This window comes from Gopherus flavomarginatus, chromosome 3, assembly GCF_025201925.1.
Source record: "Gopherus flavomarginatus isolate rGopFla2 chromosome 3, rGopFla2.mat.asm, whole genome shotgun sequence".
NCBI lineage: Eukaryota > Metazoa > Chordata > Testudines > Testudinidae > Gopherus > Gopherus flavomarginatus.
This window is the reverse complement of record NC_066619.1, coordinates 191,536,597-191,608,685: the sequence shown is the minus strand read 5'-3', so window position 1 is coordinate 191,608,685 and position 72,089 is coordinate 191,536,597. Positions and strand designations below refer to the sequence as shown.

The window sequence follows — 72,089 nt, the reverse complement described above, 5'->3', positions numbered from 1 at the left end:
TTTTCAATTCTAAGGTCACTCCCTTTTCTCCTCTCTTCCTACCAACATGCCTAGTCCCAAAGAGAACATTTTCCTGAATGCTATTTTAGGAAAAAATTACTAAACAAGATGAATGGGAGGAAGAAAACAGATATGATGATTTACATCTCTCCAGTTATTTTGGGCACCAGATGCCAATGGTTGGTAGTAATCTTTCTCTGCATAGTTGGCTAAATTTTATATAGATTAACTCACACATAACTACATAATCATAAGGGTGTCTTCTGGCCTTAAAATCTATGAAGTCAAGGTTCCTGGTGGGAGTTCTTATTAATATATATTATATAAAATAAATACTTGAGAGTATTAGATTTATTACTTTGACTATTCCTTTATCATTTTCATAGATTCTTTAGCAATCTGAAGGGTTTTTTTTTTCAGTTACAATGAATAATTTTACTAGAGATCTATGGCACTAGTCTCTTCATTTACAAGTGTAATTAGTATGGGACTTAACTGAGGTTACACAAATGAGTCTAGAGAAGAACATATCCAAAGGTACTAAGTTCTACTTTCCCTCAACCCCACTTCCTTGTCTTCAATGCCTATTAGTTACATTTTATATTCTACATATGAAATGTTAATTTTTATATAAATTGTTAATGTAGTACCCATCACAAACTGCAAATAATATTGTAATTAGTGGGAATAGTTTTCCTAAATTATGTTTTGAATAGAAATTTTGAAATATATATGCACATGTACAGTCTCAAATGCCTTTCTGGACAATTCAAAATATGACCATTTAGGGGGATATGAGGCAGTTGGTTTAATAAACTTTGTTTCTCATATATAAAAGCTTTTTATGAAGAACTATTTTAACACCGTTTTTGCTTAACTTCAGAATAGTTCTAACGGAGAGAAATAATACAAAAGTGGCAAATGAGCTACAGAACCAGGCTAAACTAATCTATGAACAGATTGTGATTCTTTAATTGAAAATAGAGCATCAAAACTCATTACAAACTATGCTGCTCTAGGAACTTGAAGGATCTTTCTAAATTGTTATTTTTTACATCTGAATTAATGCTACTGTATTATCCAAATAATATTTTCTTTTTCTGATCTTGGTAGATATTTCCATTTTATTCTGGACAGTTGGCAGTATGATTTGAGTTTTAAATGAACCTTTTATGTGAACTCAGCCTGACAGATAAACTAGCATGACATAGCTGAGTCCTGTATTCATAAAACACATAAATACGCAGCATAAGATCAAAATTCCCAGAAAAAAGGACACCACAAGAATTGATATTCACATTTAAAAAAAAAAGTCCTCTAGATATCTTTTTAGATCTATAGAGAATTTGTGACGCCAAAGTCACATTGAATGGCTTTTAGCAGTTATGTCTGTGTGCAGCAATCTGAAGTTCCTAGTGGATATCTGCTAAGGTATCTATTGAGCCTAGGTGGGTGGCAGAGTGCAGTTGCTTTTGCAGTTCCTATCCCAGATATGTCCCTTCATGGTCTAATAACAGGAAGACTAGGTTTTTGTTGTCTCAAGATCACTATGCTTCCCTCCCACTCCTTCCACTGTCCCAGGGCACAGATCTGTCTCATTGGGCTTCTCTCTGTTCATGTTATTGGAGGGGAGTGTCACAATTCTGATGTCAGAATGGTTCTTACCTTCAATGCTTTTCTATTTATGCCTGTCAGTCGTTCTGCTGTGAGTGCAATGTTTTTTGGAAAAAATGCTGGAAAACTATGATTTTCCAGTCTAGCCTCCCTTCCCCCCTCCAGTGGTGTTTTGCAGCTGTAAGAGTTCTTTTAGTTTAATTCATTAATTTCATTCTCCCACGTCTATAGCCAATTTCATAAACCAGCAATATGTCCATGCAAAGACAAATTGTGTGGGATATACACACTCCCACACATCAAAATAAAATATCACTTTCATAAATGATACAGTGGGCCAATCAGCAGTACACAATAGCTTCTCTAGCTTAAAATGAAATCTATACAGTTGTGCGTTGAACAGTATGTAAATTTCCTAATGTCCCAATAGTTCACATTTAATTGCATTCATTTCAGGCTTATTCATTAAAGAATAATATTCAGAAGCACCAACTAAATTAATAGAAGTGTGGTTAATCCATATTTTTTAATTATGTATTTTGATTTTTGCCTCCAGTAACTGTATATTTGCATCTTTTGAAAAACAGGGAATGTAATATGCATCTCTGACTTATCCCCAAATACATCTCTGCACCTCTGACAGATTCTAATGCACTACCTTAATATCAGACAGCATGCAGTATGAATCTCCACAGTGGAACATATATATTGCAAACATTTAAGGAATATATGCAATACATAATTTACAGAAGTGGCTAAGTAGAGCAATCAAGATTTAGAAGCTATTTCTTGAAATAAAACATCTAGATATATTGTGCATAATTCATACCTTGGTATATTGGTCTCCCTTTATAAATATTTTGTGCTTAAATTTTCTCATGCTGTTTTAAATTAATTTAATCTGTCACAACTGATTTACACGAGTGTTACTGAGGGTGGAATTAGGCCTTTATATTTTAATATAATGAAGACTTCTTCAAATAGACCTCACCTTATTGCCAATAGCATTTAATTGTAACATCAGAAGAAACTAATTCAGATATTCTAAAATGCTGATCTCATATACTGCATTTATTTGATACATTTGTCAGCTGTCTAATTATCTAGGGGAGTGGACAGCTGGAGACATTTCTAATGAGACATAAACAGATTTGTTCACTTGTTGTTTGTTACTCCAAAAGGGGCTAAATTCAATCTCATAGAGCTGTTGCTATCAACTAGCTCTTTGATTGAGAATATCAATCTCCCAATGGGCTGGTTTCCAAATCGCCCCAAAAAACGCCACAGTACATGCCTTGGTGTAACAGTGAAGGGTGTTGCTAACTCAAATGCTTATCTGAAAATAATTACTAATTGACAGCTTTGTTAGCAGTCTTGGCAGAAAGGTCAAGAGTGTATGCGCATGGAGTCTTATCCCTCACTGTGCGATGGCCCCTGCAGATATATGGATGGGAAGTCAGGAAAGTCTTGCAACCTGTCACTGCCTGTGCTGAATCTGTTCTGTGATCAGGGAACTTCATTTGTCAGGGTTATAAATATTGTGCCATATTGCAGATCTAAATTCACACACTAAGTATTTACTGAATCTTCTGATTCATAGTTCAGATTAGAGCTGCTGGGTTGTCACTCACCCTCCCACCTAAAATTTTGGTTAGACTATATCTCCCATGATACATTACTGTCTTTCATCTTGAGGAGGGTCATGAAGTCAAATACCCATACTACAGTGAGATATATTCCAACTTGGGAGCCTGGCCCATGGAAGGAAATGGGGACAGGAGGTTCCTGAACTAAATTTCCGTGAGGGCGAAATTTTAGAATCAAAGTACTTCAGACAAAAACTGAATTATTTTGATTTTCAGTTTGGAAAATTGAACTTTTCTATTTAAATTAGACACTTTTTTGCAGAAATTTAGTTGAAAAAGGTATTTTTTAATTGAAAAATAGATTTGGAAAATATATAAAAATATTAGGGCTAGTCAAAAATTTTCCAACTTGTAACTTCTTCTGTAAACTTGTTTTGTAATCCAAACAATATCTGATCAGCTAATCCTCCACAATATCCTCAGATTGACTGTCACAATAGCATGATAAATCAATTCCCTTCAGGGAAGGAAGAAAAACTTTGCAGGCCCATCTAAAAATGCTAAGTCTGTCTTTGAACTAATTTCTTGTTGTTTGGCAGTTTTACAACAAAACTGATGATAGTCTTTCCTTCTCTCTCTAGTTAGTCTGTCTCAGACTAGACAAAGATGACTGATTTGGGGGTTTCATTATCTCTACAAGGAGAACTAATTAATAGTAGTTGTATATGTAGCAATTACAAAGAGTGAGCAAGTGCTTCGCAAATATTTTAGCTCTTAAATGGTTATTGAAACAGAATGCTAATTAATGTCTTCCCACAATTTGAAGATTTGCTCAGATAATTAAGTCTTCATCTAACTTTCGTACATTTCCATTTTGCCTATTAAGTAATTTCAGCAAATCATTACATGAAAGACAATAATTATCAGATCTGTGCAAATGTTCTGCATGACCAGAAAAACTGGAAAAACTGGCAACAGATGTGAGGCCAAATCCTGAAATCCCTATACTGCTTTTTTACTTAGACAAAAGTCTCTAACCAAATGATAAAAATCTGAAATTGGATGAACCAGGGGAAAATATTTTGTTGATTTTAAATTTAGTGGACTATGTATATTTTTGAGGGGAGGGGTATGAACACTGATTTGCTGAATTACAGATACCTAATATAGAGGAGAAAGAACACCACAGTATTAAATACATACATAACACACAATAGGAGGACAAGCCAAGTCAGTCTTGCTCACAAATAAACTAACTGAGGATCATTGTTTCTGCTTCTCTTAATCCCTGCATTTCAAAAATAATAATTAATAATAGATAGAGCACTTGTGCACTCCCAAAGCTGTTACCATTAAACTTATATTACTATGATCCTCTTTCCTCCTCACAGTTGCTTCCTTAGCTCTTCTTTCATATGTGAGAAAGTGGGGTAGGTGATTAAACAATAGCAAAAATGCACAGGAAAAACTAAACATAATATAGCTTCAAAGCAATTTTGAGCACACACTGCCTTCTATTCAAAATTTATCAGCAGGTATGTGAATTGAAATTTACAGAGAATGTACCATGCTCTAGTTCAAACCAGTGAGTGGTCTCAAGCATCTTTGCCAATCTGACCTGGAGTAAAATTGCCTCCTGACCCTCTTCTTGGCTTCTTCTTTGTTTGATTGTTTGTTTTTGGTCCCCAGATGGCAAATCCAGTGGAAAAATCCCATTTAAATATTGCACATTTTGTGTTAACAAAACATCTGCCAGAGATCAACAGGTTAGCTTGTCATAACATTTCTTCCCAGATCTGAACCTTAGCGTCCAAAATCTGGGTGTTAGCATGAAAACCTCCAAACTTAGTTACCAGCTTGGACCTGGTAATTGCTGCCACCAGCTAGGAATTATACAGTGCCTAGCTCACTGTGGTCTCCCCAAAACCTTCCCTGGGGGACCCCCAGACTCAGATCCCTTGAGTCTTACAACAAAGGGAAATAACCTCCTCCCCTTGTTTCCTTGTTACTTCCTCCCAGGCTCCCCTCCCTGGACGACCCTAGGAGATTCCCTGCTTCCAGTCCTGGAAACACAAGTACCAAGAGATCTAATCTCTCTTCCCCCTCACCCAGAGGGTATGCAAAGTCAGGCTTAGTAAATCTAACACAAAGAGATTTTCCTCCTGACTTCTTCCTCCCACCAATTCCCTGGTGAGCTGCAGACTCAATTCCCTGGAGTCCCCACTAAAGAAAAACTCCAACAGGTCTTAAAAAGAAAGCTTTATATAAAAAGAATGAAAAAGGACATAAAATATAGTCTCTGTATTAAGGTGACAATATACAGGGTCAATTGCTTAAAGGAAAAAAATGAATAAACAGCCTTATCCAAAAAGAATACAATTTAACACATTCCAGCAACTACACACATGTAAATACAAAAAAAAACAATATAAACCTATTGTCTTACTATCCTTGTACTTACAACTTGGAAACAGAAGATTAGAAAACCTGGAGATTAGAAAACCACTCTCAGAGCCGAGAGGGCACAGACCCAAGACAAAGAACAAAGAACTCACACCCAAAACTTCCCTCCACCCAGATTTGAAAATCTTGTTTCCTGATTGGTCCTCTGGTCAGGTGTTTGGTTCCCTGTGTTAACCCTTTACAGGTAAAAGAACATTAACCTTTAGCTATCTGTTTATGACATAGCTGCTTGAAATATTTAGGAAAAATGCATTCCATACAGATCCATTCAGCTGATGCCCAAAGTTTACACTGGCTTAATGTAGGAAGAGATTACTGTAATCCTCTTGCAGGAAGAGTTCTTGGGTTGCTGACCTTTTGTTGTAAAGGACACAGATCTGGACTCAAACAAAATTCTTCAGATCCAGTCACAGCTGTTGGTCCTTAATACTGAGTCCTCACGTATATTATCTCAGCAATACGTGAAGCCCAGTCCTCTCGAACTAACAGCTCCTTTGAATGAGAAGGGTTTTGGGCCTTAGCTTGCCCTTGCCCTACTGAATTATTTGGAACCAACAGGTTCGCAAATGGTTTCCTGGGTTTTGAAGGGCTCATATTCTGTGCTTGAAAATGACATTCTTGTTGATGGGGATCAAAATCTAATCATTGATAGGATATAAACCACCTCATCAGCATAAGACCACAGTAATGACAGAAAAGTATGGTTGAATGTAGGAGGTGCAATTGATTTATTAAGAATGGCTCTAGTGCATAAATCAACAGGGAATAGCACATTTCTCCCCTACACAAACCTGATGCTGTTTCTCCCCTCCACCACATGTGCTTATATATAGATTCTTTGACCCTTCTTTCAATGACCCACTCCAAGCCCAATCCAATTGTTCCTCTTAACGTAGACCAAGGTTAGGTTATTTAAATACCTTTCCTCAAGAGTGCAAGGAGGGTCCTACACAACCTGCATGCAGCTCCAATGCAGTAAAGTACTGTAGAGGTCCTTGAATGGTGCACCATGGATAAATTTTACAAACTCGGAATTGCAATTTACAAAAAACCCAAAAGCTATATAAGGTGCTTAAATTCACACCCTCTACCATGTTTAGATTAGACATGTGTACTTACATATTGAAGTAGTAAGTATTTTTCATTGTTTTTCTAATAACAGTCCTTTATAGAACTAAAATATTTTATAAAGGTCAAATTTATTTCCATCGTTCAGGAACATTCACTCATTTTTGTCTTGTAAATAGTTCCCATTTAAAACAAACTGATACAAATAGAGTTGTTTATATACTTAGTTTACTATTGTATTCAGTTGTATATGAGTTTCTGCAGAACCAGAATATAAACCCCTAATTCTTTCTGAACGCCCGACTTTGATTCCTCTCACTGTGGCATAGTACATTGTAGCACAAATCTAGTTATATATTTGGCACTGGGTGTGAAACTTAATGAATAGGAAATTCATAAATGTGTATATTCTAATGGAGAAGTATGCCCATGCAATCTTTATTCTAAATACCATCCCTTGTGCATATCCTCAAAAATACTCTATTTAGGCGGGTGAATAACACACCAGAGAGAATAGAAGCTTTATAGACTTAGTGAAAAGTCGGTTTGTTTTTGATAACTTTGGAAGGGAAAGCAGACAATGTCATTAACCTAAATCAAGTGCACATTCAAGAAATCTAGAGGGTGAAAATTGCAGCAGAAAGCTGTGTCTCTGTTGATTTTATTTTTATCTTTTATCCCAATGCATTAAACCCTTAAAAGAAGAGTGTGCTAGATTTACAGAGCACTATATATTATTTTATATTTTTAAATTAATGGAGGATATTAAAAATGGGTCTTCAGGTAATGTTTTTAATGTTCATCTCTATCTGCCACATTGGGCTGGAGCCATGGGAAAATTGCAAATTAAATGGAGCCACAAGATATGCATACCCTAGTGTCTGGAAGAGACTAGTCACTTGGGTAGGCCTTTTTGTGTGCTCTGACCCAAATAGCTTATTTTCCCCTTTTGATTCAGAACACGGGAGAAGTTATTTGCTATTTGTAGAGCAGGTTATTTGGGTCAGAGCACTGGAATAGGCCTAAAGTATCTGAATGGTGGGGCTTTTGCTTCAGCTCAGTTCTACTTCACTGCTGCTCCACATTACAATGTCAGTGACCTGTGTCACTTTTCTGATCGTAACACAGCAAAAATCCATTCAGATCCAAATGTGGTAGAATAAATACATATATAGGGGGAAAAATCCTTTTTTATCAAATAGCATTATAACAGTAGTTGCTGAAGGGACTGTGGTGGATGTAATATATATAGATTTTTATAAGCTATTTGATACATGGTTTCTTATTCGCAGAAATAATTCAAATATTAGCTTGGATGTAAGAACTCATATGTGGAATGAAAACTGGCTAAAGACTACAGCACACAAAGGATGGTGATAGCAATACATGGTATCTAGTTAAGGGCTGTAAAGTCCAGTCTTTCTTAATACCTAGGAAAGTTACAGACACCAGAGAAGACAGATGAATAGAAAGGGACCTAGAAAGATTAGAAATATAGGAAGGGAATACCCAAATGAGATTCAGTACATATGGGGAAAATAATTGAAACAAAGCTAATCAATAGAGAAACCTGGAAAAGAGCAGCACTAAGACAAACCAAGGCTATGGCCACACTAGAAATGCTTACTGTACTGGCAAAAAACTCGTTGCTTGGAGGCAACTATATTGTGTGTTGCATGTCTGAAGTTAATGATTTGAGATTGTCATATAACAGACTTAATTGGAATTATTTAATCAAAGATTATCAGAGATTAGTACAGAACTATACAGAAGGAATAGATGCATTACCCCCTTAATGTGATAAAGAGCTGGCTTTGTGTCTCTTCTTCACTGTATCAGGTGGAATGCAGCACTTTCATTCCCTGACTAAGTTCCAACACCTCTATCATTATATAGGGTTTTTAAAAAAGGAAACCTCTTTGCCAAAAGAAACATGTTCTGACGTTGTTTTTATATATTCTGTTTACCTGATCTGTGTGTGAAAACAATTATTTACAGTTGCAAAGACTAACAATTCTTCAAATTAAGATCTTTCAGTGGGTCTTTCTTCCCCCACTGATTCTCTACAGGAAACATCTGCTCTAACAGTCATCTATCCTCAGTTTCCCAGGTCTATATTTGCTTATATATATTATTAAGGGGACGTTTTCCAAGACTATCTGGAGTTTTATAGACCTGAAGACTCCAAAGATTATTAAAAAGTCTAATGCCTAGAATTCCTGACTAGGGTTACTTAGTGGGAAAAAAGCCAGTGTTCTTGGCCTTAGAATTCAACATACTCTTTGTTAATATCATAAAGATTCTAAATAATACGTTATAATAATCAAATATACAGAACAAAAAGGACTATAAGGGTTAATGTTTACTAATAGATACTAACAACTGCAAAGCTGCTCTTTCTATAGGTATAATAAAACCATCTCCCCCAAATAAAACAAATCATGCCAGTAAAAGAGCAGATTTGCAGGTTTAACTGTGTCTAGACTAAGGAACATTGCTGGCACAGATATGTCAGCCAGAGATCACCAGTTCATGCCCTTGCCTGACATAGCTATTCTGGAAAAAATCTGTAGCCGTGGCCACAGGGGTGATAGTACAGAACAATTTAGAAAGGCATTTGCAAAGCACTAAGCAAAACTGACAATACAAACATTGTATGTGCTGAGTTAGCTCATCATGGAATGAGAAAGTGATAGAGGGGAAACAAGACTTCGCAGGCATATTTCCTCTGAATCCATTTGGGAGGGTAACAACCACAATTTTAGCATCAACCTCACTGGACTAGCGAACTGGTATTTTCTCTCATAACTCAAGCAAGAAGATGCAGAAGGGGACCCTGGTAGGGAAAAGATCCCTGCTTGGGAACCAGTCCCCCAGATAGGCAAGCCATTCCACTGCTTTTTCCACTACATGTGACTCACCAAAACTCCGTTCCTCCCTTGAGAGGCCTTTCTTCTCTACCTGGCCCTAGCTATGCTCCCACAACAAGCCTCAACATTAAATTTTGAATAACCTTTCACTGTATAATGTTAGATGCCTTTTGGAATGGGTGATGTTTCTATATATCACAGGGTGTACAGACCCCATGCTGTCCCAGTTGCTATAACAGGGAGACTAGCGGCCTCTTCAGCTGGGGTGATAAAAAGGCTAGGTGAGAAGGGAGGGGTGGATGCCAGAAAGGCAGAGGAATCACTGTTAGTTATTTACCAATAGTATGGTGAGAAGCTGCTCTGGTAGCTAGACCTACAAAAGAAGAGAAACAGCCTACAGAAAACTATGGTAGGAAACAGTCCGAGAAAGTAGTGGGTGAGGGGAGAAACTAGTTCCAACTACTATATATAGGGTGCCTGCATTAGAACCTAGAAGAGTAGGTTGGCCTGAGTTCCCCCTACTAACCCTAGCAGAGAGGTTACTGAAGCCTGTAGGGCAAAGAAGTCTGAAGCCCAAGATGCTGCAGCATGACAATCTTTTGCTAGCCTCTGGCATCACTAGCATTTTTTACCTCAAGAGGGGAGAGAATGCAGCTGGAGTCATAACCAAGAACTGCCAGATGCTAGACTAAAGAGTGATTGGCCAGACAATGGGGCAACTGAGATGGACTCCTGATAAAACAGCTTAACTAATGGGGGAGAAGGAGTTGTCAAAAGCTGAAAACAGCCTTAGGCAATATACATTTTCTTGTCTTATCCACTTCTTAACTATGAAACATGTCATAGTGATATAAATGTAAATATGATAAAGGGATTTGACCCTGTATGGATATATGATTTAGGGTGTCTTCAGGATGAAAGCGCTGCCATTTTTGTGTGGAGAAGATGTAGTCCTTCCTTCTGAGAAAGTTAGAAGATGTGGCTTCTCCCCTCAGAAGGAGGGGAAGTGACAATTGGTGGAAAAGAGGCGGAAGGCTGAGGAACAAAGCCAGGTGTGTGAAGCCAGAGACAGAGAGAAATGGAGAGAAACAGAGTCTGAGTAAATGGAGAGAGGGCAGCCAGAGGGAAACCAGGGACTGAGAGGAACTGAAGTGACAAGACTGAGCTTGAGCAGAACACAAAGAAATGCAAAAAGAGGGTCCCTGTAGTTTAAGGCTGGCTTGACAAGGCAGTCCATGTTGGGCATTTTTCTGAGCATTGGTGCCTGTTTGTTCACTATCATCGGAGCAGTCATCTCCTGTCATTGATTCATGTTGTTCTGGAGATCCGGAACAGGATTATCCAAGGTCCTTCAAATCTTGTGGGCATGCTCTAATGTGCTCCTCTTAGAGCAAACATTACTGGAGAAGTGCTTGAGTCTCAAATCTTATTTGGGCATTATACAGTACCCAGTGAAATATTTGGGGAAAAGGGAATCTTGAACCTGGGGGGAAGGGGAGGCGCTGTTAAAATCCAGTAACCTATAAGATTTTTTTCCTGTGCTTAGCAAGATAGTGATATGTTAAATATAACCCTCTAAATAAACATATTTCTAAGTGAAATAAGTAATGTGTTTGTATATTCAAACTCTTGTAGTATTTTAAAATTATATGCTTCAGCTAATTAATGTTGTTGTAGGCAGGCGGAATCCAGTTTGGTTTGTTCCAGTTTATATAAAATCCCCCCTCTTTTTAAAACACAAACAACTCGTACTATCTTGACAACAATTTTTAATAATCTTTTATCATGGTGTAAGGGGAAGTAGAAGTGGGTGGCAACCTCAGCAGCAGTGACCATGAGATGATTGAGTTCAATATCCTGACAAAAGGAAGAAAGGAGAGTAGCAAAATGTGGACACTAGACTTCAGAAAAGCAGACTTTGACTCCCTTGGGGAACTGATGGGCAGGATCCCCTGGGAAGCTAATATGAGGGGGAAAGGAGTCCAGGAGAGCTGGCTGCATTTTAAAGAAGCCTTATTGAGGGTGCAGGAACAAACCATCCCGATGTGCAGAAAGAATAGCAAATATGGCAGGCGACCAGCTTAGCTTAACAGAGAAAACTTCAGTGAGCTTAAACTCAAAAAGGAAGCTTACAAGAAGTGGAAATTTGGACAGATGTCTAGGGAGGAGTATGTAGGAGTGTAATCAAGAAGGCCAAGGCACAATTGGAGTTGCAGATACAAGGGATTGGAGGATAACAAGAAGGGTTTCTACAGGTATGTTACCAACAAGAAAAAGATCAGGGAAAGTGTGAGATGTTTATTGAATAGGGGAGGAAACATAGTGACAGATGATGTGGAAAAAGCTGAAGTATTCAATGCTTTTTTTGCCTCAGTCTTCACAGACAAGGTCAGATCCCAGACTGCTGCACTGGGCAACACAGTATGGGGAGGAGGTGAGCAGCCCTTAGTAGTGAAAGAACAGTCTAAGGACTATTTAGAAAAGCTGGATGTGCACAAGTCTATGGGTCCAGATCTAATGCATCCAAGGGTGCCCAGGAAGTTGGCTGATGTGATTGCAGAGCCACTGGCCATTATCTTTGAAAACTCGTGGTGTTTAGGGGAGGTCCTGGATGATTGGAAAAAGGCAAATATAGTGTCAATATTTAAAAAAGGGAAGAAAGAGGACCCGGGGAACTACAGACTGGTCAGCCTCACTTCAATCCCAGGCAAAATCATGGAGCATGTACTCAAGGATTCCATTTTGAAGCACTTAGAGGAGAGGAAGGTGATCAGGAACAGTCAACACTGATTCACCAAGGGCAAGTCATGCCTCACCAACCTGACCGGCTCCAGAGGTCGGTCCTGAGGTCAGTTTTTTCAACATCTTTATTAATCTGGATGATGGGATTGCACCCTCAGCAAGTTCACAAATGACACTAAACTGTGGGGAGAGGTAGATATGCTAGAGGGTAGGGATAGGGTCCAGAGTGAGAAAAATTGGAGGACTGGGCCAAAACAAGTCTGATGAGGTTCAACAAGGACAAGTGGAGAGTCCTGCACTTAGGAAGGAAGAATCCCATACACTGCTACAGGCTGGAGATCAACTGGCTAAGCAGCAGCTCTGCAGAAAACGACCTGGGGATTACAATGGACAAGAAGCTGGATGAGAGTCAGCAGTGTGCCCTCATTGTCAAGAAGTTCCAAAGGCATATTGATCTGTATTAGTAGGAGCATTGCCAGTAGATCGAGGGAAGTGATTATTCCCCTCTAATAGACACTAATGAGGCCACACCTAGAGTATTATGTCCAGTTTTGGTCCCTTGCTGCAGAAGGGATGTGGACAAATTGGAGAGAGTCCAGCAGAGGACAATGAAAATGATTGGGGGCTGGGGCACTTGACTTATGAGGGGAGGCTGAGGGAACCGGGCTATAGATAAGAGTGAGGGGGGGATTTGACAGCAGCCTTCAACTACCTGTAGGGAGTTTCTAAAGGGGATGGAAGTAGGCTGTTCTCAGAGGTGGCAGATGACAGAAGAAGCAGCAATGGTCTCAAGTTGCAGTGGAGGAGGTCTATGCTGGATACTAGAAAACATTTTTTTCACTAGGAGGGTGGTGAAGCACTGGAATGGGTTACCTAGGGAGGCGGTGGAATCTCCATCCTTAGAGGTTTTTAAGACCTGTCTTAACAAAGCCTTGGCTGGCATGATTTAGTTGGTGTTGGTCCTGCTTTGAGCAGGGGATTGGACTAGATGACCTCCTGAGGTCTCCTTCAACCCTAATGTTCTATGATTCTAAGAAGTGTACTATATCCAACTATAATGTTTTAACATCGTGCAGTATTTCATTGATGTACATGGGTATATTGTGTAGGTAACAGCAGGACCTAAAAAGTAAGTCAGACACTGAAGAAGAACATATTTTAGTAAAATATATCTACTTCTGGATCAGAGCATGACAGCTAAATGGACTTCTGCCCAATAGCTAGAAAAATGGGAGAAATTGGGGAGAGAGTGAATTCTGGCCAAAAACACACTGGCAAAGTTCTACTGGTACAAAAAGCTGAAAAGGAATTGCTGGCATTTCATTTTTCAGAACAACCCATGGTCAAAAGTGTTCTTACAACTGCCTGCCTAATTCATGTGTCAATTTATCATGATTTCACATGCAATCTTGGCAACTGTGTGTTCTTTGTAGGTGTACTGTTCTGAAAAATCAGGGCATTAAGTCAAAACAAAGCAAAACCTCAGTTTTTAAAATCTAAGATGCCTAAATGAGTTAAAAAATAGTTCATGCCAACAGATAACTCTTCAAAAAAAATGTCTTCATGAAGGTCCTTATCTATAATAAATCTTTCTTACTGTGGGCTTATATGATTTGTGATCGCATGCCTTCAGTGGGATTTGTGCATATATATTAAAAAAAATATGGCCAGCTCTCTCACATGCAGTACAACTAGGAAGAACCAATAGTCAGGATTAACATGACAGTGTTCTTTAGTGGCCTCAATAGCTGGCTCAGTCAACTCTTCAAGTTGTCAATATGCCAGATATTTCTGTGTAATGTACCCATTAAACATTTTAATCAAGAAAAACTACTGTAATAGCACCAAATTGGGCATATAATTAAAACAGCAAAAAATCATATTTTCTCTTTCATGTAACTGTACTAATTCTCTAATAAATTTCATAAAGTTGACTTCTAATTCTGCTTTGGCACCCTGACAAAAGAACAGAAATCTTTGCAAGTGTTTGCTTAATTTCCATTTTTCATAGCTAATTTCAATTTTTATTGCTTCATTTTGAATATACTGATTCAAGTAATATTAAGGTTTGCAAAGCTTTGCCAAAGAAAATGAAAGAATGAAATTATGTATATTTAATTAGATACAGTTCTTATTTAGGCACAACTTATTCTTATTCTTTAAGGTTGAATTCTTATCAAGTAAGCTCTAAATCACTCACAGTTCATTAGTCAGCCCTTTGGGGAAAAAAATATTTTACTATTTTAAACTTGTTCCATTAAAGTAAGTTGATACTTCTTTTAAAAACAATCCAGGACATTTATTTAAAAAAAAATGAAAAACCTTGCACTGGAGGACTACACAATCTAAAAATGCATTTTGACACTTCAGATTGACAAGAAGAATCAAATCAATTTAGATTATTGATTTGTGGAAAAAGAGGAAAGTATATAAATATATGTGGAGGTGAAGAAGTTATCTTACAAATGCGTTAGTAGATATTAACTCTTGCAATTCCTGAAGATTAATCTCAATTAATAACAGCTTTTTTCTATTATGTTTTCTGTGGTAGTGGCGGCTGCTGTTCCTTTTTATTTTTTCTGCATTTGTTTAAATGATTCTGCAAAGTACTTAAGCATGTGTGGAACTTGAAGCATGTGTGCAATGGGACTAATATGTTTAATATCGTGCACATATTGTGTTGGATAAGACTGACAACATTCAGCCACTTGCTGATTAAACCTTAAATGATCAAATCATTTATTATTGAGTGTCATGTGTTCCTAATCACATCCACAAGAAGTGCTACATTGCAGTTTTTTTACAGTGAGCAGTAGGATGACATAACCAAACACAACTATAAAAAGACTAATTATTTTAAACTGAAAAAATGAAATATGGATCTGTTAAACTGTAGAAGTCAGGATATTTTGAGCTTATCCTTCAACAACATTCATAAAATCATACATTCCATTCACTGTCATATCCATGTATAACAGGGTTTCTCAAATAGGGGTCGCTGCTTGTGTAGGGAAAGCCCCTGGTGGGCTGGGCCAGTGTGTTTACCTGCCCTGCCCTCAGGTCCAGCCGATCGCGGCTCCCACTGGCTGCGGATCGCTGCTCTGGGCCAACGGAAGCTGCTGGAAGTGGCGGCCAGTAAGTCCCTCAGCATGCACCGATTCCAGCAGCTCCCATTCGCCCAGAGCAGCAATTCATGGCTAGTTGGAGCCACGGTCGGCCGGACCTGCAGACGGGGCAGGTAAATACACCGGCCCGGCCTGCCAGGGGCTTTCCCTACACACGCGGCGACCCCTGTTTGAGAATCCCTGATGTATAAAATATTAGTTAAGACTCAAGATATTTATCTGTGAATATAGAGACTAAGAACCTTTTGATTTGCCTACCTGCGTGAAGATGGTAGGTTTCAGAAGACATCTAAGTGTTGCATTTTTCTGATTTAAAGAACAAAAAACTAACCTTGGGTTAACTAACATGCATGAATAGATAGTGGTACCAATGACACATAAGTGTAACATGGAAGTCCTGGAATCTAAATTTACATTAGGAAAAACACTTAAGGCAAGGGACTTTACCATAGATTGCCCTGAACTGGCTAGAGAAGACAATAAGGAATTTCAGGGAAACTTTAGAAATTAGGCAGTGAGCAGCACAGCGCAATGGCAGCTCAATTCATTAATAGACTCTAGGAAGAGTAAGCTGAACTACTTCTACATTATGGGGTTCTAAATTAACTAATTACTTGGCAAAGAACTGGGCATCATTGTAGACTGCTCATCCAGAACATCTGTTCAATGTGTTTCAGGGGTCAAGCAAACATGTTGCAATGTTTAAAAAACAGGATAAAAACAACACTGAAAATATGTTTTTATAAAAGTCAATGGCATGCTTCACCTGAAATACTGAGTTTGGTTCTGGTCACCCTATCTCACACAAGGAATAGCAAAAGTAAAGGGCTCCAGAGAGAGATGACAAAATTATTAGAAACCCAGAAAGATTTCCATAGGAGGAGATACTGAAAAGATTAGGATTGTTTAGTTTGAAGAGAAAGCATATTCTGAACCAGGATTTTTAATTTGGTCACTGAACTTAAAGAGGAAACAACTTTATCAACATTGTTCAGAGACTCATAACGATGGTCCTTGCCCACCTTTGTAAAGCTGCTAGAGAACTGTGGCTGAAAAGGAACTATAATAAATTTTATCTAGGATTTCTATAGTTGATCACAACTTAAGCTATCGAGTCATTAATTTTGCTGAAGGGAGCGAAAATCTTGTTGCATCTCTTCATAATAGCATTTAGTAGCCATCTTGATATAGAAAAATTGGTCTTTCACTTTCAGAAACATTCCCTTATGCAGCTTTTATTTCAGGCACTGATTACTAAAATGGAATCCTAAACTCGTAGGCTTTAGTGCAAATGTTACAGGGGCATCAAAAAAGCAGAGAGTCAAAGGGCAGAAAAAACCAGCAGAGGAAGAAATGCCATCAATTTACATCTGAAAGCACAAAGGTAAAAGAACATGAAAGGAGAGAAGCCTGCTTAGCAGTATATTTACCAAACCTAAGTTTACCAATTTGGGTCTAGATCACAAATGTGACTTTGGGTGGTAGGACATCTGTGGACTCCTCAGCCCTTAGTTAGAAACTCAGGCTCCCTATAAAATGGATGGGGAGAGTTGGGTGCCTAAGAATTGGATTAGTAAAGGCCAGCAAGCTGAGCAGGGTGACCCCTAAACTAGACAGCAATAAATGTCAAGTAGAGGGGGAGGCCTGAAGCCTGGTCCTCAAAGGGAGCACCACAACCACATCATCTTATGGTGTTTTTTTCTGAGGCCAGATCTGGTAGGCATGCTTTTATGTGGCCTCTAAGGTGCCTATTTGATCATATAGATAGGTTGGGGAAACACCTAGATTGAGACTCCCAGCAAGATGCAAACGCTGAGCTGCTCAGCACAGTTAGGATTCACACAGCTGTGAATATCCCCACCAGAAGAAGTCTAGACACCTGGGGACTTTTGTCATACAGGCTGAGATAGTAGCTGAGCAGGAGTTTCAAGGAACACAGTTTTCTACTTAGGTTCCTGAAGTGGCACTTAAATCCCTTTGTGGATCTAGTCCTTCATCTCTAAATTGTACACTGCAGATGACAACTGATTTCTCAAGTCAGGTGTGATTTGCTGATCCACTTGAAAAAAACATGGATAGTAAAGGACATGGAGTAGTATTCAAATACACCTTATGGCTGTCAGTAACTAACAGAATGCTCTGAAACTTTGTGTCCCACGGATCATTACATATTGCCATCTGCCACTAATTACACAGGAAAATAATCTGGCTGCCTTGTTTTCCAATAGTTATCTTGTTATAGAGCAAATAAAAATGCTAATAATATATACTGTATAAAATATTCTCCTGCAGAACAGTGATTTTTTTAAAATGTAATGCATATTTTATAAGAATGTCCGTCTGTCTCCATTAATGAGAATGAGTAATCTAAAGGTGAGTTATAAGCAAGCAAGAGGTACAGACACACCTGTGCGTAGGAGGTATGGGTTGCTTTATGTATTATTATTCATTACTACAGTTAACAAATCACTTCACTCCTTTATGGTTATAAAGAGATGCACATCTCTAGGTTAATTATTACTATATCATTAACGCTACAAAATAAAAATCACATGTTTTGCAAAAGTAAAATGCCCCTTAAGGTTTTGAACCTTCAGCCGCATACATTAACATTTTCAGTGGTGGTGTAATTCTGTATCTACCAGGACATAGCACCATTAACAAAACCAAGAATCTAGGACTCAGCTGTCATCTGACTATGGACCCAATTCATCAGGTTATTCAAGTATATGCATAACTTCAAAGATGTGAGTTGTCCTTTGACTTAAGCACTTTGCTGAATTAAGACCTAATGGAAGTTAGGTAGAGTCCTTGATTTTTGGCTTTCTTAATGATGCTATATTCTGACAGATACAGAATTATAACACTGCCAGAGGAAGACTAGGGAAATTATGTGCGACTTAGGCATTGTGAGTGAGAATTGAAACATCAGACCTCTGCAATAGTATCAGGTTTTGTTTTAATATATTTGTCACTAGCCTTTATGAAATATCTTCTTTTTTACTCCAAACGGCCTTGCCTCTTGGCTGAAAAACTATATGAGGAGGCCTCTTTGTGTAATACTTAATAGGCCAGGATTGAAAGTAAATAGCTATCACAAACCATCTCTTGGTGAGTTCCCATTTTCCTCCAAAACCCACCAATAGATCTTATCTTTTACTTCCAAAACATGAAGTCTTGAGAGATGGCTGCAGTATCCCATAATATCTGCTTGCTAAGTATTTGCTCAGGAGTCCATTTCACTTCACTTTTTTCTTTAAAAATGCAATCTGAATTAAATTGAATTATGTAAAAATGATGTCAAATTTGCAGCACATCTCCCCAGTTATATTATTTCCACTCAGCATGTTTTGAATTTAGCCAGCAAATAGATTGAGACCTCACTATTCGTTATAACGAGAACCCAAAATGGAATAGAATCACCTGAGAAATCACCTTGGCAGCTCCAAATTGCTGCATATGTAAGTGAAGCAACATACAAATATTTTTAAAAATTATTTCAAAACCGCCTCAATAGGCCTTTTTTTTTCCTTATGGAAATCTTATAATTCTCATGCTGTCATTGAAGCTGTCCTGTCTTATAAGGACCTGCTTTTTTAAACTCAAGTTGAACTCTGACCTCTACTGGGATCTCCTGTCGCTGTCACTGAACTCTGTGCAGGGGGTAGGGGGGAAGAGAAGGAGGGGAGAGAGAATTCTGGTTCATGAGGGGGTTCCTAAGTGCTAAGATAATGTTACTAAATAAGTGACCTCTTCAAGAAATTTTAGAAGAGTGTGAGCAGGTCGCCTGGACTTCCTAAATCACTTTGGTACTTCCTTTGAGAATAAAATCTGCAGCAGGAATAACGTCCCTATATCTGCCCTTAAATCCCCTATCCTTTTGGAAGGAGGACACAAATGCCTCTGTGGCATTGTCATTGGCCCCTTCTGATTCTGTGGAAGTCATTTTGTTAGTCTGGAGATATGTAGAGGAATGGGATAGGTAGTAGAGGAGCAGGCAGATAAAGGTCAAGGGCAAGGACAAGGACAATTCCAGTGGTGGAAACACATCCTCTCCAAGGACTGAGCACACTGGAGGGAGTGGATTTAGTTGAATGGGGAAGAGGCTGGGAACACAAATTATTCAACAATTGATTTAATTGTTAAAATAAATGCTGTGTTAACGAACCATCTATAGAGCTGGCTATCTAATGCAAATGTATTTGGATATCAATAGACAAATTTTGTTAATAAATTACTACCAATAATTTGTCCACCCCTAAATTCTTAGCCTGTAATCAGATTGTGGCTGGATGCCTGCACTCAGGCACAATCAGAATCCAATTGCTGAATTAGGGCTCTATTTGGGTTCTAACAGGCCCTTGCTTCTCTCCCCACTGTTGCCTCTCATTGTACTTAATATAATACTTTGGACTTACATAGAGTTTCCTAAATATTATTTAATTAGGCCTAAGAAAACCTTTAAGTTGTGGTTACATAAATACTATTCTCCTCCTACAGAGAGAAAATGAGGCTCAAAGATGTAAAGTTATGTGACTAAGATCAACCAAGTCAGGGACAGAACCAGGAATTAAATATTTGTTTCAGAATTGTTTTCAAGATAGGTCAAGAGGGCAAATATTTTAATACTTGTCCATTCCCTTCCACTTCTTTGCTCTTTTCTTATCCATACTAAAACAAAAAATAAAATAGCCAGTAGTCTAGCAATGATTACGCTGTTATTAATGACTCACCAAAGAGAGGACCTGTCTCGTGGTGGACAACTCTTTATCAATATATTACACCAAGCAATATATCTGTTTGTAGTTACAAGTTCCTTACATTTCTGTTCTACAAAATAGAAAATTATCTGCATAGCCAGAACCTAAACAGATATACATCTTAAAATAACCCAGTTTGAATGGGTATATAAATTTTCAAAATCTGTCTGGATTAGGCTCTTAATATTTATATTAATTGTAAACTGAAGCTATTAATTACTTGACACTTTTCACATGATTCTCCCTCCCCCATACTTTTGATCATGTGTTATACATAGCCAAATTTGCTCTTATAGCAACATAAATTGGAGTTAATGGAGTTATTCCAATTTATGTGTGGGTAAAAGAGCAGTTTGGGCCATAGTGGTAAAATTACATAAATACATATTATTAATCTCTGAGATTTCATTATCAACCAGTATTAATGCAAGTTACTTTTTTGAAACCCAGGTTTCAAAACTTTAATTGTTGAAGTGTTTTATGAATTTAAGCAGGAACTAGTTACACGGACTAGACCCGGGCATAGTGAAAATTCCTACATAACTCTGTCAATTCATCTAAATCTTTGTCTGGATATATCAACACAGCTCTATCAGGCCAAATTTCTTAACTCTGGCAAAAAAAATATTGTGGAGATAGGAATTTCCTCTCTATCTTTCAGGGCCGCCCAGAGGATACAGGGGGTCTGGGGCAAAGCGAGGGAGCTGCGGCACTTGTACTTACCTGGCAGGGGTCTGGGTCTTCGGCGGCTGGGTGGTCTTCAGTCGCTCCGCATCTTCGGCAGCACTGAAGGGCCCCCCTGCTGCTGAAATGCAGCTGAAGACCCGACCGCTGCTGGGCCAGGGCTTGCAGGACATTTCAGCAGCAGAGGGCCTTTCAGTCACTCTGCATCTTTGGCAGCACTGAAGGGCCCCATGTCACTGAAGACCTGGACCACTGCCAGGCCAGGGCTGGTGGGGTCCAGAGCCTGGGGCAAATTACTCCACTTGCCTCCCCCTCTGGGCGGCCCTGCTATCTTGTTTGGACCAAAGTCAGGGCAAATAGTTACATTATTCATAATTGTGTTATCTTATGAACATCTATATATGTAATACATTCTTTTTAAAATTTCACATTTTTTTCTGGCAAGGGAAAAGTACAGTAGGTGGGGAATAAAAAGTCATAGGCCTTTTCGGTGATTGTATGTATCACAAATTTACCAGAAGGTCATCGTGGAGGGGAAAGAACAAGGGAGAAATTCTTGACTGTTTTGGAAAGAGTGAGAGTGAAGAGGAGAGAGAAAACATCATAAAGGAACCTATTGGTATGTGAGAAGTGTACATGTGCAAGTTTGCTGGAAGATATGGACAAGGTACAGACTTGGGTTAAAATCGATGAGAACCTTTTAAAATAGGACAGATTTTGTTCAGAGTATAGCTAAAGGATTATGCCTAAAATTATTTGGTTTAATTGTCCATGGTTTTTGCATCAAGTGCACTCATATTCATCACCTTCTAATCTGCCTTCTCTTTCCCTCTTCCTGTTTAACTTGGACCTCACCTCAAGCTGCTTCAAATAGTGCACAAAAGTGTAGCAATAACAAGGTCTCTTCAAGCACTACGGAGAACATTTCACTGGTCTTGTTCCTTCATTTCAGTACTGCTTGGCTTAGAGCAGAATAGATAGGTGGAAGGTGGAGTGAAATGGAGCAGGAAAGTGAAATTAACAAAAACTCTGAAGTTTCAGAGTGGTAGCTGTGTTAGTTTGTTTCAGCAAAAAGAACAGGAGTACTTCTGGCACCTTAGAGACTAACAAATTTATTTGAGCATAAGCTCTCCTGGTCTAAAGCCCACTTCATCAGATGCATGGAGTGGAAGTGTTTGGGAATGTGCTAATTTCACTCTGTGGCGCCAGCTGAGCAGCAGGGAATCAGAACGGAACACAAAGTGTCAGTACATTGCATTGATGTTTAGCAGCCAAAAATGCACCCTGAGTAAATTGAAGACACAACGTCAATGGAATAGATTATAACAAAATATGTTCCTCCTGGTACATATGTAAATGTTGAGAAAGAAACAAGGTATTTGAGTAAGAGAGGTGTAGCTGTCATATTTATTTCTATTGGCATTATTTTAATTTATGCTAACCGACAAGAACAATGAAACCATCTTACGAAACTACTCATGTGAGTTACAAAAATCTTTAGGGCAAGGATTGTTTTCGCTTTTGTGTAGTGCACTGCCAAGCTCACTGACAACATTTAACAGTTAAATAAAAATGATTCCTGCTGGAGGTGGTCCTTTAATAAAGGTGGAGCAGAGTTGGACTCAGTATATTTGGGGAATACTTTGGAACAATATTTTTCAACCAGAAGGTGCCTATAGGTGTCAATGTAGATGTAATTGCTTTATATGACCAAGATTTCAGTAAATAGTTGCTCATTGTGTCATACTGATTTATACCTCATTTGATTTAGAGACTAAACCTACCAATATTAAACTTCATCTAATCACAGAGCATTTGTACATAAAGTTTCAGATTTTTAGAAAATATACAGCATGTTTATGAATAAGCTAACTTTTGACAGAACGAATTTCTATTTTTTACTTCTATCAGTGAAAAATGGACAGTAATTTGATTTATGTCAAATGCATTCTGTGCTGGATAATTTACAACCAATACATATTAAATGATAATATGCTAGACACAAGGTGCCCGAAACTGTTCAATTGATATAAGAAATCTATGTAGTTTGTGGGACCAGTGATGTCTGATCACCCTTATTTAGCAGGCACTTGTTGAAAGAATCCATGAATTTATTGTAAGGCTTTTCTATGGCTTTCGTCTCAGTAATATAGAGTACACTGCAAACATTAATTAAAACTCACAACATAACTTTGAGGTAGGACAGTATTAAAATGCCTAGTTAGTTGAGGGGAGGGATAGCTCAGTGGTTTGAACATTGGCCTGCAAAACCCAGGGTTGTGAGTTTAATCCTTGAGGGGACCATCTAGGGCAAAAATCTGTCTGGGGATTGGTCCTGCTTTGAGCAGTGGCTTGGACTAGATGACCTCCTGAGGTCCCTTTCAACCCTGATAGTCTATGATTCTATGAAAACCTGAGGCAATCAAAGGTTAAGTGGCATGTCCTAGGTCACAAAGAAAGTCTGTAGCAGATGTAAGAATAGACTCCAGGTCACCATCCAATTACTTAAATATAAGACCATTCTCCCTCTAATACAAGCCTACCTAAAACACCATAAGCATATGCTGTAAACTTATGTCCACAACTTCCACTGTTATCCATAGTACTTACAAAAGTATGTATAAGGAGAGGAGAAAAACACTACACTGAGAGTACCCAATGAGTACAAATTAAACAAGTAGTGAATTTTAGTATATGCATCTTTTTATCTGTCTGGCTGCTTTCCTTAACAGTAGATAAGAGAAGCAGTTTTATGTCTAATATTTAGAATTATAGAATTGAAGTTTTACAGTTTTCGTAAAATTCTGTCTCTAATGTCATCAACACTATATAGTAAATCTCTGGAACTTATTGAAATTCAATTATTGCTTTTTTATCTACTCTGAGGCTGATTGATATCTGCTGTAATAAACAAATTGCAGAAACATCTCCTGTGCTGAATGTCATTTTTAATAACAAATCTCCCAAAGCTCTCCCCCCCATTGACATGCGTAATAATAAAAGGCTTGATTGGGTTTGCTGTATTATACTAACAAAATGGTTTTCACATGCTTTGCTTGTCTGCATTCTACAGAGAAAATTTCTAAGCAGTTTAAGGTATGTCCAACTCTTTTTTTGTAGTTTCAAGTTTCAAACACTTTTTAGGGCCCTGTGTATATTACTGGCTGAACATCAGTAGTTTGTTTATTTTTTTCTTGATTACAAGTGGAATGAAATGTGATAGTTATGCAAGATTACCAACTGCTGTTGACATCTGACTACGTGCTTAAAAATGTCTTCATTCATTAACAGATTATTTTAGCTTGCCAAAGTTGGAAATGAGATGCAAGACACAGCCTGTATGCTTAGCACTGTGAGGAAAGCAGTCTGCCAATGTAGGTTAGGCACAGGGCACTTGTAGCCATTAGTAGTCCAGTCTGATTACTGGACTCAATCTGTTTCTAGGAGCAACCTTTGCAGTGACAGCATTGTCTCTATCTGGGCCTCCATCAGAGATTTTAAATCTCAGCATTAAAAGTTCTGAAATAATCTTACACATGCAGTTATTTGGTTTCTTGGGGGTTGTTCCAGGAGCTTTAAGACACCCTGATGTACCTGCAACAAGAAAGTTGGCCCTTACCTTATGCTTAGCTAGCCAAATCATAGTTAGTCGTCATCGCCTCTAATTATAAGAGGTATTTCTGATTTGATTCCTTGGGCTTAACTCTTCTAAGCTATTCTTTTTTATAGTACCCAATTATGTAGTGAATGTCTGTTCTCCTTTTTTCTTTGCAGAGAGCAGTGAAGATCTTGTAAACAAACCTAAAGTGAAAATTGCTAGAGGAAACTAATATATAAAGTCAGGAGATAAAAGGAAAAAAAATAATCATGGTGAAAAATAAAGGGCAGTATATTTAAAGGAAACCCTTACATGTGACCTAATGTGTGGTTGTATGAGAATACCCACAGGTCTTCATATTAAGTGTACTTTTGCTGATTAACAATTTACCTTTCATGTGATGTGTTCTCACCTTGTACACAACGTGTCATATTCCTATTACTTCAAGGTACTCTGCTAAAGTGTAACTTAGTAAGTTAGTGCTGGTGGACGCTGTATTTTAATTGATAAAACTACTAGATGGGAAAAAAAACAGCTAAAACCTTTAAAAATTATCAGCAGCAGATTTACTGATAGCTGATAGTTACCAGATATCTGTAATTTAAGGGTAATACCCAGTGCAGTAAGTCTTTTCCTGTTCTCTGTGTAGACCATGAGGCTGAAGCTTTAAAAAGGGTGAAGAAAAAAGGAAGAAATCAAAGGAGGAATATAGATTTATTATTCTCCTTGTTGAAGTGACCCTCTCTCTCTTCCCCTGGGTTCTGGTGTTCTCCCTATTGTCTCCACTCTGCTCCCATTCTCACTACCCAATCCCCTCTCCACTGGTTACAGCAGATTGAAAGAGGACATAGAGCTCTTGCTCTACCAGCCAAGGGGGAAACAATGGAAGAGTGCTGTTTACCCAAGCCAAGGAGGAAGAGGGAACTCTCCTTCTGCTTTTAGCAGAGGCAGGGGAGCTATGCTACCCCTGACTCCCTCTACTTTCTCCTGCTGTGTGTGATGGACTGGAACTCAGGTGGCTATGCCTCATATGAAACTAGACCAACAGAGTGAGCTGAACACAAATCAATGTACTCAAACTGTAGACCCAGCAAGGGACAAAAGACCCATCAGAAATTCTCCTCCTCATTTATATAGAGAAGAAATCACCCCTCCCATCCTCAGTGAGTATTTGCGGATGGTACTAAGTGTGAATGGTTCTGTATCCATTAACATTAGATGTGTGTATGTATAGGCACAGAGGGGGAAGTGAGTGACAGCATATGTATATATTCAGGGGCAAGCAGATGTATCTGTCAGAGACAATTGTAAGTGTGATTGGGCAATGAAGAGCCGCTCTAAGGCTATGTCTACAATGGCAATTGAATGAAAAAATGTTTGTCTTTCAGAAGTGTTACCCCTTCTCTTCCCCCTCCCGACAAATTTTGTGCTGTGAACAGTGCATTGTCGGCAGGGACACTCTCCTGATGACAATGCAAATGCCACTTGTTGGGGGTGTACTTTTTTTGTCAGCAGGAGAGCCGACAAACAGCAGCTACACCACATGACTTTTAGCAGGACGGCTGTAGACATAGCCTAAGTGATGGAGTATGTATGTGCAGGGCAGTGAGTATGAATGGTTGGGATTTCTAGGATGTGAAAAGGGTGAGAAGAACTGACAGGAGAGGTGAGACACTGAATACAGTACAGGAACACAAGAAAAGGGAAGTGATTGAGTGGATTGAAAGAAAGAAAAAAGTCATAAATGTATTTGAGGAGAAAAGCAAGGAACAGAGAGGAAAAGGTTCTTTTCCTGATTGCATATCCTAAGTATCAAGGGAGTGGGGAAGAACAAACATTAAAGGAGAAAAGTATGCTGAATTTTGTTTAACTTAAAAGGGAAATTATTTTATTTAACATGTTGACATTAAACTTAGAAAAAGTGAGACAGTGGGATAGAACTGATGGATACATAACAGGTGAATAATATGTTGCAGTATATGACTTTGGCAAAATGATTAAATCAATAGACCCAAATCAAAACTTTACTATTCCTGAATATGGGCTGTCTGTTCCTGAGATGGAGAAGTGCAGCACATTTCCAGAGCTGCTGAGAAGAAAAGCTAGTTTCTTGCTTGATATTCCAGCTTTCTCTAGCTCCTTGCATCTTCTGTGTTTAAATAAATGTTAAACATTTGTTAAGAAAATTCACATTAGCCTTGGTTATTCTTTAGGACACAGAGCTATTATTGAAGATAGCATAAAAAAGATGATAACAGTAAGTTCTTCATCTGGACAGCAGTATTTGTACTCACCAGTGAATCCTTGGTACGTAGCAGAGGAGCTCACTTTCTCAGGCACCACTCTGCCTGATACATACATGTAAATGAAGGCATTAAAATTTCTAACAATCTGCAGAATGGTTTGATTGTAGTAGGTGGCAAAACATATTTCATAATCACATTGCCCATTGGTTGGTTTGTTCTCTTTTACACCAACAGTTCATTAAAATCTTCATTCTTGTAGCAAAAGAATTTTTTTCCCTAGATCAGCATGATCAGAGATTTGGAGAATTTATTGACAGATGCTGAAATAAAACTACCGCAAAAGCTGTGTTATCCAGCACTTTACTAACCGGAAAGCTCTCTTAACTGGCATTTTTATTATCTCCCAATACAAATCTTCCATCTAGTAACTGAGACTAGTATACTACCCAGGTGTTTATGCAATTACACATTCTGCACTCTTCTTTTATGTAAAAGAGGGAGAAGAAAAGTAAGGAAGCTGATATCAGGATTTAAAAAACAGCTTCCAGGGGGTGTCAAAGGGTCGATCATTAAAGAGTCATCTCAATCTCTGCAATGATTGATGTTGATAATGATGACCCTGAGGCACTGCAAGATCCTGAAGTGCCTTCTGAATCATCAAATAAGAATAAATTATGTTCAGTATAGTTTTAGTGATCTGGGTGTACGCCACACGCTGCCCATAGTGAAAATGTAGTGTCGTAAGATAACCTACTGTACAGAAAACTTTACATGTATACACCTAAGTGCTTCATGAAACCAACCACTCTGCAGTGCAGACCTACTACTGGATTGGTGAGTACCTGTATACTATTTTATACTTAGTCATTTTATTGTATTCTAATTCTTTGAACATTGGTATTCCTTGGTAAGTATAACTCTTAGTTAACTGGAGTATTTGATTAACCAGCATGTCCCATTCCCCCAATATGCCGCATACCAAAGCTTTTACTGTATTTAAAAGAAATGCTCAATATTAGTCAGTAACTGTTCAGGATTCACAAATGCCCAAATTACAAAAAAGAGAAATATAAAGAGTTAAACTGCAACATAAAATCCTGCTGATGATAGCTCATCTCAATTGATTGGCCTCTTACAGTTGGAATGGCTACTTCTACCTTTTCATGTTCTCTGTATGTATAAATATCTTCTTTCTGTGTGTTCCATTCTATGCATCCGAGATGCTGAAATAAATTTGTTAATCTCTAAGGTGCTACAAGTCCTCCTGTTCTTAATTCTTAATGTCATTAAGGCTCTAAGATGGCTGGACTGTGTAATATTGTATATGTTTGCATTTCCAAGTACCCTTACTTACCCTTTATAAATACAGATCATAAATGTCATTAGTAATTAACTTCATAACTTTATCATCATATTTCTTATTGAAGATTGATCTTAAAAGTTAGGTGAAATATGCAGGTGGTGGTGGTAGTAGTATCCATTTTTACTGGTGATACGGGCAGAACAGTAGTTCCTAAACTACCCTTATCTCAGCTCTTGGCATAGGGGATGTTATGTAGAAGAGCCTTGAGAATTTCTCCACTGATGTCCAGTTAGGCCAGGATTTCACCCTTTAGCAATTAGAAAGCTGTGCAGAAACTTGGAATGATAAAAGTAATCTCAGAAGAGAGGAGTTAACCATGGACAGAAAGGAAATGAATCAGTAAAAGCTTCATATTAGGTTATGTCTCTACCAGGTATATTATGTACAGCCATATATGTACTACACACATGTAGTGTTTAACCTTCAACTATTGCATTTGAGTATCAGACGGGTAGCCGTGTTAGTCAGGATCTGTAAAAGCAGCAAAGAATCCTGTGGCACCTTATAGACTAACAGACGTTTTGGAGCATGAGCTTTCGTGGGTGAATACCCACTTCGTCAGATGCATGTAGTGGAAATTTCCAGGGGCAGGTATATATATGCACGCAAGCTAGAGATAATGAGGTAGTTCAATCAGGGAGGATGAGGCCTTGTTCTAGCAGTTGAGGTGTGAAAACCAAGGGAGGAGAAACTGGTTTTGTAATTGGCAAGCCATTCACAGTCTTTGTTTAATCCTGAGCTGATGTTGTCAAATTTGCAGATGAACTGAAGCTCAGCAGTTTCTCTTTGAAGTCTGGTCCTGAAGTTTTTTTGCTGCAGGATGGCCACCTTAAGGTCTGCTATAGTGTGGCCAGGGAGGTTGAAGTGTTCTCCTACAGGTTTTTGTATATTGCCATTCCTAATATCTGATTTGTGTCCGTTTGGCCGATGTACATAGCAGAGGGGCATTGCTGGCATATGATGGCATATATTACATTGGTGCACGTGCAGGTGAATGAACCGGTGATGGTGTGGCTGATCTGGTTAGGTCCTGTGATGGTGTCGCTGGTATAGATATGTGGGCAGAGTTGGCATTGAGGTTTGTTGCATGGATTGGTTCCTGAGCTAGAGTTACTATGGTGCGGTGTGCAGTTGCTGGTGAGAATATGTTTCAGGTTGGCAGGTGGCCTGTGGGCGAGGACTGGCCTGCCACCCAAGGCCTGTGAAAGTGTGGGATCATTGTCCAGGATGGGTTGTAGATCCCTGATGATGCGTTGGAGAGGTTTTAGCTGGGGACTGTATGTGATGGCCAATGGAGTCCTGTTGGTTTCTTTCTTGGGTTTGTCTTGCAGTAGGAGGCTTCTGGGTACACGTCTGGCTCTGTTGATCTGTTTCCTTATTTCCTCGTGCGGGTATTGTAGTTTTGAGAATGCTTGGTGGAGATTTTGTAGGTGTTGGACTCTGTCTGAGGGGTTAGAGCAGCGGTTGTACCTCAGTGCTTGGCTGTAGACAATGGATCGTGTGATGTGCCCAGGATGGAAGCTGGAGGCATGAAGGTAGGCATAGCGGTCGGTAGATTTTCGGTATAGGGTGGTGGTAATGTGACCATCACTTATTTGCACCGTGGTGTCTAGGAAGTGGACCTCCCGTGTAGATTGGTCCAGGCTGAGGTTGATGGTGGGGTGGAAGCTGTTGAAATCGTGGTGGAATTTTTCCAGAGACTCCTTCCCATGGGTCCAGATGATGAAGATGTCATCAACGTAGCCGAGGTAGAGAAGGGGCGTGAGTGGACGAGAGCCGAGGAAGCGTTGTTCCAGGTCGGCCATAAAAATATTGGCATATTGTGGGGCCATGAGGGTGCCCATAGCGGTGCCCCGGATCTGGAGATATAGATTGTCATCAAATTTGAAATAGTTGTGTATGAGGATAAAGGCACAGAGCTCAGTAGCCACTTGTGCTGTGGCATCATCAGGGATACTGTTCCTGACAGCTTGTATTCCATCTGTGTGTGGGATGTTCGTGTAGAGAGCCTCTACATCCATGGTGGCTAGGATGGTGTTTTCTGGAAGGTCACCAATGCATTGTAGTTTCCTTTCCTGGTTGTTACTTACAAGTAGAAATATGAGAGACTTGTTCAGAAAGATTTGGAGAACATGGATTGATGTCCGGTCCCTCTTAGTCCCAAGAGCAAACCACCCCCCAAAACAAAGACCACATAAACAAAAGCCTTGTCCCTCCTCCCTCCAAGATTTGAAAGTATCTTGTTCCCTTATTGCTCCTTTGAGTCAAGTGTCAGCCAGGTTACCTGAGCTTCTTAACCCTTTATAGGTAAAAGGATTTTGGTGTCGCTGGCCAGGAGGGATTTTATAGTGTTGTACAAAGGAGGGTTGTTATCCTTCCCTTTATAGTTATGACACAAGTGTAACCCTTCTGCCCGTCAAAGTTGGCAGCAACAAGGGCCTGGTTCAGTATCTAGGGGTTCCGTTTCAATAACACAATACAAAACCATCTTGAGCCCCCACTAAGTGACCTGGGACAATTACATACTACCCTCCTGGGCGCCTCTAAGAGGCAATACTGCCCCTCTCACAAGTACAGAGTCTGAGTATAGCAAAAGCCTTTAAATAAAGGAGGGAAACAATGCTGCATTATATTAGGGAAACACCACAAACAAGATTCAAAACACAAACCATGAGCAAAAGACTCACCCTCAAACAAGCTTGGCAGTGTTCTTTTCCCCTCAGGATCTTGAGTCCAGCAACCCAACAGTCACTCCACCCACAGTTTTTGACCTTGGTCAGTGCAGCCCCTAGAGTTCAGAAGTTCAACTGCAGAGTTTACCTCTCAGCCTGGGTAAAAGTGGAGGAGGGCATGGGGGGGTCGGCATCTTACATGCTCTGCTGCTCGGGTTGACGTCCAAGTGCCATGCATCAACATGGGGTTCTGCTGTAATCTTCACCGCCAGCTGCACCTCCCTCTAGCTGCCCTGCTATCTGCTCCACTCTCTGCTAGCCACTCTGCTATCCACTCTGCCAGCCACCCTGCTACATGCTCTGCTCCATTCCACTCTCCGCACTTCTCCTCTAGCCATCCTGCTAGCCACTTTGCTCTGCTTTTGGCGCCTCTCCGCTAGCCATCCTGCTAACCACCCAGCAACTTGTCTTCAGGTTCCCCCCTACTTAACACAGCTCTCAGTGCACTTAGTAACCTCAGCTCTTTAGTGACTTCAGCTGGTAATAGGGGAGCCTCAGTGCTGGTGCACCACTAACTCAAAGTAGGTTTAATACTTAGACCTAGGTATCAGAGATTTCAGCTCTGCAGCATGTAACAAGACTCCTAACAGAGTCAAAATTAGCTCTGTTATTACATGGTGGAGAAAGGAGCAGTCAAAGTAGTGTTTAGGACCCTCAGAAGGGGACCCACACTACCAGGTACACATACCCATCCCCAGCCTCTCTCAAGTCACTGGGGTTTGGAACCCATGTCCCTTGCCTAGCGAGTGCTGCTTAGTTGAGGGCGAGTCCCCCCATCATAAAATGCCAAGTATAGTTATACTGTCCTTGATTCACATAACCAGGCTAACAACTTTTTATTACTCTTGCCTCAATAACAAAGAGACTGGGGATCCCACAGCATTTGGGCAAGCAGTCCATCATGCTAGGCAGGGTGGGTGTGCCCATGCAAATAAGATCAGCCCCTGAAGTCCTTTTCTACAGCTCACCACCAAATGTCAGGGTAGGGCTCATTGTGACTCTGTTTACACAAAAGTACAAGCAGAATTAACATTTCTGTGACCAAGGCAAACCAAGTCATAAGGATGCAAGTTAATTGGGCTCAAATGTTTTCCCCAGAATTAATTTCCCTGTTAAGTATCTATAAGGGGGGAGGAAGGAGTAGGAATGAGACTTTGCTCCATAGTTAGAGTCTTGAGCAGAGCCCTGCAAGTTTGATAGTTTAAAGATATATATTGAAGATTAGCTATTATAAAGTATTGTGACAAATGTGCATGATAAGCGATTCTAAAGATAGTGATCTGACTAGAGATGCAAGGTAAGAACAGTAAACTAGAGGGCGGGGATAAAGTTGCAGATATAGAAAGATAAAACAGCTATCCATAGAAGCAAAATCTGGAAAGTAGAGGTAGAAGCTTGTTGATTTGTGGAGTCTGGCAATGGAGTTATATGGATTTACAACCGATGAGAATCTGTCCCAGTCTGTATGAGTGGGGATGGGTGCTGTTAACATGGAAAGATCTTGAGGAGAGGGTTGTTATACAATAGGCAAAGAACCTTACACTGCCACTTTCTATCATTTTATTAAGAGCTGAACTTCACTTTAAGTAGTAAACATTGTTTGTTTCTACATGTGAATTAATGGAAATGCAATCAAACATGCCAAGTGCATGTGCATACAATTAAAGTACCTGAAGAAACCCCACTATCTGTTACAGCAGGGCTACACAGGCATAAGAGGAATAATTTAGTCCAATTATTAATATGTAAAGAATAACTAATCCACACAATAAATTATATTGTCTCCCTAACTTCATATTCTAAATAATAAATGGATGTGCATGTTGCCTTCAATATAACTTGTCACAAACTCCATATAATTGAGTTGAGTTAAGGTAATTTGGTATTATTTTATTAGTGTAACAACCATAAATATTGTCACAACAAGATCTTACAATGTGGACAAGGCAAAACACCACATTTATTGTAAATACAGAGAGAGTGAGAAATCAGGATATGCAATTCAATATTATTTCACTACCATTCCTTATCCATTCACACATTCATTCATACAAGTTCTGCAGAGTTGTTATAGTTACCAGCCTAGAGGTTGCTCATGGCAGAGTACTGGCCAAGTAGTCTGCACATGATGGTGGAGCAGAGTCCTTGTCAGATGGGCATCCGATGCTCCTGGAGTGTGGTTGCAGGACCGGAATCAAAATGTTCAGTCTTCAGAATCTGTTCTTATAGGATTTTGTCCTTATACCAGTCTTTGGGAATTGCTTCATCCTGCTGATGTTTGTTTGAGGCGATTATCTGAATGTCTGAGTGTTATTTTGTTCTTTGGAGTCTTCAGCCCTCCATCCAGGGGGTCACTTGGGTGGATTCCGGCTTGCCCTCCGGGGATCATCCAGTTATCTCAAGTCTGTGCATTCTTCGACCAATAAAGACTGAAGTTGTAATTCTTAGGCTGGCACTTCTCTGACCATTCATTCTTTATCTAAATCAATTCATCCTTTATCTAAATCAAGCATCCATTCACATACTTCCTCTATTTTAACATATATTTATCACTTAGTACTTTACTATTTCTTAACTTCTAGCAACTCTCAGGATGTTGCAAATCTACTTAAACTTTAATATACATAGCAAACAAGTTAAAAGCTGTGTTCTGTTTTGAAGAATAATTATAGTTGTTTTGCAAAGCCTGATTCCTTTTCGAGAACAGACTTTCTGTCTTAGGATGTGTTAACACAATTAACAGTTTGGCCTTGCATGTTTCTCACAGAGAGGGAGAGAGACAGAAATGGAAAAAGCAAGAGGCCTAAACTGTGGGGAATTCAATTGAATTCAATCTTACTCCTTGTCTCTCTTGGCCTCAGACTTGTTATACACATACACTTTATGGTTCTAATACAGAAATTCCCTGATATGGTCCAATGACGTAACAGTATCCTCCCAATCACTCAGCTGCTCCTAGAAGCTAAGGGCCAATTAGATGATTTTTGCCTCTGAGATCTCATAATCATTTGTTGACATTAAATGATTCATCTAAACATATTCAACTGTTTTCTCTCATGAAAAAAATCATCCTTTTCTTATGAATTAAGTGGTTAATTAGAGCTCAAGAAGTTTACAGCAACCAACATCTGAATTATACTCCACTTCAAAACATGAACACTTAATTTGAAACACTGCTGAATTTCAGGCTTTTTTTATTTTAAACGTGTCACAAATATACTATTTTACACTAATAGGACCAGGTTGTCCTATGTGACTGTTTTGTGCTACACCCTCAGCTCAATGTGACCCAATGCCGGCATTCAGCCAAGCAAAGGTCACCCTAGTGCAAAATATCCCATAGTGCTACAGAATCAACAGAAGGCTTTTTCAGCCCTCACCATGCCTGCTAACAGGGAAAAGTGTCATAGAAGAAAAAAAAAAGTCAGGGACAGACTGATCACCAGTTTCAACACCATTAACGGCTGTAAATTAGACAAGCCCTCATGCTACTCAGAAGAGACTGACCAGTTTATGCTTTTGAATAGTTGAGGTATAGCCATCTGGTCAAGAATGTGTAAAATTATTTACACAATGTGATCCCATAGGTGACAGTGGCAGGGGAGGGGGAGAATCTATTCCTCTAACTTTGCCAGATCTTTTAAAACTTTGGTATCAGATTGTCTCAAAAACTGCTGTGAGAGTTTACAGGAATTAATAGTTCTCTACTCTCATTCTTTGTCCTAACAGATTTTCATTCAATTGTTATTTAACAGGCTGTCATAAACAGATAGTTAAGGGTTAATGTCTCTTTTACCTGTAAAGGGTTAAGAAGCTCAGTGAACCTGGCTGACACCTGACCAGAGGACCAATAGGGGGACAAGATACTTTCAAATCTTGGTGGAGGGAAGTCTTTGTTTGTGTTTTTTTTTTTTTGTTCGTTGTTCGCTCTTGGGGCTAAGAGGGACCAGACGTACACTCAGGCTTTCTCAATCTTTCTGAATCAGTCTTTCATGTTTCAAATTTGTAAGTAATAGCCAGGCAAGGCAGATTAGTCTTATGTTTGTTTTCTTAGCTTGTAAATGTGTCTTTTTGCTGGAAGGATTTTTACCTCTGTTTGCTGTAACTTTGAATCTAAGGCTAGGGGGGAGTCCCTCTGGTCTACATGAAACTGAATACCCTGTAAAGCATTTTCCATCCAGATTTTACAGAGGTAATTTTTACCTTCTCTTCCTTTAATTAAAAGCTTTCTTTTTAATAACCTGATTGATTTTTCCTTGTTTTAAAATCCAAGGGTTTGAGTCTGAACTCACCAGGGATTGGTAAGGGGAAAGAAGGGGGTATGGTTAATTCCTCCTTGTTTTAAGATCCAAGGAGTTTGGATGGGTGTGAAGCCTCTCAAGGCAACTCAGGGAGGGGAAATACTGGGGAGAAAAGGAGGAGGATGGTTAATTTCTCCTTGTTTTAAGACCCAAGGGGTTTGGGTCAGGGTTCCCCATGGAAGGTTTTGGGGGAACAGAAAGTATGCCAGACACTAAATTCTGGCTGGTGGCAGCATAGACTCATAGACTCCAGGACTGGAAGGGACCTCGAGAGGTCATCGAGTCCAGTCCCCTGCCCTCATGGCAGGACCAAATACTGTCTAGACCATCCCTAATAGACATTTATCTAATCTACTCTTAAATATCTCCAGAGATGGAGATTCCACAACTTCCCTAGGCAATCTAGGCATACCAGATTTAAACTAGTAATTAAGCTTAAAAGTGTTCATGCAGGTCCCCACTTTTTGTATCCTAAAGTTCAAAGTGACATACAGGAATTAATAGTTTTCTACTCTCATTCTTTGTCCTAACAGATTTTCCTTCAATTGTTATTTAACAGGCACAGAACAGATACTAAGGAAGTATATAGACTAGTGATGGCTTAACCTTAGGAAATTTGCAGTTAGTCTGGTTCAGGTAAGCATCCAGATATTTGCATGGTAGTCTGAAGATTATTTATGGTAATCTCCATAATTGGGTTGTAAATCTCAAAAAACGATTCTTAAAGATTTTCACATCTGCTATCTCTCATCATGTATATTTTGCATGCTTGAAGTTAATGATTCAAGATGGATTAAATAATGCCATTTGAGCCTATTATTTAATAAAGATTAACAATCTGAGGTTAGAACATCCCTATATAGAAAGAATAGATTATCACCTTTGGTGCAAGGCAAACAGCTGCTTTTGTGTCTCTCTCCTATAAGTGATGGGATGTAGGCAGTTTGTAGTCCCTGAACTAACTTTCATACTGTAGGAGATTTTAAAAAAAGTTTTGGAAGAAAAATTGCTTTCGCACAATTTAACACTGTTCTGGTTTTGACTTTTTAATTTTACCTAATTGCTTTTGGAATTTTATGGTACTTTAGATTACATGATTGATAAGCTAAAGGGGATTCTAATACAGTCATTATTACTGAGAGCTGTGACAACCAGCAGTTCTTACTGACTCAAAAACATATTTCAATAGATCCCTCCCTACTTCATGCATTACAGAAAATATCTGCAATAACAAGTACACAAAGCATAATTAAATCATAGGCACTCTTTATCAATCACCTAGTCTTGTTTATACCATACTACTGTCACTTCTTTAGCGGTTTGAGGGGTTTTTCCCTAGACATTTATATTGCCATAGCAGGGCCGCCCAGATGGCAAGAGGGGCAATTTGCCCCAGGCTCCAGGTCCCACAGGGGCCCCCACGAGAATTTTTTGGGGCTTCTGGAGCAGGGTCCTTCACTCGCTGCAGGGGGGGCCAGAAAACTCTTGCGGGGCCCGGGCCCCCAGAGCTTCTTCCACTCCTAGTCTTCGCTGGCAGGGGGTCCTTCCGCTCCAGGGCAGAAGGACCTCCTGCTGGCAAATTACAGCCAAAGTGGGACCTGCCGCCGAAGTGCAGCCAGGTCTTCGGTGGTAATTCGGCAGCGGGGGGCCCTTCTGTTCCAGGACCCACCGCCAAAGTGCCCCGAAGACCCGCGGCGGGGGCCCTCGCCACCGAATTACCACCGAAGACCTGGCTGCACTTCGAAGACCCCAGGCCCCCAGTATCCTCTGGGTAGCCCTGTCCCATAGACTTGGAGGCACCAGCAGGAATGAAATACAGACCAATACTTGAACACATGAAGTTCTAAATACTGGCCACTCACTGGTTAAGAGCCAATAATCTGGGCCTTAGAATTAAGACACAATCTTTGTTAATATGTAAGCAGAGTCAGGATGAGCTCTACCCTGACATCTGGTGGTGAATTATGGGGAATGTGGAAAGGAATTTTAGGTATTTGCATTGGCACACCAATCCCACCTAGCATAGCCCACGGCACCCTGGGATGGTGATTTTGACAGCTCTAGGATCCCCAATTTCTTTGTTATTGGAGCAGGAGGAATAAAGTGTTGTCACCCTGATTATGTGAATGAAGAAGTATGAGACTGCTTTATGACAGAGATGTCTCAATATCAATTAAGAATCACTTGCCAGACAAGGGACATGGGTGCCAAAACCCATCGAAATGAGAAAGGTTGGGGACTGATGTGTGTACCTGATGGTATGGGCCCCTTTTGAGGGCTGGAACACCAATTGCACATCCTTCTCTTTCCACTGTTGAAGAGTAGAGCTAATTTTGATTCCATTAGGAGTTCGTCTAGAGGCTGCTGAGCTGAATTCAGGTTGGGCCAATGGTGCACCAGCACCGGGGCTCCCCTACTACAAGCTGAAATCACTAAAAGAGCTAAGCTTTCTGAGCTGAGATCATTGAGTGCTGTGTTAACTAGTGGGGGAGCCTGAAGATCTATCGCTAAGCGGCTGGCAGAGCGAAGCAGTTTGCAGCATGTTGGAGCAGCCCATGGAACAGTAAGCAGAGTGGAGCGGTTTGCGGGCACAGCTGGAGTGGCTCATGGGTCGGCTGGAGGAGCGGCACAGCTGGTGTAGTGGAGCTGGTCGTGGTGAAGGCTGCAGCAGAACTCCACGGAGAGGCAGAGCAGTTGACCCTGGCCCATGTAAGGTACCCCTTAATACCCTGTGTGTGCCCCCCCTCCATTTCCACCTAGGCTGAGGGGTGTAAAACTCTGCAGATAAACTTTTGAACTCTGGGGTGGCACTGACCAGAGACTTTCGGGTTCTTGGACTTTGGGGTGATTGGACTTAAGACCCTAAGGGGGAAAGGACATTGCCAAACATACTTGGAGGTGGGTTTTTGCTTATAGTTTGTGTTATGATCCTGTTTCTGGTGTTCTTCCAACGTGATGCCGCATAGTTTCCCTCCTTTATTAAAAGGATTTTGCTACACTCAGACTCCATGCTTGCAAATGGGGAAGTATTGCCTCCTAGAGGCACCCAGGGGGGTGGTAGGTAATTGTCCCAGGTCACTGCGTGGGGGCTCGAGCCGGTTTTGCATTGTGTTATTGAAACGGAACCCCTGGATACTGAACCCGGCCCTTGTTGCTGCCAACTCAGAGGGGCAGAAAGGTTACAAATATGGTGAAAGATTCTAGGAGAATAGTTAATGTACAAATGAATTTAACATCCAAGAAGAAAGGGTTAATATTTACTAAAATGTACTAACAGATATAAACAAAAGAGCCTTTCTTGTGGTGTTCTCTCTTCCCGCATCTTTGTCTTCTCTCTCTCTCTCTCTCTCTCTCTCTCTGCCCCCTCTCCAAAACTTCCTTCAGAAGAGGGATAGCAAAACACTATATGAGGTCTAGCTGTGATAACATTAGAGGAAAACATTAATTAGTCTCTGCCTCTGGTTACTATCTGAAGATTTCAATCATTGCTCATGCTTGTTTTATATAGCTAGTCTGCCACCTCTAACATGGGCTTGCTTGTATGACAAGAAATATTACTGAAGTTGAAGAAATCCCACATTGGCCATGTAATCGAAATAAAAGTGTAGCAGTAGCAGGTCAATATTTTTAATTGAATTAACTGAGCTTTAATTACATCTTTGTCAGAATGAAGGTAGATCCAGCCACTTGAGGGATTATATCCTTAACATGTAATATATATCCAGGTAAAGTTACCAGTGTCGGTGGGAGCCTTTTATACAGTGTCTATGTACAGTCAGTACACAATCAGTTATCCTATTTTCAAAGACAGAATTCATAATGAAATCAAAAGGGCTAGAAAGAAACAAAATAGTAGCAAAAATCCATTCAGTGAACTCAATACCAGAGCTGGGCAACGTTTTTTGGTCAAACTGTGTTTTCACTGAAAAATGCAGGTTTAGATCAATTTAGCGAATTGTTCAGTTGGGGGAAAAAACAGAAGTATTAAAGTATTGAAATATTTCACTTCAATATTTCTGAAATGAAACTTTTTAATTGCTAGGGTAGATTCCAAATTGGTCTTAGTTGCCATTCACAAAACCAGAGAGGAGTAGTGCCTGTACTACTACTCAATGGCTCAGTGCTTAGGGACCAATGTTATGTTTTAGATTTGGATTTATAATTAACTTTAAGATTGAGGTGGAGAATTTGGTGCCAATGTACATATGCACAATATAATGGCTACCATTATATGTCAATATTTACCCACAGTTAGTAGACCACAATATTTGATATACAACAGTTATTTACTATTCTGCCTGTAGGGAAACATTTCAGATATTGTAACTCTTGACTACAACTTGTTAGAGAAGGGAGTTTTCATTTCAAAATCCTTTGTCAATGTTGTGTTTCATTCAGCATCAGAACACACTGCCATCTTTGTGGAACTTGGAGGGGAGGGATAGCTCAGTGGGTTGAGCATTGGCCTTCTAAACCCAGGGTTATGAGTTCAATCCTTGAGAAGGCCATTTAGGGAACTGGAGTAAAAATCTGTCTGGGAATTGGTCTTGCTTTGAGCAGGTGGTTGGACTAGATGACCTCCTGAGGTCCCTTCCAACTCTGATATTCTATGAAAATGGAAAAATCCATTTTCAGGCTCACCCTCTAGATAGCTGGGCAGCAGGCAATGTACCCAGATGGCTGGCAAGCAGGCTATCAGGAAAACAATCAGGGAGAGAGGCCAATCTACCTGGTTTTCACTGATAGTTTCAACAAAACTGATATGCTGTTATGGAATGTTTTGTTTCCATCAAATCAACATTTTCTGGGGGAAAACAGTTCCATTGGAAAATTTTTGACTAGCTCTACTCTTGAAAAATAAACTACTTTTAATGGCAACCACTGTTTTTGTTTTTATTAAATCTGAATAAGCTACCAGTCCCTGAAGTTGCATAACTGGCTATACAGACTATCTTCCGAACCACAAAAAATATTTTGTGATTATATAGTTTAATTGCTTTTTAACAGTTTCATGAAGCACTTAAATTTTGACAAAGGAAGTTAACAAGTGGTTGACAGCACCTAAAACTCCCATCCTCTGATTATATTTTTGACAGTCTCTTGATCACCTCATGTTGTTTGTAACAGTTATATTAAACTACATGACTGAGATAATATGTCAACATAAAAAATACAGTTACTTACATGGCAGTAAAATAAGTAGTGTCCTGCACTGATATACATTTTGTATCTCATCTGTTCCAAGATCTGCAAAAATGGTCTGCAGATACAAAGAAGATATCCGTGGATAAGCTATGCTGTTCTGACTATTTCAGTATTCTATAGATGTTTTCTGTCAAGGTGCTCCATGAAATGCCCTGCTTATACTAAAGGAAAAAACAACAACAAAAGGTCATAGTCTCAAAGAACAAATGCTGTAAAATTACACTGGGGTAGAATTTTTTCTTGCTTACTAGCTGGATATTTTTCTGATCAACTTTATATCTATGGCATGGTTACTGTCCTTGTTTAAATCATAGGATCTAAAGATCAAGCATAGGGGATGGGTATAGGGTATATCACACATCCAAAGTTACACAGCAAAGCTTTTCATTTTTTTTGTGTGTATGTATATATATATATATATATATATATATATATATATATAACACTAACATCACATGCATTCTTAATTATACAAATCATCACATGTTTCTGAATTAGTGTGGTTACTCTGCGGGAACCAATCCCTGTACAGTATGTTCTAGCCACACACTGTAAATGCAGGACCTGTTCTCTGCCTATTTATGTTCCAGGTCTCTCTCATGCATTTTAAATGATACCAGGGTTTTACACCCCTTATATCAGCTAACACAGACATCCTGTCTCTACCTTACTGCTCCATTGACATTCCCAATCAGGCCTATTAACAAATGAGGCAAGTGATTTATGCAGAGTTCCTTCTGCCCAGGCCAATACTGTAAACTAACCCAGCCTAGATTTACCATATAGTGTATATTTTCCTCCCCACAGAAGTTATTTTGTAGATAAGATGCAGGTATAACACTGACACAGAGATGGTGAGGTACAAAGTTGTGATTGCATTTAGTTTTAAACTGGGGGAAAAAAAGTATTTTAACATTTTCTTAAAAAAATACATACCATAACCTATATACATTTGAGAATTATTTAATAAAGTATCCTATGCCCATCCAACAAAGGGCCAATTGTCCTTCCCTGTTCATACATACATTGGGCTTGATTTTGATCTCAGTCACACAGGCTTTGCATTGGTATAACAACTGATTTTAGTGGAATTGCTCCTCATTTAAAATGGTGTGAGATAAGACTTAGGCCCATTGTGTCCTTTACAGATGTAAACTTGTTCTTTTGCATTTTCAATTTTGTGTCCCCCTGGGGGTGGGGGGAGAAGGATTTACTCCTCACCAGTTTTTTTTGTAGGGGGTTACACTGAGGGCTTGGCTACACTGGCACTTTACAGTGCTGCAACTTTCTCTCCCAGGCCATGGCTACACTAGAGAGTTGCAGCGCTGGTGAGGGGGTTACAGCGCTGCAACTTAGGATGTGGCCACACTTGCAAAGCACAGCCAGCGCTGCAACTCCCTGGTTGCAGTGCTGGCTGTACACCCGGTCGAGCCTCGGGTGTAGGGATTCCAGCGCTGGTGATCCAGCGCTGGTCAGCAAGTGTGGACGCCCACCAGCGCTTTTATTGACCTCTGGGGTATAAGGAGGTATCCCAGCATACCTTAGAAGCCTCTCTGGTAATCATGCACACTCCACTGCCCGGGGCTCAGCTGACCCCACCTTTAAATGTCCCGGGAATTTTAAAAATCCCCTTCCTGTTTGCTCAGCCAGGTGTGGAGTGCAATCAATCATTCAATCAATCAGCAACCATGCCTCCACGCCCCAAACGAGCCCCAGCATGGAACAATTCCGAGCTGCAGGACCTCATCAGTGTTTGGGGTGAGGAAGCTGTGCAAGCACAGCTGCACTCCAGCCGGAGAAATTATGATATCTATGGGCAGATATCACAGTCCTTGCTGAGAAGGGGCCATGAACGGGACACGTTGCAGTGCAGGGTCAAAATAAAAGAGCTGAGGAGTGCTTACTGCAAAGCCCGTGAGGGAAATCGCCGTTCAGGAGCTGCCCCCACAACCTGCCGTTTTTACCAGGAGCTGGATGCCATACTTGGGTGTGACCCCACTGCCAATCCTAGGAGCACGATGGAGAGTTCAGAGCAGGGAGAAGTGGGGGAGGGTGTAGAGGAAGCCGAGAGTGAGGCTGCTGGCGTGGAGGGAGACACCCCGGAGTCCCAGGAGGCATGCAGCCAGGAGCTCTTCTCAAGCCAGGAGGAGGCTAGCCAGTCGCAGCAGCTGGAAGTTGCTGGTGAGGAAGAAGCTGAGGAGCGTGCTCGGGGTAAGCAGATTTTTATGTTTTGGGAGAGGACGGTTGGGGTTATGGCTGCCTGCATGCATGCCTAAAAGTGGAATAGCTCATTGATTTGCTCTATCACGTCTCTGTAATCTGCCTCGGTAATCTCTTGAAAAGTTGCAGCCAGAGCGTGGGCAATGTGCTTTTGCAAGTTTATAGGGAGAGCCACTGTGGTCCTTGTCCCGGTCAGGCTAACTCGTCCGATCCACTGTGCAGCGAGGGGTGGGGGGACCATGGCTGCACAGAGGCAAGCTGCATAGGGGCCAGGGCAGAATCCACATTGCTGTAGAAGACCCTCCCTCTCTTCCCAGGTAACATGCAGCAGTGATATATCTGGCAGTAGGAAACCCTGTTGAGAATTTAGGGATACTTGAGTGCAGGGCACCAGGTTCGCAGTCCCCCCCCAGCCCCGCGGTGCGTTCCGGTCTCCCCGCCCCCTTCCAGCACGTAGCCAGTCCTGTGGTGCGCTCCGGTCTCCCCCACCCCTTTCCAGCAGGCAGCTAGCCCCGCAGTGCGCTCTGGTCTCTCCCCCCACCTTTCCAGCAGGTAGCCAGCCCAGCTGTGCATTTCCCTCCCCCTCACCAGCAGGCCGGCAGTTAAGCGGACCGCCCCCCCCTGCCAGCAGCTCGCCACCTTCCTGTTCACTACTGTCCCCTGTGCAGGACACCAGCTACCTCCTGTAACCAGTGCAGATAAACCCCAGTGAGCCATCAGTCAGTTCCTCCTCCCAGGTGAAGTCGGGGCAGAAACACTCACCCCATTGCTCGCCATGCCTTCGCTTCCCTGGCCTCTCTGTGTTATGTTAGGTATGTGGGAATGATGCTACAAAAAGTCTACAAACTACTTCACTGTGTGATAATAAACAATGTAGCCTCTGTGTATTACATGTTTCTATCTATGTTTTTTTCAGTGATCTTGACTAATGCAGCCGGATCACCGAACTCAAGTCGGTTGCAGAACTTGAGAAAAAATCCACGACAATCAAAAGAAGAATTGATCAAAGCAGTTATGATTCACTACAACAGAGAAAGTAGGAAGACGCAGGAATGGAGAGAGAAAATGTATGAGTGGAGGAAAACAGAAAGCAGGAGAAAGGAATTGGCTACCAAAAAAACCTCAAAGCACCTGATAAGCCTCCTGGCTCGCCAAACTGACTCTTTCGAGTCTCTCGTAGCCAGGCAGGCAGATCTGTACCGTGGTAACCCACACCCCTCCCAAAGCTCTCTTTCTTGTTCCCCAGTATTTGCACAAAACACCTTTCTCCAGCAGCCAGTTTCTTATTACCCCCAGCTGCCCCCAACACCTGTACGATCACCTACGAGCCCTGATAACTACAATTCTTACCCTGTGCACTCCACCCCCATTACTCTGCAGCATAGTAATCCTGAAGTGCAGCAGACATTGAACAGTAATCCAAACAGGACATATTCAAACCTCTGAATGTACAGTCCACCACCCTAACCCCCTTGGCCTTTTATGTACTGTACTTTGAATAAAAGATTTTATGGCTTTTACAATACGTTTTATTATTGCAGGAAGTGGTAAATATTGTACCCCAGGGTAGAAAGGAGCACAGCAAAGGCACCAAACATTACTGTTGGCTCTCAGCATCAAATTGCTCCCTTAAGGCATCCCTAATCCTTGAAGCCCTTTCCTGGGCCTCTCTAGTAGCCCTGCTCTCTGGCTGTGCAAATTCATCCTCTAGGTGTTGAACCTCGGAGGTCCATTCCTCACTGAATCTTTCACCCTTCCCTTCACAAATATTATGGAGGGTACAGCACGCGGATATAATAGCGGAGATGCTGCTTTCCCCCAAATCTAGCTTCCCATAAAGACACCTCCAGCGGGCTTTCAAACAGCCAAAAGCACACTCCTCAGTCATTCTGCACCGGCTCAGCCTGTAGTTGAACCGGTCCTTGCTCCTGTCAAGCTTCCCTGTATACGGTTTCATAAGCCATGGCATTAAGAGGTAAGCGGGGTCTCCAAGGATCACAGTGGGCATTTCGACATCCCCTACTGTGATCTTGCGGTCTGGGAAAAAAGTCCAGGCCCTCAGCCTCCTGAACAGAGCACTGTTCCGAAAGATGCGTGCATCATGCATCTTTCCAGGCCATCCTGAGTAAATGTCAGTGAAACGCCCACGGTGATCCACAAGCCCTTGCAGAACCACGGAGAAATACCCCTTGCGATTAATGTACTCGGATGCCAGGTGGGGTGGGGACAGAATAGGAATATGCGTCCCATCTATTGCCCCTCCACAGTTAGGGAAACCCATTTATGCAAAGCCATCCACAGTGTCCTGCACGTTCCCCAGAGTCACAGTTCTTCTTAGCAGGGTGCGATTAATGGCTGTGCAAACTTGCATCAGCACCATTCCAACGGTGGACTTTCCCACTCCAAACTGGTTCACCACCGATCGGTAGCTGTCTGGAGTTGCCAGCTTCCAGATTGCAATAGCCACCCGCTTCTCCACTGGCAGGGCAGCTCTCAATCCCGTGTCCCTGCGCCGCAGGGTAGGGGCGAGCTCAGCACGCAGTCCCATGAAAGTGGCTTTTCTCATCCGAAAGTTCTGATGCTCGTCATCCCATGCTTGCAGGACGATGTGATCCCACCACTGAGTGCTGGTTTCCCGAGCCCAAAGGCGCCGTTCCACGGTGCTAAGCACGTCTGTTACTGCCACAAGCAATTGAGTGTCTTGAGCATCAGGCGTTTCAATATCATCGTCTGACTCCTCACTGTTACTTTGCAGCTGAAGGAATAGCTCCACTGCCATGCGTGATGTGCTGGCAACATTCAACAGCAAGGTCCTCAGCAGCTCAGGCTCCATTTGTAACAGAAATCTCAGAAATCACACTGCAGACTCACAATGCTGCCAAACTGCTCGGAATGTGCAGCAAAGCACCACAGGGCGTTGGAACAGGAAGCGGAAAGACCCACACACTTCCTTCCCCTTCCCACAAGCCACAGCGCCGAAATGGGACGAGGTGCTCTGTGGGATAGCTGCCCACAATGCACCACTCCCAACAGCGCTGCAAGTGCTGCAAATGTGGCCACACTGCAGCACTGATAGCTGTCAGTGTGACCACACTGCAGCGCTGGCCCTACACAGCTGTACGAACACAGCTGTAACTACCAGCGGTGCAAAACTGTAAGTGTAGACATGGCCTCAGGGGTATGAAAAAACACCTCCCTGAATGCAGCAAGTTACAGCGCTGCAAAGCGTCAGTGTGAGCACGGCTCCCAGCACTGTAAGCTAATCCCCACAGGGAGGTGGAGTACGTGCAGTGCTGGGAGAGCTCTCTCCCAGCGCTGGCACCGCGACCACACTTACACTTCAAAGCGCTGCCGCAGGAGTACTCCCCCGACAGCGTTGTGGAGCTCTAAGTGTGAGCCTTTTAACTTTCTCAGGTTTTTTACAGCTATTTGAGATGTTTTCCACATTCACTGTGAAAGGCATATCATTAACTAACTTGTTTAAAAGAAGGGCTAGGCTGACAATTAAATGCAGGTTTGTGCATGCTTCACTGCCATACCTTCTTATAATCAATGTGAGCAGAAAGAGTGCAGAAATTACAGGTTTTAGTCTGCATCTGCATGGCACTATTATGCCTATTAAGGTGAAAATGTCGACAGTGAAAAGTGTAATTGTGTACCTTAATCTGTAGTGGTTAAGATGAGCTCCACTGTTAATGCATTTGAGTGCTAATCTTTGTCTGGCCATACTGAAAGAAGGACAGGAGACATTTGACATGGGCTTAATGAGGCTGCAACTTTATTATTAGATGTCTGGGACTACCTGGCAGATAAGTGTACTAACCCCATATTTATGCCATAATTACCCAGTGGGTTTTTACCAGGTCCCCTTCTTTTTCCATCCAGGTCCCTCCAGCAAATCCATTGCCGGGACCTTCCCATCTACCCCCCTTCCCACCCCACCTCATAGGAGGGCTAAGGTGGCCTATAATAGTGGGAGCTGGCTCCCTGCCATACCAATCATAGGAGTCCCCAGTCACTCCTCAATTGTTCCTTTAAAGAACACCTCTTTTTAAATTGCTTTCCAAGCCATTTATCTTATCTGGTCACTGTATACCGTTCCTATGAAGTACCTGCAGTGGACATCCACCACAAGGAGCCACGAGCCATTAGCTTGGTTGCCTCCTCCCCAAACTCAGTCAGGTTCCCAGGTTGCCCTCTTTTATACCAGGCAAAAACATTGCAGCTCCTAAGTCTGACAGGTGACCCTCATCCTCCTGAAACAACTCTGGTGTCCCATATACTATGCCAGGATGTGACATTACTGCCCCTCCTAGGGTCCCAAGGAATTTGGCCACATCCCTGGTCACATACTTCCTTGCCTTACCCTGCTCCATGCAAAATCCCTCCTTCCCAGGGGATGAGTCAGTAACCATGCGGACCCTTTTGCAGCAGTTTACATCGCCTCCCCTTCCCCCCAAAGCCATAAAGCACTGTTCCCTTAATTCAGCCAGCCAGCAAAATACCCCGCTGCTCCACTTAAAGGTGCCAGGTGGTCATCAGAGGTAGTCTGACTTTTTGGACAAGCAGAAGTTTCAGTTCATGATTTTTTTTCTTTAAGACTCTCACAGATAAAGTTTTTATATGGGTATTAATTCAATATAGCTCTTCTGATACATTTTTCTTTTTAACAAACTTCAGCCAGGGACCAGAAAAAAAAATACTATACATGTGTATATACCATTGCTGCTGTCCAGCAGGTCAAGCATGAAACGAGTAAAAAGAAACATTGACAGTCCAAGCATGAGCTGAAACAACCCAATCTAGTTATCAGTAATTTGAATCTGTAGCTGTAGTCTGGGTGCTTATTATGTCAAATCAAATCAAAATAAAAGTTTTCAGTAAATTCTTCTTGCAATTTAATACATTATCATTTTACTTCTGAATATTCTCATGAATAAATTATGCATGTTTTATTTAACAATTCCAGCTTTAAGTTATTTTAAACATTCTGAGCCACTATTAATGTATATAGCAAACAAATCCAATTTTCCTAATCTAGCATAGTTTTGTTATGTTTCTCATACATACTTTGTAAGTTTTGCTTCGTGGGCAATACAGGAATTATCATACTGAAACTAAACAATGGCTCATCTAGTCTAGTGTTCTTTTTCTAACGGGGTCAGCCACGCCCTCCAAGCCATGAAGAATGCTGGAAAGGGTGCATGGAGCAAATGCATCATGGCTCCACTGCGTCTGAAATACTGGCCAAAAGAACAGGATCAGTGCATTGTGGACCACTCTTCTGCAACCAAACGGTTGGAGAATGTGTACTACTCTTCCATGCACGAGAGGAGAGAGGTCATCTAGTCCATCTGCCCTGCACTGAGGCCAGATCAAATAAAATAGACCATCCCTGGCAGGTCTAATTGTCTAATCTGTCCTTAAAATGACAGGTATTCTTCAATGATGGGGATTCCACAATCTTCCTTGGTAACCTACTCAAGTATTTAACTATCCTTAAAGTACGAAATTTTTCCCTAATATGTAATCTAAATTGACTTCACTGAAGTTGAAGCCAAATTACTTCTTGTTATACCTTCAATGGGCATGGAGAATACTCTTCTTAACATGTCCTTAACAAGTCCTCCCTGTTCCTTCACAGTCTTCTCTTAAAAAAAACAAAACAAACAAAAAACAAAAACCATACCACCTCTCCTTAGAGGTCAGGTTTTCTAAACTTTTTGTCCTTCTCCCCCAGTTTCTGAACTCTCTCCAATTTGTCCACACTTTTCTTGGAGTACTGTCTCCAGTTTTGGATACTACACTTTAACTGAGGCCTCACTAGTGCTAAGTAGAGCACCTTCCATTTTTTTACATATGTCACTTTTGTTAATACATCCCAGAAAGTTATTTTTTTAAAAACAGAATCACATTGTGATCTTATATCTAATTTATGATCTATTAAAAGCCCCAGATCCTTTTCAGCAGTACTTTCCCATTTTGTTGTTGTACATTTGTATTTTCCTTCTTGAGTGCAGTACTTTATCCTTTTCTTTATACAATTTCATTATGTTTCTATCAGACCAATTTTATAATTTTCCAAGATCTTTTTGAATTCTTATCCTGCCCTCCAGCGTGCTTATAGCCCTCCCTTGTTGGTGTCATCCACAAATGTTATAAGCACACTATTGAATATATGATCATGGACATCAGAGAGGCTATAAAAATAAACTCAATTTCAACTATCCCCATATTGACTGGGTATATGTCACCTCCAGATGAGATGCAGAGATAAAGTTCTTTGACACCTTAAAGTACTGCTTCTTGGAGCAGTTAATCCTGCAACCTGAAAGAGGAAAGGCAATTCTTGATACAGTCCTAAGGGGGGTTCAGGATCTGGTCCAAGAGATGAATATAGCTGAACTGCTTGGTAATAGTGACCATAACATAATAAAATTTAACATCCCTGAAGGGGAGGACACCAAAGCAGCCCACCACAGTAGCATTTAATTTCAGAAAGGGGAACTACACACAAAATGAGGAAGTTAAACAGAAATTAAGTTTCCAAGCAACTTGCAGGGATTGCTCTTTTGGCACTGCACCTTTTAAAGAAACTATAATAGCGGGCTCACTGGATGATTGACATGCTAAATGGTACTCAAGGAAGATAAGGCCATTGCGGAGAAACTAAATGAATTCTTTGCATCAGTCTTCACAACCAAGGATGTGAGACTTATTCCTAAACCAGAACTTATCTTTTTAGGTAACAAATCTGATTAACTTTCCCAGATTGAGCTATCAGAGGTGGTTTTGGAACAAAATGATTAAACAAACAATAAGAAAAGTCACTAAAACCAGATGGTATTTTCTCAAGAGTTCTGAAGGAACTCAAATGTGAAATTGCAGAACTACTAACTATGGTATGTAAACTATTATTTAATTCAGCTTTGGTACCAGAGGACTGGAGGATAGCTAACATGATGCCAATTTTTTAAAAATGCTCAAGAGGGGATCCCAGCAATTACAGACCAATAAGCCTAATTTCAGTACCAGGCAAATTGGTTGAAACTATAGTAAAGAACAGAATTATCAGACCTATAGTTGAACACGATTTGTTGGGGAAGAGTCAACATGGTTTTTCTAAAGGGAAATCATGCCTCACTAATCTACTGGAATTCTTTGAGGGGTTCAACAAGCAAGTAGACAAGGATGATCCTTAAATTTTCAGAAAGCCTGAAAAGGTCCCTCACCAAAAGCTCTCAAGCAAAGTAAGCTGGCATAGGATAAGAGGGAAGGTCCTCATGGATCAGTAAGTAGTTAAAAAGAAAAGAAATGAAGGATAAGAATAAAGGGTCAGTTGTCAGAATGGAGCAAGATAAATAGTGGTGTCCCTAAGAGGTTTCTGTTGGGATCAGTACTGTTCAACATGTTCATAAAATGATCTGGAAAAAGGGTTAAACAGTGAGGTGGCAAATTTTGCAGATGATGTAAAACTACTCAAGATAGTTGAGGCCAAAGAAGACTGTGAAGAGTTACAAAAGGATCTCACAAAACTTTGTGACTGGGTAACTTTGTGACTGGGTAGATGAAATTCAGTGTTGATAAAGGCAAAATAATGCTCATTGGAAAACATAATCCCATCTATACATATAACTGATGGAGCCTAAATTTGATGTTATGACTCAAGAAAGAGATCTTGAAGTCATGTGAATAGTTCTCTGAAAACATTCACTCAATGTGCAGCAGCAGTCAAAAAAGCTAATACAATGTTTGACATAATTAGTAAAGACTCAGATTTAAGGAGAGGTAAGAGGGGCAGAATTTTACTTTAGTATCAGTTAAATTGGTTTAAAATGATTAGTTACAGAATACCTAAATGCAAAAAACCTTGCCTCGTGAATTCTTGAGGTGTGTAACAATCTTTATACATCAGCAGAGATAAATATAGTCAAAACCATTTTCCACACGTACCTGTCAGTCAGGGCTGGCTCTAGGTTTTTTGCCACCCCAAGCAAAAACAATTTTGTCTGCCCCCACCCCAGCCCTGGGCTCCCCTCTCCCCCCGGCACCTCCAAGCCGCCTCAGCCCTGGGCTGTCCCCCAACCCCCGCCACCCCAGCCCTGGGCTCTGCCCCCTCCACCCGCACCCACTGCCGCCCCAGCCCTGGATCACTGGTAACTTGCTCAGCAGGAATTTTGGATGTGCACATAACACAGACAGGATTGGTTCCTATATGGTTACAGAACTGCAGTAAAGTGGAACAATGTTCAGCTTGTGTGATTGGAGGATATCTGAATGCATATTATAAGACTGTCCTCCATAAATAAGGAAAAGCTGAGGCACCTTTATTCTTTTGTTCCACTCTTTGTTTCTATGGGGAATTTGCCAATGCAATATCGCTGTCTTCCTTTTAAACAAATAAAACTAAAAAGGCAATGACTGTTGAAAATAGCAATTCCAGAACTAAAAACCACTGGGAAGCATTTCTTGCTCAATTTTATTCTACTTTTTCTACAGCAAATTACAGTGGCTCAGTATATTTGATTGAGAGAAATGAAGTAACTGCTGCCCAAATTGAGCTTGAGCACTCCTGAATTTTGAGGTGTTCAAATCTGGAAGGCAGGTGCTAGATTCCCTTTCTGAATATTAGCTAAATCTGGAAAGGAAAAGTCAATTTCTGCTTCCAAGGCTCAGAAGTGGAAATTCTCCTACGTGCCTGGTACTCTGTCTAAAGCTGCCCAGGTCCAGTAGAGCCTCCCCTCCCTTTTCATTTTAAATTCTAGTGGGATCCACGTACCTCCCTTGCTAGGCTTCAGATAGAGAGGGGCACTGTCCATTTAGTGACCCCAATTCCTTCTTTGGGGGCTGTAAGGTGAGGTCACACCAGTATCCCTAATCCAGTCTGGGGATGTCTTCTGAAGGGGATATCTGGGCCAAAGACTTTTACTCCTTGGACACACTTGTTCCCCATTCACAGTGCCACCTCGCTCTAGCAGCGAGCTCTCCATTCACAGCAAGCTGCAGCATGAGGTTTCAGCTACCATGCTCCCCCTCCCTTGCTTTGCTGGTGCCTAGAGCCGCTCCTGCACTGTCAGTCTTTCAGCATCTCTGGTGTGGTATCCATCAATAGCTTTGTCCATACTACCTCCTCCCCGCCCCCAGATTTCTTCCATTGATACTACAGAAGATCAAAGTTATAAACACCAGAGTTCCGAACTGACCAGTCAATCACATACCTCATTTGGAACTGGAAGTACACAATCAAGCAACAGTAGAGACAAAAAGCAAATACAGTACAGTACTGTATTTAACAAACTACTAAAATAATAAATGGAAAGCAGTGTTTTTCTTCTGCATAGTAAAGTTTCAAAGGTATATTAAAGTCAGTTGCAAACTTTTGAAAAGACAACTATAATGTTTTGTTCAGCGTTACAAATAACCTCCATTCCCAAGGTGTTTGTAACTCTGAGATTCCACTGTATCAATGCAAATCTCCCTTCCCACCCTCTGCTAGCACCTGGGAGAAAGTACTAGGGAGTAGCTCGCACATCTTTTTTAAATGAGTTGTGAGGAGTGCTGTTCAATGCATTTTCTGCCCCACTTCCTTCCACATTCTGCTTGTATCGGCCTGCACTAGTAAAATGGCTCAGGAAACTGATTATGTTTGTTACCACTCTCCTTCACCCACTTCAGTGTTACTTGAATAAGATAAGGCAGACTGTGTGTGTTTTTTTTTTGTTTTTTTTAATCTTGGTCATCTTGAACCTTAGTCGAGCCAGACTGAGCAATATCAGTTCAGTTTCTTTCAATATGAAAAGAAAACTATGATTCATTGTTTGACATGAGCACAATTTGAAAATAAAATCCACTGGAACCTTGAAAGGAATGTCAGCAACATTAACAGGTAAAGCAGGTACTGCTTTGTTCCTCCAAGGTCATCCTTTCCAGGTGTATGATTTCTGCTTGGTATGCAAGTTTGCAAAACACCCTTTGAAGAGGTTGAGTTCTCTTGCTCCTGATAAATCTTAAGCTTCTTTTAAATTGGGGTGAAGTTCAGGTAAAAGAATTCTGATCACCAAAATATTCTTTTCAGATAGTGATGGTTTCACTCATTAGATCACCTTGTAGAAGATGCATAGGAGAATTAAATAGATACCGTATATGTAGATATAACCCAGTTGTGTTGAAAATTTCAACTATGTTTCCAGCCTTGACTATAATTAATAGAAAGGTCCTGAATAATGGGGCCAATCCTCAGCTAAGGTAAATCAGTGTAGTTCCAGTGCTGATTTACATCAGCTGAGGAGCTGATATTATAAACAGATAAAACAAACCATGAAAACAAACAACTTTTGTGCAAGAGGTATTTCTAATAGAATGATTTGTCTAGCAAAATTCACTGATAGCAAACATGCAGGGTCCTATAATAAATTTGAAACCATATCAAATATCAGAATTGATCTTATCAAGCATTCATTTCACAGATCAAAATTGCCTCTTTTCAGAGGCAAGTCTCAGACACTACCTACACTTCCTTTTAAAATTTGCTCATAGCAGAAACTAATTCAAAATATGATGTTAATGCTGATTAATTTAAGATTCATTAAAAAAACCTGTGAGGTTTCAGCTGGAAACACACACACACACACTAATTTTCAATCTCCTATTCCGGAACTCTGCTTATTTGTCATTTCTCCCTCAATAAATATGATAATTGAATATTAAAACATTTGTCACAGTATTAACAATTTTTGGAGCCTTCTAAAATAGAAATCCAGAAGTTTATTTGCAACCACAACCCCTTCACAGCACTAAAGAAGCAGAGAAAGTCAACAAAGCTGAGGTTTCAGCTCTATCCTACCCAACCCTGGTGTCAGGGACATGGCTGGAGCACACATGTGCTCTAGCTATATTTGATTACTGGGTAGTGGGCAGCTAACTATTGGTCAAGAGGCTGAGCTACATTGTGCTGAGAGCTGATTTACCCACAACCACAACCAAAGTATCAGACTACAAAAGTGATCTGAAGTCACTTTTCCTCATTTCCTTTTGTGTCCTGCTGTGCTTGGAGCTGAGAATCAGATCCTGCAATTTTATAATAGAACACAAATAAAGTCAATACCATCATGCTACTTGGAAATTGAAGAGGAGGACAATCCCTAATCAGGTCAAGGTACATAAGGGGTAGCATCAAAAGATCTCAACCTTCTGTATGGTGTTCACCCACATACAGACTGTACAGAACATACAAGCAGAAAAATGGGAACTGAAGCATGGAGAGATTAAGTGATATACCCAAGGTCAACAAAGGAAATCGATGGCAGAGCCAGGAACTCAACTCAGGTCTCGTGAGTCCCAGACCATCTTTCCTTCCACTTGTGGAGCGATAAATCAGATGTTTTACAAAAGTGAATATCTGTGAGGTAGAAATTATTGTCAATTATAGGCATATATACTGTACTTCTAAGGCAGACAGAAAAAAAATTGTTCATTAGTTTTCATGAGTCAGTAACATAAGCATATTGGCCCAGATTAATCCCATAAAAGTCCTGGAGACATATTTATTCTGATTTAAAACAACTATGCAAATTACATATGAGGCTTACTGGGTGTTAGTGGTAAAATAGTATATCTTACACCACATGGGCATTTAGTGGGTACACAAACAAGAAAAACTTACTCTCTGAGAAAGTTTTAGGAAATGTGAAGTGAGAAAAATAGCAAACACACCAAAGCAGGTACCTACACACACGCACAGGGCACCTTTATGTCCCTTTATGCCACTTCACCAAGTTGTCCAAAATATCCCCTTCGCATCATGAATTTGGCACACAATCTTTAAAATTAGCAATAAAAAATCTGCTTACTGACAATTAAGCAACGTTTCAGTCACACACAATGCCCCACTCAAAATCTAAAAAAATGGAAATAAAAAGTTAAGGAGAAAGATCTATGAATGTGGAAAGGAATGAATATTGCCTACACTATACGTCAGCACTCCAAAAGCATTCATATCAATCTCCAATAGATACACAGAAGCAACATAAACCCCAGCTTCATCAAACTTGAATCTAATGCAAAACATTAACCTTACATTATTTTATATAAAAATATATTAACAAATCAGCACATATGTCTCTCACATATTTCATACATTTGGAAAAAAGTTCTGCCTCGCACTACTGAGTTCACTACAGTTGCTTTTTTTTTTTTTCCTTTAGAGTAGGAGGCTCTGCATTCAGTAGGAGTAAGTAATAGACGTATTGAATTTAATAAAATGCAGTATGGTGGTAGCCAGAAAAGAAGAACATAGGTGGAAAGAGGAACAAATGGGCAGAATCTTATTTAGGCTTGTCTACCTGGGGAAAACTAACGGGCATAACTATTTCACTGTAGCTATTCTAGTATAGTTATCTATTCCAGAATAACTCTCCATGTGGACACTATTCTGAAAAAAAAGATGATTTTATTACAGAATAACAATTTAGTTTCCAAAACAGAGTAATTCAACTGAATAAAGTCACATTTATTTCAGAATAGAGTGTCCATATGGGGAGTTATTCTGGAAAAAGAATTAGCTTGGCTTCAGGCATTGAGCTAAGTCCACTGACATCAGTAGAGTTTCTCCTTTATAATGCTGCAAGTGAGAGGAAAATAAGACTGAAGGTGTTACAGTCCAAGAAGCTTAATATTTCATCTCAAACTATCATTAGCCAAACAAGTCACAGCTGTTTTGTATTTTTGTGCTAATGCTGGAAAAAACTTGTCTTCATCAACACATGTTTTTTGATGCTTAGAACAATTAGACATTGGAGAAGACTTCAATTAACATAACTGAAAAAGAAGTAAATATTGAACTCAGGCTCCCAAGCCCAGAGGCTCTGAGACAGTAGAGGCTATGTGGACCATGGAAATGAAGTCAGGCTTATTGATTTCAGCTGCACAATTCATACAGTGATCTTAAGTAATCACAAGAGTGAGCATCAAAAGAGAATCGACATAAAATGGAGAAGGAATTTAGATTAAAGAATGGCGAATGACAGTTATATGAAGGAGCATTACCAGAGAAGGCTCAATTTGCAGTTAGAAATGAGAGACAGACGTTTGGACTGAGAAGCACTGATGAAAGGAACAGACAGAGAAATAAAGAAGCAAAAGTATGATGCAGGGAAGACAAAAGAGGAAAGACAGCGAGAAAAGCTAAATTATAAAGAGAAAAGTAGAAGAAAGGGAAACTTCAGTTATAACTCTGACTTTTATTCATGTTCTTTTTTTGTTCTCCTCTTCTTAAAAAAAAAATTACAACTTGTGTACAGACTGAATTTATAGCAACATCTGTAAATTTACTTGTTTATATGGTCTGAAAACAAACCCCTAGATATTATTTGTAGTAAATGTAGTTTTTTGGAGTTAAACTTCCTTTGTTGTTCTGTTTGTCTTTAATTATTTTGGTTTTTTTACAATCATATTTAAAAATCCAACTTGTGTATTTACAGGTCAATAAAAGAGATAGTAGTTAAGAACTCCTTCAAAGCTCTTACAGTCTAAAATGTAAATATATAATGTGAGACTTTTGAAAAAGCAGGTAATTGTTCTTAATTGAGTGAGCAGTTACTACAATCTGAGTAAATATATAATTATGGATTTTTGTTTTTATTTACAACGAGTCAAAAAGGTCTTACATGGTAATGCTAAACTAGAGACTGAAGTTTCTTTCACATTGCAGGTAATTAGAACTATTGTATTCCATTGTTTCATAGCTGGTGCTGTAGGCTAACAATTTTTATGGGGTGAAAATTCTGGCTGCCAGTGAAATCAATGAGAGTTTAGGCATGAACTTCAATGAGTCCAGGATTTCACCCATGGAGTTTTTATTTTAAAAATTAGTTCATTTGTGCAATAAATCATATTCCCAAAGGAAGATTGCACACTACAAAATCTCCCCTCCCAAATCCAAGCACAGTAAAATATTTTGAAGATTATTAATACATAATATACTATTTAAAATATATATCTGATCTTGCAAACACTTATTCAGATGCTTATCTTTACTCACATGAATAGCCCCAATGAATTTAAAAGTTAGGAATCTAGGTAAAGATAAACAGCATTAATCAATAATCAGTTTATCAGTGATTAGAGCTGAATTAATGTTGTAAAAAAGCATCTACAAAATTTCCTCATGTTCACAGCCTTGATGTTTTGTGATCTGTGAACATTTGAGTGATAAAATCTATAGTCTATAGAAAATCTATAGAAAAAAAGTGAATGTCAAATGCCTGCATCTGCAAGTATTAGTGAAAAGCAAATTCAGTTAGGAACTTGAAACAATATCCTGTAACTTATCTGAATGAATACAACTAACCAAAACATCTTGAATATTCACTGAAAACTATTTACAAGAAATCCAGAGGTAAGCAAAACTGCCCAAAAATTTGTTTAATAATTTTGAAAAACAAATTACATTGCAGGAACGGAAAAGAAAAGTTGATTTGATACATTCATTATAAATTATGCCTTATACTCAATTGTTTTTAAAATGCCAAACACGGTTTCCCACACAAAAATAATGGTTTTTATTCCAAATTAAAGAATAGTAAACACCACCTTAGTGCCTAGACTGTGAAACTGTAACCCAATATGAATGTTAACAGTTACCTTGTTTATTATTGTATTTTTACAGTTGTGCCTAGAGTCTAGAAGTAAGCGAATAACTGGATTTTTCAGTACAGTGTGTGTTTAACATGCTAGAGCGAAGTCACAAAACAAATCCAATATACCACAGTTGATCAAGGTCCAAAGTGTGTGGGCATTACTCCTATCTTTCTTGTTCTCATTTGGTGTGTTCTCTTAGATGATCTAGAACACTTGTAATTTTAACTGCACTGATTAAAGTAATCCTTTTTTTTTCTTTTACACAATTATCATTGTATGATAGCGATTCATCTGCTGCTCATATCTGCTGAAGCATACAAGACCTATGAAATCCTTTACATATATGCACCAATGCATGGCTGAGTTAGTGCTTCAATCTAGCTTCCTTAAAGCAACATTGTGAAATGCTGTGTTCCTTCTTACTACAATAGGAAATGGGGATGGAAGGAATTGTGTACGACTTTTGACAAAAGATCAACTAGCAATGCATAGGTACAAACCACTCTAGGATTTGACTATGTGGTTTTGATTAAGCTGTAAAGATAAATCTCACCATAAAGAGTGGAGCTAATAACAATAATAAAATGATTATAATATTGTGTCAATATGTTTGGATCTGGGATTTTGCTTCAGCTCTCCATAGACGTAGAAATTAGCTGTGAGATTCAGAATTGACCCCAGGTTTGAAATCTGACCTCATCCTCCCCAGCATCATCATCAAAGGCTGTGGGGTTTTGTACTATAGTCTATCCGGTGTTTACGCAAAATACAGCCTGAATTCAGATTTTTTGTATAATAAGCAACGCACAAATATGCTTAAAAGTATAAATATGACGGAGCTGGGGAGGGGGGTAACTATAACAACTACATAAGTTCTCTAGTCCCTTCCTTTTTTCCTTATATGCTTGTATCATTATGTATGGGTTTTTTTTCAATCACAGAGCATACGGTCTTCATATTTCACTGCATTTTACCTTAATTTCTATATTAGATTTTCAGATTCTGCATTCTCAGCTTTCAGTTCTGGCAGCAGTAGCTTGCTGATGTTATTTGAATTGAATGACTGACACTTCAAGGACATCTTATATAACACATTGGAGACTGAAGGGCCATTTTCAGATCTTGATGTCTATATATTTCAGAAGTGTTTAGAATTCTTATAATTTTATAACAATACAGTACACTGTAAATCAATTCAAACATATATTACTTCCAGAACTAGAGATTGCCAGATTGGTTGTATTCAAATTAAAACTTTGATTTATTGTACAAAACCAGAAATTAGTAAAGTAGATTTGGACTGAGTTTTGATTAAAATGTTAGCTCTCTATATAAAATAATTTTTCTTTTTTATTGTTGAATATTGCTTATTAAAGATAGTTTTAGAAGCAAACTAAAAAGACCTATACACAGCACTCAATTTTTTTCAGATAGTCTTATGAAATTTGAGAAGACTGCTCATTCGAAGAAACATTGGGAAAAGAGAAACAGAAAATATATACATATTGAAAGTGAAGGGAAGTCTCATATGTATTCTACCAAACATGATTAAAGGAGCTGTCTAATTACAACAAATGGCCAACCTGTCAAACATAGGTAAGCACCTAAATCTGTATTTACACTTGAGCTGCACATTTGAAAGATTCAAGCCCCAGCTCTGATCTGAGTTTTGTTTCCTCCCAGGTCAAAGGAGTTCTGGTGCTTCTAGTCTAGAAGCTTTTGGAGCTGTAGGCCTGAGAGCAACTCGCAGGACAGAGGGAAGACACCCTGAGTCCCTACAGGAGGCAGGCCAGCCAGCCCAGGCTAGGTTAGAGTGCCGGGAACTGCAGGAGGGAGCCTGGGGGAAAAGCGTGAGTGGGGCCATGGCAGGCTGTTTGGGGAAGCACAGCCGTCCCCTGCCTATGATTATCCATCACTCCCAAACATGGGTGGTGGATAATCAGCTGAACATGAGCTCCCAGTGTGACACTGGGGCAAAAAGATCTATCATCATCCTGCGGAGCATAACCAGAGGAATCTTGAGGAGGAGTAGAAATATAATTTCACTTCTGTATTTGGCACAGTTGCAACTACTGCTGGAATATTGTATCCAGTTCTGGTGCATGCAGTTGAAGGAGGTTGATAAATTATAGAGTGTTTAGAAAAGAGCCACCAGAATGATTAAAATATTAGAAAACAAGCCTCATAATGATAATCTAAAGAGACTGGGATCTTTGAGTCTAAAAAGGAAAAGGTTTAGGTCAGCAAAGGTTGATTACAGTCTGTGAGTACCTACTGTGATACTCTGTGTTCCAAAGAGATCCTCTGCATCCCATTTTCACCATGGTGATATAATGATTGTACAAAGTATGCCTTATGCGGTATCATTTTAAATGTCTTAATCTGTTGAACATTAATATCCTATTTGCTTCCATTGTATGTGAAGTTTTCCTATATGTGTACTACTGAAATGTTGTGAGGTTGGGAACACCCACAAGCAGGCTTTCACGTACGGCAATAGAAAGGTCAAACAATTTTTATGGTCTATTGAGGAAATACATACACTTACAAGTGTTAGCCCAGAACTGGGTACAAGAGAAACCTCTTAGAGACAGCACAACACAATGAGGAATGTGTGACTCAGGTCACATCAAAAGATCTTTCCAGCAGGTTGGAAGAAGATATAAAAGGGGGAAGTGACATCATGACTGGGCCTCACTCCTCACACAAGAGAACACCTGGAAACAGATGAGGAACATATTGAACTGGGGGAAGTGCTGTTCACAGGAGTAAGGAAGAAAACCTGCCTGTATATGAAATTTTGTTGGACTGTTTATACTAACAGGGTGAGACTGTCTAATTCAAATCCTATCTAGTATATTAGGCTTATTGTGTTTATGTTTATTTGGTAGGTATTCTATTTTGATCTATTTGTTATTTATAATCACTTATAAAACAGATTTATTAACTACAGAAAGATAGATTTTATTTATTTTATTTGACCGAAAACAATGTGGTTTGAGTGAAGTGCTTGGGGAAAAATCTCAGCTCAGGAACAAGAGTTGGTGCAGGTCCACTTTTCTTTGTAGAAGTGGCACACTAGGTAATAACACATATACTGATCAGGCTTTTGACCAGGGGCAGGACGGTACAGCTCTAGGGCCCTAGGCTGGGGAGCTAGGGATATTGTGGCTGGAGCCTCACTCTGTTTTCAGTTCTTGAGTGGCTTAGGAGAAGCATTCATGTAACTGCAGCTGGATGTGTACCTGTGTGAATGCTGGTGGGAGTGCAGGACCGAGAATGGCCTGCAGCTTGTCACAGCAGCACAGAGTGAGAGGGAGCTCAGTCTGGTGAGACAGAGGGCTCAGCAGTACTCCAGCTCCATGCACCCTGGGGGAAGGGTAAACTCATCACACCTACATGGGTTACAAATTTAATAATGGGATCTCCAACTTCACAGAGAAGGTGTAACATGATCCAATGGCTGGAACTTGCAGCTTGACAAATTCAGACTGGAAATAAGGTTTAAATTTTTAACGGCGAGAGTAGTTAATAATCGGAACAATTTACAAAGTGTCATGGTGGATTATCAATCTCCGACAATTTTTAAATCAAGATTGGATTTTTTTTTCTAATACGTGCTCTAGAAATTATTTTGGGAGAAGTTTAAGGCCTGTGCTATACAGGACATCAAACTAGATAAATACAACATATGAATCTAAAAAATGGAAAGACGGAAGTGACAGAGGCTCTAGAAAGAGCGATTCCCAGGACAGAGAGAGAGACTTTACAGAGATTTTGAATCAACGTGTTGGAATTGTATTGTTTTCTTTTGAACTTCTGTTTGTCTTGAAAAGGAAAACAAGGTAGGTAAACATATTTTTTATTGAACCAACTTTGGTTGATGAGAAAGACAGCATTTTGAGCTTACTCAAAGCTCTTCCTCGGGTCTGGAAAATATATGGAATCATAGTCTTATAGGCCTGGAAGGGACTTCAAGAGATCTAGTCCTGTCCCCTGCACTCATGGCAAGACTTGTTATTATCTAGACCATCTTTGACAGGTGTTGTCATAATCAGATGGTTAAGGGTTAATGTCTCTTTTACCTGTAAAAGGTTAAGAAGCTCAGTGAACGTGGCTGACATCTGACCAGAGGACCAATAGGGGGACAAGATACTTTCAAATCTTGGTGGAGGGAAGACTTTGTTTGTGCTTTTTGTTTTGTTCGTTGTTCACTCTTGGGGCTAAGAGGGAACGGGACATCATTCCAGGTTCTCCAAATCTTTCTGAATCAGTCTTTCATGTTTCCAAATAGTAAGTAATAGCAGGCAAGGCGGATTAATCTTATGTTTGTTTTCTCAACTGGTAAATGTGTCTTTTTGCTGGAAGGATTTTACCTCTGTTTGCTGTAACTTTGAATCTCAGGCTGGGAAGGGCGGGGGAGTCCCTCTAGTCCATACGAATCAGAGTACCCTGTAAAGCATTTTCCATCCTGATTTTACAGAGATAAAGCTTTTAATTAAAGAAAGAAAAGGTAAAAATTCTTTTTAAGAACCTGATTGAATTTTCCTTGTTTTAGAATCCAAGGGATTGAGTCTAAACTCATCAGGGATTGGTGGGGGGAAAAGGAAAGGGGGATGGGTAATTTCTCCTTGTTTTAAGACCCAAGGGGTTTGGGTCTTGGGTTCCCCAGGGAAGGTTTTGGGGGAACAGAAGTGTGCCAGACACAGACTTCTGGCTGGTGGCAGCATACCAAATTTAAGCTAGTAAGTAAGCTTAAAAGTGATCATGCAGGTCCCCACTTCTTGAACTCTAAAGTTGAAAGTGGGGAAAAAACCTTGACAGGTGTTTTGTCTAACCTGCTCTTAAAAATCTTCAGTGATTGAGATTCCACAATCTCCCCAGGCAATTTATTCCAGTGCTTAACTACACAGACAGTTAGGACATTTTTCCTAATGTCCACCCTAAACTGCCCAAAAACGCTGCAATTTCAGCCCATTGCTTCTTGTCCTGTCCTCAGCTGTTAAGGAGAACAATTTTTCTCTCTTCTTCTTGTAGTAATAACATTTATGTATTAAAAAAACTTATGTCCCCTCTCAGTCTTCTCTGCTCCAGACTAAACAAATCTAATTTTATTTTTGCGCTTTTCTTTGGACTTCCTCTTATTTGTCTACATCTTTCCTGAAACATGGCATCCAGAACTGGAGACAAAACTGCAGTTGAGGCCAATTCAATGCAGAGCAGAGGGGAAAAATTACTTTGAGCCTTGGTTACAACACTCCTATCAATACATCCCAGAATTTTTTGGGGGGGCCATGGTGTTACACCATTAACTCATATTTGGATTGTGATCCACTATGATCCCCAGATCCCTTTCTGCAGCACCCTTTCCTAGGCAGTCATTTCCCATTTTGTATGTGTGCAACTGATTGTTCCTTCCTAAGTGGAGTACTTTGCATTTGTCCTTATTGAATTTCATCCTATTTGCTTCAGACCATTTGTCCAGATCATTTTGAATTTTAATCCTATTCTCCAGAGCATTCTCTCTCTGTTCCTTGCAACCCCTCCCAGGTTGGTATAATCCACAAATTCTCTCTGACTTTATCTAAATCATTGATGAAGATATTGAACAGAATTGGACCCAGAAGCAATCCCTGCAGGATGCCACTTGATATGCCCTTCCATCTTGACTGTGAACCACTGATAACTACTTTCTGGGAATCTTTTTCCAACAGTACACAGGGACAAAATTAGAAAGGCCAAGGCACAAAATGAGATTAAACTACCTAAAGACATAAAAGGTAACAAGAAAACCTTCTACAAATAGATTAGAGGCAAGAGGAAGACCAAGGATAGGGTAGATCCATTACTGAATTAGAGGGAAAAAAGAGTAATAGAAAATGTGGAAATGGCAGAAGTGTTAAACGACTTTTTTGGTTCAGTTTTCAATGAAAAGATTAGTAGCAATTAGATATCTAATAAAGTGAATACCAATGAAAATGAGATAGGATCTGAGGTTAAAATAGGGAAAGAACAAGTTAAAAATTAGACAAGGTACATGTCTTCAAGTCACCGGGGCCTGATGAAATACATCCTAGAATACTCAAGGAACTGACCCGAGGAGATATCTGAGCCATTATCTTCAAAAAGTCATGGAAGATGGGAGAGATTCCAGGTCTGAAAAAGGCAAATATAGTGCCAAGCTCTAAAAGGGGAAATAAGGACAACCCGGGGAATGATAGACCAGTCATCTTAACTTTGGTATTCATAAAAATAATGGAGCATATAATTATGTAATTTGCAAATACTAGAAGATAATGCTAAGTAACAGTCAGCATGTGTCAAACCAATCAAATCTTGTCAAACCAACCTGAGTGCTTTCTTTGACAGGGCAACAAGCTTTGTGGTTAGAGGGAAAGCAGCAGATGTGGTATATCTTGACTTTAGAAAGGCTTTTGATACTGTCTCACATAATAATGTACTGAGAGTGTCACACCTAGATTGTTTAGCATAAGCAGTCACCACATATTTCAAGGGACGAAGAGGCCTGTAAAGTGAAGTGGAAGGGGAAGACATTTATAATACTGATTTAATGTGTCAGGTGGTAAGTTTTCTTAACAACCCCCCTCAGCCCCCGAAAATGTTGCATCTGTCTTATCTATAATAATACAAAAGTTATTTTCAAAGTTATTGTGAATGTCTCTGTGCTACTGGCTCTCCACATTTCTAACACTAGTTTCCTGTTTATAGCTCTGTCATTCTCTCTTCTGCTTGCCTTTGTTTATTTTGTCTCTATTTTGAATCAGTGCTCTTTACAGTTTAAATCTAGAGATGGGCAAAGAAGCTGATGGTTTGACTATGTTGCCTTGGTTTCAAACTTTCCAAAACCAGACACTCAGTTCAGTTCATTTCTCATCTTATTTCAATGCCCGAAGTTTGAGGGATGTTGGATTTATTTCTACCCTTTCCTCTGTACAATGCAGTTCAAAATTTAACAAGTAAAGGGGAAAAAAAGTAAATTCTTAATCTCACATCAGATATCTTTATTTTCAAGTATAGGAAGTGTTGCATGTGTGTGCACTTGAATGTTTTTATCTGCAGGTAAGTACAAGCTCCAATTCCATGTTTTGAATCTGCAAATCTTTACCTCTAAGTCCATTTCAAAACTCTTCTGTGGTTCCTCATCCTCCATGGAGGTTCATGAAAATTTTACAAGAAAATAATAATTATGTATAAAATGTAGAGTTGTGAAGCTATGAGTAGTCACAAGTGAAACTAATGGAAATTGGTTGCATATTATGAAACAGCATTTGGGTTAGCCAAGACTATAAGGCTTTTAAACAAGAATTTGCTAATATCTAAATAACTGGATTTCCATTTTGCACTCATGCCAGGAATAAAAGCAAAAACAATAGCCACAAACAAAAAAATCAATAGGTAATTATTGGGAAATCATGGTGACAGCCTATACAGTGACTCTAATCTGGGATGTACTGTTCAGCATACATACTAGAGAATTACTGTAAGGTATTAAACTTTTTAGAATAAGAGTTTTTAACTTTTTGTGGCATCTATGGAGGATCTTTAGAAGTCAATACAATATCTACTTGTGTGTGTATACAAGCAGGCAGGAACATCTTGGGAATATGATCATGGTGAAAGGTCATGTTTGTCTTTTATTTAAAATACATTTAGAATATCAAGTGGTTTAAAGTCACTCAATATCTTAAATTAAAAGAAAATTTGTTTTTTCAACATTAATATATTTTGATTTTTCTAAAATATATTATTACTTCCTCAGATATTTTAACTGAAGTTTCATAATATCAGCATTTTAATTAATCAGGGAACAATACATTAAGTTGTGTTATCACTCAATAACTCAAAAAATAACTGATTACAAAAAGAAAACATCATAACAATGAATATTAGAGACTGTAGCTGCCCCTGCAGGTGTGTGCAAAAGAAAAAAGATTGGTAGGAGATTCTGTGGATCTTTGTGGTCCTCAATAGGAGAGAGCCACAGTTGGGTAGAGAGCAGAGGCACTGTTCCATGATACTGCTATTGCAATACTTTCTCTTTTAGCTGGAGACCCAAAACACATGGAAGTTACAAAGGGGCAGTGATGGTTGGGGAGAAGTACCAATATTGTAACATGTTTTTTCAAGTGTGCCTAATGTAGTTTTCAGCCTTAAATCAGGTATAAGCATTTAGAGAGTCAAAACGGACCTTATTGCCAAACAACTATTGAGCCAAATTTTGCTCTCAGTCTCCATGATGTCACTTCAGGCATACAGCAGTGTTAAGGCAAAGTTTTCCAATGCACACACAAAGGCAAGATGCAAGGGCTGTGATTTAATTAGGCTACAAATTTATTAATTCTGCTAGTAACTATCCAGCAATAACTCATACAGTGCATTTCCTCTTGGAGGCTGAGGGCTGCTGTCAGCCCCCAATCCCTCCACAGATGATCTCCAGCCCACTGCTAGGACCCAGCCTCCTTCCAATCAGATGAGGGTTAAGATGCTAGTAAAAGTGGGTTGTCTCCTAACTGTATGAGAGATTAGGAGCTTCAACCCCATTTTTCATCTTCTGTCAGGAATACCTTTCCCTAAGTCCTTTTCCAAATCTCTTTTAAACGGGAAGTGGACTGCTATGGAATCAGTAGTTGCACTGAACATCTGCCAATAAGGAGGTTCAGTAATTGAGCTTGGTTGCCTTCCACAACCCAGCCAGGTTCCCAAACAGTTAACAATTCCCCTCTCCCCATTAGCCAAAAATATAACTTCTTCCAAGTGGGAGAGAGATATTCCATAGTCTCTGAATAACTCTGGTACCAATATGATATTTTTAGTAGGTAATTAACAATTCACCCTATACCAAGGTCAAGGGATGTATAAATTAACCTGTGGAGGCCTACTGATTCCGTACCACACTCTCCATTGCAGCATTTCAGACTCCTGGAAAAATGTCATGGATCTGCCATAAATCTCTCTGTGCCTGATGATTAAGTCTAACTCCTTAGAAAATCACAAATAGTTTTCACCCAGATATACAACAACAATTTCAGGTGGCTGCTTCAGACCATTCCCTTCTTTCCATTCCAACTCAGATTCACCTCACTACTGAAGCCTAGCTGTAAACTTCCAGTTAAACTGGCTTCACATCTGTGGACCCAATGTGTGCATGTCCAAACACTGGCTCTCATAACCTGTTCCTTGCTCCCCAGACCATGTTCCTCCATCCATGCCAACTCAAAGCTTCTTCACTCTGAAGGCCCTGCAGAATAAAAAATATACAGTATTTTGCCCACATATCCAGTCACCAACCCTTTCCACATGATCTTGGACAGAAAAGTGCCAATTTCAAAACAAATGGTTATTGTGTGTGATGATCAGAGGTCAAAGACTCAAAATGCCTTTCTCACTGTCTGTCATCAAAGGAAAACCCATGTGGACAGTGACCATCAGCTTGTTTTCTATGAGAGGAAGCTATAAGAATGGATTCAAGCAAAAATCCATCAATCTCTGGACTGTTTAGATTCTTACAGAGAACATGAAAAGCAAAGATCCCCAGAGACAGTCTGGGTATCCAGAAAAAAATCATTTGGGAAACTGGCAGTTGATTACATCATTGCCACCATTTCAAATTGTGACTCACCTGTACATATATTTTATCTTCTTGTAGATTGCCACGTACTTTTAGGGGCAAAAGAAAAATGCAGACCTGTTATTTACCAGGCTGCACGTGGCAATAGACTGTATTGGTAAGGGATGCAAGGAGGGTATGGGTCACAATGCAAACTGCAGGCACGCACACAACTAAAATTAATTAATTTAAAGTTTTATTGGGGATAGTTACAAGGGGTAGGGGAGCAGGGTATGATTAGCTAATAGGGTTAATGGAACTTAAAACATACAATGGCTAAAGTATTTACTATTAAACAATATTTATAAACAAAGATGCAGTAAACAATATTTATAAACACAGATGCAGCATTTAGTAATAACCAATACTTACGAATACAAACCAACTCATAACGACCGGCAAACATAGAAATTCTGCTTAAAACACGTGAGCTGAGAGAGGCTTCGAGGTGATCAGGCTCGGTTACGGGTGTGGACAAGGTACACAGGACTCGTTTTTCTTTCTCCTCTTCTGCCTGCACATGGCAGACCAGCCTAAAATACCCACTATGACATCATAGAAGCGTCATAGGGGACGGGGCCCAAAAACTGTGTGTGTTTGTTTCTGATTGGTACAAGCAAAGTTTACACCAAGTAGGGGAGCAGGTGCCTGAAAGTCTGGCTTCGCCTCCAAAAGGTGAGGAAATGCATATAGTTCAGAATGCGTTTAACACTGAATGACAAAGGAAGAGGCCAGGGCAATACCGGTATGGGCAAGTTTTTAGGATGCAGACAGGAACTTATCTTAACACTTCTTTATCCTCTCAATAACTCATTTCCTTTTCTTACCTAATAAACCTTTAGTTAGCTAATTCTATAATAAACTATCAGTATTGTCTTTGGTATGAGATTGAGAGTAGCAGTTGATCTGGGTTAAGTGACTGGTCCCTTGGGATTAGAAGAAACCTAAATGTGATGTGATTTTTGGTATAAGTGACTATTATCACTAAATCCAGTTTGTCTGGATAGCAAGATAACTCTGTGGCAGGAATTGGCAACCTTTGGCATGCAGCCCATCAGGGAAATCCGCTGGTGGGCCAGGACAGTTTGTTTACCTGCAGAGTCTGCAGGTTCAGCCAATCGCAGCTCCCACTGGCCGTGGTTCTCCATTCAGGCCAATCGGGGCTGCGGGAAGTGGCACGGGCCGAGGAATGTGCTTGCTGCTGCTTCCCACAGCCCCCAATGGCCTGGAATGGCAAACTGCGGCCAGTGGGAGCTGCAATCAGCTGAACTTGTGGATGCTGCAGGTAAATAAACCATCCTGGCCTGCCAGCAGATTTCCCCAACGGGCTGCATGCCAAAGGTTGCCGATCTCTGCTCTATGGTAAGACGGGTATAGTGATTCAGGAGTTCATATTTGTTACTGGCTTGGTGAAATCTAATTTGATAATACACCACCAGCTTGAGGAGTCTTCCTTGTTTTCTGACAGTCTGTCCAGAGGTAGGCACTCACAGTTGTGAGCTACTCCAGACAGCATGACACATATCATTGAATTCTTATCCTCAGTAATGATCCCCATACCCTTGTATGCATTCAGATGCCACCATTGATAGGTTATAACCTATCAGACTCCTTTTCTAAGTTGTGCTGAGGATGTAACCATTCCAATCCTGAATGGATGGGATTCCAGTTCACATGGACAACCTCAACAACATATGCTCTTTGACATCACCATGAACTGAAGAAAGAGAGGACTGACAGCAGCAGCCTTGACACTAGACCTGTTTGTGCTGCTTTGCCTGGGTCAATCCCAGCCTCCCCACACTCTTTTGGTATTATGTCATCTTGCCATCCCTAACAGTCCATCCCTCTGGAGACTCCTAAATTCCTAAGCCCTCTCTAAATTTTTCCTTGCTGAACCTCTGACTAGCCCTGAAAGAGACTGACCCTCCTAGCCATGACCCCACAGATTCTGAGGCTTCCCCTCAATTTCCTTCCTGCCTCTCGTGGACTTTATCTTGGGAGGGACAGCCCAAACAGCCACCCTGGCCTCCTCCACAAGGGGTCACTCACACATGACTGACTTTGCCTACACAGCAGCTCGGTGTACTTCCCTGTGCAGATAGACACGCGGTAGCTATCCTTGAGTGTGGCCAGAGGCATAGTTGGTGGCTCAAGCTAGCTGCTCAAGTATGTCAGGCAGGATTGTACTCAGGCATCTAGTCCATGCTACTGGGACTATGCTGCTATTTTTAGCATGCTAGCTCTACCACCATCGTCATGTGCCTGTCTACTCACACTGTGAGGAATTCTCCCAGCTGCAGTGTAGCTGTACACCCTGTGTAGTGGGGAGAGCCAAGCTAGCCATCTGCCCCTTGCCCCAGGAGTTACTCCCACTCCCCCTCCACCTCTGAGGGATGGGAGGAAAGTCAGGTTGGACTGCCCCATGCAAGAGTGAAAGGGAAGAGCCTATCCAACCATTCTGAACCCTGATGGAGCCAACTTTCTGCTTCCAAAGGAGTCTACTCACCTTCCCCCAATCAAGGAAAAGCCTCTGCCAGGGGGAAATACCCACACTCTGGGTCCTGCTTCTACATGCCACTGTTGTGATCCTGAGATGATTTCAGTCAATCCTTGTTGGAACCTGACAGAGGCCCTGGCCTGTGGCTCCCAACCCCACAAAGGGGGTCCTCAGAGCCACAGATAACCACAGGAGGCCCCTCTGCCACCTCCTTGCAGATGTCAGTTGGGTGTGAAAGAGGCTTAGGTGGAGGAACAGTGTTCATATACTTCCCTAAAGTCCACAGAGCCAGTAACCTAGTAACCTAGTACCAGTAGCCTATCCACTTGTTCAGATGATGCCTTGTCCCATTCCTGTCCCCCAAACTCCTGAGGGTGGGCCCTTAAAGAAACTAATACTCTTTTTTACTGCCAGAACAGCCAAAGACAGTTGGGGGTGGGGGAAGGGGGAGGCATTTGGCCAGTCGTCTTTATATCACATTTTTGGGGTGGCAGAGAAAGGATGGAATTACAGCTGAAAGATTATAAATTGTCATCTTCAACAACAAATATAGTGGTTTTTAATACTGACAGACTGTGTAATATGGGTTATTTTCCTAACTGTGTCATTTTAAGAACAGTGTGTTCTATTTTAATTTTTCCCCTTAAGGTTTATGTACAGCTTTCAGTAATAGAAATGGGACTTGTGGGGTGCATTGAAAAGGAAGAATAGATCTCAGAGTGCATCTGTCATCTGCTAACCGGCAAACATTGATTTCATATGAGAGCAAAGGAACTGAAAAAAACAAATTCATGCAGAGGTATGAGAATGCAGCCTGTTTTACTAGAACACTTTCAGTAAATTAATCCGAGTATTCCACTTCATACTTTTGCTAAGCTATTTCAATTTAAAGGTCTTACTTTGCACTTTTTAAAATGAATTTAAAAACTGTTATTAAAAAAAAATTACAGCACAAAAACAAGAAAGCACAAATAAAGCTCTATTATTATCCCCGCCTACACCAATACTATCCTGCTAAAAAAGAAAAAAGAATAAAAAGGAACAAAATGACTAACCCCCAGGAAGACTACAAATGACAGTAATGGTATCACAAAATGCTTACGTAAATTTTTCATGAATAAACTGAATTATGTGCAATAAATATGTCTCAATCATTACAGTCATCTTGCACAGTAGTTTGTATATATAAACATATATGACATTTTTGGTGCCACAGTTTGGTGCCACAGTTAGTCCTAGTTAGATGTAATCCTCATGCCTACTTCTATAATCTATCATACATTCTGTGTGCACGTGTGTACTTCTAATTTGTGTGTATTTTATATATACATACGCACACAAAGAAATGTTAACAGCTGTTACATTTGATTTTAAATACTAATTACACATCTCACCTATGCAAACTATAAAAAGCAAGGAAATAAGTCACAGTTCATTCACTATCTCCACTATGCTCTGCTCGCTAGTTCCCATTCTCAACCTCAGTCACCTCCCTTCTAGAGCTCCTATCATGAACAATTAATGGTCATTATAATATCTTGATCGTGTTTAGAGGTTGTGTGTGTGTGTTAATATATTTTAATGATTAACAGATTATGTGTACCTTTCTTAAATTGTATTTCTTATAGTTCTGCATGTGATTTTGTATTGACATACGTAAATGAGATATGGACTCAGACTGCAAATGATTGCAATTTTTCTGCAATGTTCAGGAAAAGTTATGAGAGTAGGTGATATATGATGATTGTTCTAGATTTTGTATTTTATATAGGAACTACAGAAACGAATTCTGTGTGAGAGAATTAGTGTATTCTAAATATGGTCATAGTTAAGACTACAAATGCCAGCATGATGGAAGAGATGTGCATTTAATTATTTATTTAGTTAGAGGCACTCAAAGGAACTGTGAGATGGAGGTGAGGAATTTCTACTATTTCCTCTTAGAAACACTTAGAAAAATATTCTACTAAAAAGCTACATTAGAAATATAATTGTGAGGAGAATTACTGGGCCAAATTTTCCTGCTAATTTCAATCATTACTGTGTGAAACAGAAGTATTTGAGTCCTGTTTTAAGTAAGTGCAAATCTCATTACAATCTTGCCTCTGGAGTCATTACATGCGTTTCCTTAAAATGTATGTATGTATTTATATGACAGTGTGTGTGTCCTCAACCACATTTTGAAAATTAGGTAAATGATTTTTTTAAACAAAAATATTTGTAAAGATTATCAGCCCCTCCAATAAAAGTACCTGTTACATTATACACTAGAGTTTAGATGAATAAGCATAATAGTGGTAGCTCATCCAATCAGTTTTGGATTAAAGTTTTGGCCCCTTTATTTTTTTAAGTGTGTGTGCACGTACACACACACACAGAGGCTAAAAATCCACTAATCTCTCTTCAATTTGACACACAATGAAAGGAAACAGTAAATACTTTCTCAAATTGATCTCTGAGCAGATATTTACAAGTGTTAAATATTTAGTAAAAAATAAAAGCAGTGAGATGCTCATGTAGAACCTATCCAGAGAGGTGCTGAACAATTGCAATATATCTCTTAGCAGTGGAGCTGTCTGACAAAGAGGGTATTCAATGATTTTCATTTCTGTCACAACTAGCATTATTATGTTTCTCAAGTGGTCACTGAGGCTATTATATTTTGAATGATTAAATTTGCTATTTCAAAAACAAATCTGTGGCAAAATGTTATGACCATGGTGAAACTGTATTACCATTATCCACTC

At 40.0% G+C, this 72,089-nt stretch overlaps 1 protein-coding gene across 1 annotated transcript; it reads left to right on the top strand.

Annotated features, from left to right (window-relative positions):
- The first annotated feature begins 41,951 nt into the window (after positions 1-41,951).
- Positions 41,952-55,388, top strand: LOC127047372 (zinc finger and SCAN domain-containing protein 20-like). Its single transcript, XM_050945490.1, has 3 exons — positions 41,952-42,568; positions 43,494-43,529; positions 55,357-55,388. Exons 1-3 carry the CDS (start codon positions 42,046-42,048, stop codon positions 55,386-55,388), a joined length of 591 nt encoding a protein of 196 aa, XP_050801447.1. The 5' UTR covers positions 41,952-42,045.
- Positions 55,389-72,089: the final 16,701 nt, after the last annotated feature.

Bases quoted from the DNA above. Each gene is read 5' to 3' on its own strand.
- LOC127047372 (XM_050945490.1), top strand. From the start codon at position 42,046: ATGCCTCCACGCCCCAAACGAGCCCCAGCATGGAACAATTCCGAGCTG. The intron at 42,569-43,493 runs GTAAGCAGATTT...TGTTTTTTTCAG, and splicing joins AGCTGAGGAGCGTGCTCGGG to TGATCTTGACTAATGCAGCC. The intron at 43,530-55,356 runs GTCGGTTGCAGA...TTTGATGCTTAG, and splicing joins AGCCGGATCACCGAACTCAA to AACAATTAGACATTGGAGAA.